The following is a 67057-nucleotide window of genomic DNA, read 5'->3' as shown; positions in this document are numbered from 1 at the left end:
ATGAAGAGATGAATATTTACACAAAAAATTATTGTGCTAAAATTGGGATTAGAAATATATGGGTGAAACTAAGCTTTTTTTTTTTTTTTTTAGAAAGATGTAAGGTAGAGAGTGGTAAGGTATATGGACGAGATATAGGGTGGTGGCAAGGAAAGAGGAGTCGTAACATTTTACCGTAAGTGAATTGTGTCTATATGATAGATTTCATTATAAAACAATAATTTGGAGTGTGGTGCGTTGGTAAGTTAATAACCAACCATAATGGCATAATCAAGTACTACAAATAAGTTAATAACTTTAAAATTTCCAATTATTAATAGTCCAAAGCAAAATAGAACTGTCTCAGTAAGTCAATCTAACGCCCACTTTTCAAAAAGGTAAACTCCAAAACCCCTTTTTCTTCTCGCGTTTTCTTTTAGATTATTATTTTTAAAAAAAGTTTTAATAAAGTTTTAAACGGGAGATTTTCAAAATCTCGGGTTTTAAACGTTTTTTAAGTTTAAAACGCGTTTTTTTTTAAAACCCGGTTTTAAACTGGAACAAGACGCCTTGCCAATATCTCGGGTTTTAAACGCATTTTTTAAAAAAAAAAAGGCCAAATTTGGTGACAATTCTTTAAAGTAGTTAGATAAATATAATTTAGTAATATATAAATGAACATTGTGAGTTTTTATATCATTTATTTTAATATTTTTTATGTAAAAAGTATGATAACATTCAGTTATGGGATGTTTTTTTTTTTTTTTTTAAAAAACTATTTGGTTCCGATTCTATATGGTCTAGTTTTTTTTAATACCCATTTTTAAACAGTTCCTAAAAATAGAAACCATAACCATGATATTTTATGCGGTTCCGGTTAAACGGGTACCAATTGACACCCTTTGCTTACTACTGCTTACTTTTAGATTCAGTGAAATTGTTTTCATAAGTGACAATGGTCCCTAGGGGTGTGCATGGGTACCCGATTACCCGAAACCAAACCGGAACTGTTTATAGTGGGCATGGGTCTTAAAATGTGGACCCATTAAAAGTGGGTCTTTAATTAAGAACCGGAACCGTTAGAATCGAATAGTAAAAATTGATGGGTACCCGAACCGAAACCGAAACCGATTATTATGATTTTGATATATAAAGTTTAGTATTATATTACACTAAATAAAGACAAATAAAAACATTATAATATATAGTTTTTGTTTGTTAGGTGTAAAAGTTTACTAAATATATATAGTATAATAGTTAATGTATGTTATTAAATGCATGTTTTATAATATTATATTAAACATGTGTATTATAACTGTTAATAATAATGTCAACGTCCACACGTATACTATGCATTAGCTAATACAATATATATATTAACTAATACACGTGTACGTGCTTGATATATTACATGTGTATATATATGATAATAAATACGTGCAATGCTAACTAGCTAGCGATATAATTGTGATACATGTATTTATATATTATATATATGACGCAGGTATGTATAGTAGTATAATATAATGTACATATGTTTTATTAAAATACACATGTACATATAATTTATTATATATACTTCAAGTTTTTAGAAAACTTTGAAAAACTATTGTAAGACCCCAAATTATTTTTACATTATTTTGTAACAATATTTAGTATTTCAGAAGTTGATATTTATTTATGGGTCAACAGGCTAGTAAATGTGGGCTTGACTTTTTGATAGAAAAAGAAAAGAGAGAAAATTAGTATTTTGAATTTTGAATTTTATGTAGAGATTTTTAATTATTTGGAAAGTTTTCAAAAGATATATTAATATAAGGTATGTAATAAATATAGTATTTTTTTTTTTTTTTTTTGAAACAGATAATAAGGTTAGGCATACCCCTTGGACCTGCATTAAAATCTGATAAAAACCTTTCCTTCGACATCAGTAGCTACAAGCTCATCTAGCGTAGCATCAAGAGGTGGGTAGTTACATACATATTGATCATTACTGGAAGAAGACAGACTAGCTAAGTAATCCACACTCCTATTTACCTCCCTATATACATGACAAAATTTAACATCAAGTAAGAGAGCAACTAGCTTAGTTATAGTTCCTACAATGTTCATATAGTACCAAGGCACTGTCTCTTTCCCTTTCAGAATTTGAATTGCCCTTTGTGAGTCTGAGCAGACCTGAATTAGAGTAAGTTTAGTCTCCAGACATAAAGAGAGACCCGCTTCTATTGCTTTCAGTTCTTGGAATAGAACTGACCTCCTGGCTCCACCTCCTGAATATGTGAAAATCACATTTCCTTCATGACCAATAGTAATGCCACCAAATCCAACTCTCTGGTTACCTACTGAACCATCTGTGTTGAGCTTGAAATACCTTGTAGGTGGTAGCTTCCATTTGCAGAGAGTAGGATTTCTAACCGAGTACTTTACCTATATATCAAGTCTTGAGAGTAAGGCTTTGATTTCTGCAGTGTCAATCACAGAGTCTATCTTGATGCTAATGTAGAGCTTCATGTCCTTTAAAATGTTATTTGCCAGGTGCTGCCAAGTAGTATTTTGGTTCTGAAACTTCCTTCCATTTCTTTCTGGCCAAAGATAGCCAATGGTAGCACATACATAAGCTTTGTAGACTTCAGTAGTGGGAGATTTTTTCCTGCAATAGTTGATAATGCTGCACCATTCTTCATTTGAGCTTTTCACTATGTTTCCCAATCCTAGAGCCTGTTTCACTCTTGACCAAACATTAGTGGAGTAATGACAGTAAAAAAACAAGTGTTTAGAGTTTTCTCTCTCACTATTACAAAAACAACACTGAGAAGTGTTTAGGACTTTCTTGTGCATGAGTCTGTCATGGGTGGGTAAGCTGCTCGAGAACAATTGCCATCCATTGAAAGAATGTTTGGGCAACACTAGTTTTCCCCATACCATCTTGCACCAGTTCGGATTCTCTCTTTTCTTTCGAAGATCATGGTATGCTGCTTTAGAAGAGAAGACACCTGAAGGGGAAGACAACCAAACTACTCTGTCTTCAGGTAAGTGTGCATTTATCTCAGTAGCTAAGATATGATTTTTTACATCTCCATCAGGAAGATTGTAAACTAGCTGATTCCATTCTCCATTAGTAATGAGGGAACTGACTTTGGCATCCAGGGGGAGTGCCAATAGATCTTTTGCTTCTTGACAATGGAGTAGTGAATCTGGTATAGCCCAAGGATCATGCCATAGAAAGGTTTGCTCACCAGTTGAAATGATGTACTTTAAAAGCTTGATGGCAGTTTTTCTATGTTTTAAAATGCATCTCCATGTCCACGAGCAGTATCTTGGAGTTGCCATAGTCCAAAAGAATTGCTCTTTGATGTGTTCTGCCCAAGTCCATGCAATCCAAAGACTAGGATCTTTACAAGAAATTTTGTATACCAATCCGCAATAAGAAGCTTTATTCTAGATAACAGGGTCTTGTATACCTAGTCCTCCCTCATCTTTTGGGTACTGAAGATTGTCCCTGCTTGTAAGCACACCTTTTGTGAGAATGAAAGTCTTGGCCCAATATATATGAAAGGTGGCTAGGACTGAGATAATAAGCTGCAACCTTCCTGCATGACTCAAAAGTCTATTTTTCCAATTATCAATTCTTGCAATAGTCTTTTCCACCAGAGGGAGGTAGTATTTGACACTTATCCTTGCTGAAACAAGGGGTAAGCCAAGATACTTTATAGGAGGAGAAATGGACTGCATTCCCAAGAGGTGAGCTAAATGAGAACTATCATCTTGTGTAAGACCACCAGCAAGCAAAGAAAATTTGTTAAGATTTAGTTGTAAACCAGAAGCCAAAGAGAAATTATCAAGAATAAGCTTTAGAGCCAAGATTGAGTCCTCTTTTTCTCTTATAAAAATCAGGACATCATCCGCAAAACACAAGTGAGTAATTTGCAATCTTTTGCATGCGGGGTGAGGCTGATATACTTTTTGTTGCAAGCCCTTCAATAATAATGAGTTAAGCAACTTTATAACTATGACAAAGAGCTATGGTGACATTGGATCACCTTGCCTCAACCCTCTCATGCCTTTGAAAAAACCCAAAGGTTCTCCATTGAAAATAAAAGAGTAGAATGGAGTGGTGTAACAGACTTCTATCCATCTTCTAAGCTTTGGTGGGATGCCAAGTCTTTCAAACATTAAAGAAATGCTCTGCCAATTCATAAAATCAAAGGCTTTTTGAAGATCAACCTTGATAGTACATCTAGGAGTGCCATGTTTCCTTGAGTAACTTCTGAGCATCTTCATGGGCAAGAAGAAGATTGTCTTGTATAGTTCTTCCTGGTACAAAAGCAGATTGGCTAGGAGCCACTGATATTAGCTTTTCCTTGTGTCTTTAGAGTTTGAACTCTCTAAATTGGTACAAAAGCAACTCAAATTTCCTTACTCACGATTTTCATTTTCGTAGAGCTAAAGTAAGGATTCGAACCAACCTAAAGTCTAGGACAACTACAAATTGGTTGTTACAATAAAGGGAACTAATGAGTAAGGTTATAATACTAATGCTAGGTTTTCTTTCCTACACAAACATTAAGAAAAACATTAAAGTTTGAAATCATGCACTTAATACAAAAAATACAAATTACTAAGAAAAGGTGGGGAGCTAATCCTCCTCATGTGAAACTAACATTTAGTTGTTGATTTGAAAATGTTTATTGATTCTTCCTAGACTCATAGACAAGTCCCTAATGGAAAAAAAAGACTTGATCCCTAGCATGTATGGCTCACTTAAGAGCTCATACATGCTAGCAAGTGAAACCAAGCAATGACTTATCTCTAAGCTCATTGCTTTGATTCCTAACTAGACACTACACCAACTATCATTTTGGGATAAGATGTAGAGCTAGTTGTTCTTCCTAACAACCTACCAAACCAACAACAATTATTTTTCCCTCACATGAGTTGGATTAACTCCCCAAAAGGGAAGTTAGCTCATGATCCTTGGGACAAGGAAATTACAACTAGAAAAACAAAAAGAGAGAGAAAGAGGAAGAAGATAAACAATCAAACTCACTTCTTTTTATTTTCTAGAAGAAAACAAATGTTTCCTCCATTAAAACTATTACAAGCTTCTTACCAAAACTAAAAACTAACTTATGATTTTTTTCCCTAAGGAACTAAAATAATGCCATGTAAGGAAAATAAGTCAAGGGAGTAAATGGAGTGTCCCCCACCCTTGTCTAATTTCTTCTCCATTTGAGAGAAATCTCATTTCCTCCCACGTGAATCATCAAACCACATTAATTCATTTTTATCCACCACATTAAAACAAAGTGACACCTTGTCTTTTTTTTTCACTATTAACACATAATCTAATTTATTACATGTAAGGTGTCAACTTTGCACCAATAATTTGTTATTTTTGTCTTGACATGCTCCATGATTGATGACTCATCCAATCTTGTGGCCCCGCGATAGGTCCATGTCCATGCATCCCGATGGTGGTCCAAGATTTTGGGCGTTTTTACAACTTCCCGCCTATCGTAGAGTTCATCGTCTGATTGTCCGAAAGACTCTCTTGTCGTCGATTCGAGTCCCGGTTCGAGAGGTAGGAGCTTTGGAAGTTTGATGCTTCGTGCGGATTTGGAAGAATTCATATATCACGCCGTTCGTCGTGGCTTTATCGCAGTTTAACCAATATTTCCATGTTTATCGCAAATACCTGCAAAAGTATGAAAACATATTTATTTCATGATTATTAAACACATAATTAACCAAATTTATATGTCTCAATGGGGTTTCATAATACACTTTTGGGTGCTTATCAGCCACCAAGTCATGTATAATATGCTTAAGCCTATTAGTGATGACCTTAGTAAAGCATTTATAAATGACATTAGTACATGAAATAGGTCTATAATCTCCTACTCTAGATGGATTATTCACTTTAGGTACTAAGCAAATAAAAGTGGAGTTTATGCACTTTGGAATAATAGAGTGAAGAAACATGTACTTGACAGCTTTGACGTAGTCAACTCCTATCACTTTCTAGCACTTCTTGAAGAAAAAAGCATTGTATCCGTCCGGGCCAGGAGCTTTGTTGTCATCTTGCTCAAACAAAGCAGCTTTGATTTCCTTTTCAGTGACTTCTAGGTCCAACTCATTCTGCTGATGTTGCTGCAAAATGCCCGTGACTTCTAATTCATGAAAGAAACTTTCTTCTATAATATATAGTCACCTTGCTGCCCCAGAAGTTCTTTGTAATAATCTAGGAAGGCTTCAAACTTCACAGTTCATTTAGTCTTTCACCCCCTTCATTCACAAATGACCATATACAGTTTTTCCCTCTCCTTTCCTTTATGGCATTAAAGAAATAGGCATTGCACCTATCTCCAAACTCGAGCCAATCATAGTGTGTTTTTTTCTTGAGATCAACCTCCTCCATCTTGGAAAGTTCAATGTACTTGCTTCTGACCTACTTCCCAAGAATTTCTAATGGTATGTTATTTGGATTTGATTGCAGTTTAAGTTGCAAAGAGTGCATGCTTTCTCTGGCTTCTTTTACTCTCTCATAGAACTTTGAGAATTTTTCTTTTGACCATCCCTTGAGAGCTTTTTTTCAGTTCTCGCTAACGAAAGTACAAGATAAAAAACAGGGTGCCATAAAACTGCTTGTCCCACACGAGGGTGAGCACTTCATGAAAATTAGGATGCAAAACCAAATGTTACAGAATCGAAAAGGTAAATGTACTTTCTTAGAATCATACCAATTTACCATCATGAGAGAGTGATCGAGATTCCCGGAGGTGTGAAAGAGGCTTCGGATAAGAAACCGTTGTTCCATATTGCATTGACAAGAACCCCCGGTCAATTTTTGACATCTTTCTATGCACTCCTTGAGCGTTGTTTGACCATGTATAGAAGAAACCAGTGAACTTCATGTCAGAAAGCCTAGCAGAGACCACACAATCCATGAAATCTTCTACTTCTTTGGGATGGACAGCATCACAGCCAAGTCTCTCATTTGTATATAATACATTATTGAAATCCCCCATGAGGCACCAAGGCTTGGAAGTGCAATTCTGCATTCCTTTTAGGATGTTCCACAAGGCTTTTCTTTCATTTGAATCATTGCTGGCATAAATCACTGATAATTCAAACACTTGAGCTGAGGAAAGAAGCTGCACTATTACATGAATGTGTTGCTTACTCTCTGCCATTTTCTTTACCTCTATGTAACTGGGGTCCCAGCATATCCAAACTCTTCCACTGGGATCACTATCATAATTAGTGTAAAATTTCCATCCAGGGCAACACAAATTACTAATGAACACAAAATTATATTTTTGAACTTTTGTTTCAATAAGCCCAAAAAGACAGACTGTTTTCTTTCCTCCCCTTATTCACCTCTTTTGCTTTCTGAGGCAAGTTTATTCCCCTAACATTCCAAATTGCTATCTTATTCATCATTGGAAAAGGATTAGGAGTGGCTCTTACCTACCCCCTTGGGCTTTGTTTTTTATTTCTTCTTACTTTTAGCTTTTTTCCAGTCAGTTACTTTTGAAAGCTCTGAGTGATCTGTTAAATGTTTCATTTTCACATTAATCCCAGTGACTGGTGGAGACACAATCATGCCTGCAATCTCTTGGTCTTCTTCAGAGGAAAGGTGATCAGAGAAATACTCCTTCTCAAGTTCCTCTTCACTGGTAGAGATACTGCCTTCTTGCTGAACATAGCTTCTCTTAATTGAATAAGCATTCATTTCTTCAGTGTCCACTTCAGGGAGCCCTTCCTCATCTTTTTCAGTAACTTGAACTACTTCAGTAAACTCAAAGTCAGTTCTTACTTCCTCAAAGTGCTCCTCTTGTTGTAGTTCCTTTTCTTTTATGAGACTATCACTTACATATGGAACTATTTCCAAGCTATTGAATTGAGCATCATCTACATCTTTCATTTCGTCATTGTCGTTTGTCATAAGGACCTCAAAACGATTAGTTGCATGAACCCCAGTATGAACCACAATATGTGAACCTCCTTCTGAGTCCAATGTTTCATTTTCTTTGTTTGTTCCCTCTGGTACTTGAGCTCTATCTTCTGAGATGATCACTGGTGAGTCTTTAGTTAAGCCCTCAGGAGGAATCGGAGCTCCCTCATCATCTCTCAAACAGCTTGTTTGACCATTTTGAGCATACTTCTTTGGAGTCCATCTCATAGTTTGCCTCTTGTGTCTGATGACTTGAGTGTGTTGAGTTTGTACTTGTTTTGCTGTGTCTTGGGCTTGTACATCTTTCGCCTTATTCTTTGGGCATTTTGCATTAGAATGGCCAAAGATTTTGCAAGTATCGCACACTTCTGGCTGCCATTCATAATCCAATCCGATGTCTGTAGTATCCTCGCCAATATTAACCTTAATATGGGATGGAAACTTGAAGTTAGTATCCACTATAGTACAGACTCTTGCATAGGTTATGCGTGTTTTATTTGTAGTTGCATTGTCCATACAAATGGGCTCTCCAATTATACTAGATATGAAGTCTATCCCATTTTTTGTCCACAAGTGTTTGGGGAGATCCATTTTAATCCAAATGGGAAGAGCAGTAATCCCATTTCTAAGATTTTCCACTGCTGGAGACCAAGGACACACAACAAATATTCTTCCAGCAAGAAAAAGAGGTCCATGGTCGATAACAAGTTGTCGATCCTCATCATTCACAAATTTGAAATAGAACAAGTTTTGATCAGCAATCATTTCAAAACTTCCTTTAATCTTCCATTGTTTTTGTACTGCAGCTTTAATAAAAGGATATGAAAGTCTCTTTTCCACAAAAAACCCCACAAGGTAATCTTTTCAGAGATCTATACCCTCATTAACAAACTCAATAGGAACAGAAGGAATACCATTAACGAGAGGAGTGTGTACCTTCGTTAAGTTTGGCTGAAGCCTAGAATTTTTGCTCTTGTTAAACAGAGAACTCCATGATTGAATACTTGAATGGCCAGAGTTTTTGTTATTAGAAGAGCTTCGATCTGTTGTAGATGCATCCGTGTTTGGGGGTTCAGGTGGATTTGAAACCTCCCCAACTTCCATAATCAATCCCAGCTAACAGTCAACGCTGGTCTTCGCCAGGGTACAACAATAAGGAACTTGTCACCAAAGAAAAACCACTTTCAAGAAAGAACTCACACTGTAGATAGTGGAGGATTTTACCTAAAAGTGAGAGAGATTTTTACACCAAAGAACTCACTAAATATAGTACTTATAATAGAGAAAAAATATTCCATAGTTAGGAATAGAGATATTTGGTAAAATAGGAAGTTTCTAAAATGGTAATCATAATATAAATTATTTAGAATGAAAGGATTTATCAAAAATGAAAGGTTTTAAGAAAAATAAGTTTTTTTTAAACTAAACAGCCTAAAACAAAGAAGAACGGAGACAGAGCGGATTCGTGCGTCTTCTAGCTAGCTTGGGACTGGTTTTCTTGCGTATTTTGCTATATACTCTGTTTCGGCGATACGAAGATGAGTGGTTATATTTTTTTCAATTTTCTTCACCGAACCTACGAGTACTGTCATAGTTTTGTTTCCGGCTCAGTATAGTTTTGGTTATGCTTACTGTCAATTTTTTTCTTGTCGAATTGATAAACTGTTAAAGGTTAGCATATTGTTTTCCCCGTTGCTTTTGCCGAACTGTGAAACTCATGAAATTTAATGGTTAGAGCTTAGAGGTCGTTAATGGCTGCTAAAGCTAAAACAAAGAAATCGTTATGATTATTTTTTTCTTGTTATTTGAATTCTTGTGGTTGTGGTTTGGAATTGTTGGTTGGTTATTGGTTGTTGTGTGATAAAACATAAAATGAATAGTTTACCTACGAAATGAACGATAAACTCAAAATCTAAGTAAACTAAACTAAATTATGGTCTATATTTTATCAAAGTTTCTACTCTCAATTCTATCGAAATAGAGTGGAGTAACAAATTCGTTCCACTCCTAGTGCTCTAGCATGGAATATTTTCTATTCTAATTAGTCGGTCTTAAGTCTAATGAGAGTTTTACGAGGGGGAATTATACTACGATGCAATATGAAAAGTAATATGTTGAATGTCACTACGAAATATATGGAAATACTAATGTCCTTGAATCTAGATAAAGAATTAGAGGGGAATTGAATCCACCTCGAATCTAACTTAATCACCTAGAATAGACTGTTGTAATCCAATTCTTACGTTCTTACGGTAAGAATTGCTCATTCTAATCCCTAATTAACATGGCATTTCTACCAATTATAACTAGCATGTGAGGTCGTCCACCCATTCTCATGGCTAAAACACGACCTTCTAGAATGGAATAGACTCTACAACGCTTCTACACTATACAACTAAGTTTTCATCAAGGCTTCATCAACCCTCTAATGGAGGTTTTAGCCTTGATTCATCAAACCATCATTTCCCATTGAAATTGAATACAACATATTACAAAGATTCTAACTTTATGAAATTTAACTAAACAATAATCGAAATCTAATTAATAACTAAGAATTGAATGATAACAAGAATTGAAATTAGATCTAATAAATTGTAAATGACAAAAATTGAAATTGACAAGAATAACTATTTTATTTATCTAATCAATAAAGAACAATGATTTAAAGTTTTAATCTAAAACAGGGAATGAAATTCTAAAACTGAGATCTAAAACTAATTAATGGAGGCTACTAATCTAATTTCTAATCTAGGTCTAACTATCTACCATTAACAAAGAGTCAAGCTTTTGTTTTTATACTTTCAAATCCAAAATTCATGCATGGGCTTGGAGCCATGTTTTGGGCCAGAGAATCAGGCCCAAAACCCAATTCTTTCAGTCCAAAAAGGCCTCTTCAGCTGCAGTTGGCTTCAACAGACTTTTCATCCACTTCTACTCCTCTGATTGCGTCAAGACTTAAACCATTGGAAAGCTCTTTCCGAGCCGGTCGTTTTGACATAAGGTAGGCCTAATTCCGAGGTCTGAGTCCAAAGATACGGTCTTCGGAAGTTCTGCTGACTTTGTGTGTTGTTTCTACCAAGGCCGACTTTTCAGCTTTTGACCGTGCTTTAGAAAGGCTTTGTCTTCTTGAATCTTGGCCTTTAATCACAGAACTCCTTAGCAACCCACCTTTGCTCCTTTATCTCACTAAAGTGGCACATTTCTCAAGCACATAATGGACTTTGAAGCCCGAAATGCATAAAAACACGTGTCGAGATTAACTCTTAATTATTACTCACATAATTGGTCTAAAAGTATGATTATTAAGGGTTAAAACTACAGTTTTTGGGCTCTTATCAAACCACCGCTAAACAACATTTTGCTTGTCCTCAAGCAAATATGAGAAATTAGAATAAGTGACCAAAAATGGAGTTCTATCTACTCGCTTTATTTGACTGAGCGATTGCATTGACCATATGCAACAAGGGCTTAAACCACTAGGAATTCCCTAGTGGACGAAGTTATAGTCTTGTGAGAGTTTTCCAAAGTGAAGGTACTCACAAACTTCATCTATACTACAACGACTAAGAAATAAAACTATTGTTTCCTTATTTATGTCTCAATTATCTATACATCTCACTAGCAATGAATACGTAATAATCATGTCGAAACTTAAGCTAATATATGCATAATAATCAATCATCTACAAATAAACATATATACAATGAGTAATGCTATGAAATGCAGAATGTGTCCGCTTTTATGAAACTTTGGAATAACGCCCTTAAGTAGGTTCTCACATAAAAGTCAAGACAAAAATCACTGATTTTTCCACTCAAGTTTTGCTACTCCAAAGCAGTAAATGGGCATACTTTACCTTACAATCTCAATGACACACAAGGAAGCCCGAAGTTGATCAAACACATTTGCCACTTACTATCCCACTAACCTATTCCTAATTAAGCTAGAGGTCTTTATTAGGTGTTACGGGATTAGGGGATGGTTTAAGAAGGAAGGAAATGGATATTCAAAAGGACAAGTCCGAGATAATAGAGTCTTCATATTATGTAACTAGAGAAAACCTTGTTATTTACTTTTTTTTCTACACTTTGTTTCCATCCTTAGCCATATTTTTTTCCCCCTTTTTCTTTGGCTTTTGACTCCTTTTATTCTATTTTTTTGGAGTTTTTATTTTATTTCTATTTTTATTTTTCTTTTCTTTGGATGGAAACTTATTTTCTTTATTTTCTGAAGCAATTAACTAACTTTTGTTTACACAGGTTTTTCTCTTCTTCTTTCTTCCTTATTCTATTCTCAGACTTATCTAAATTGGGTAGGTTGATTTTTTTATTTTTTATTTTTTATTTTTTATTTTTATTTATTTTGTTTTGTTTTGTTTTGTAATAGGGTAAAGGATTTGTGGTTTATGAAAGGGCTAATGAAAGGCTCAGTGGGACGACTAGCGGAAAATATACTTAGGTCGGAATTTCTAGCTATATCGATCCAAAAAGGGCCTAAATTCTCTCTTAGGACATGGTATAGTGGTCAAGCAAGTGGACGTGTGATTTCTCTATTCGGAATATACTTTTCCCTTGTGTAATTTCTCAAATGTTTCACTCATATAAGGCTTTAGGCTATATTCTCACAGGATTTGTAGAATAAGTACTCTAGCCTAGATTTCAAAAACTTACTGCCAAACAATCATAGATACTCATGTAATATATTTATAGATAGATGCAAATATTATTACCTACATATTAACCTAAGTTTCTAAAAACTATTCTAATGCAAAAGCTACGTGAGACTTCTAGATTATTAAGAGCATAGAAAAAAAAAACAATACCAATATTCCTAAGTGTATAGCATAAACTTTTTATTTTTATTTTTATTTTTATTATTTTTAAGACAAATAATACGTAATATACAACCTAATATGTGCTTAACATTTACATCGTGTTTCTATACCACCCCCAAACAATTTGGGAGAAGGGGGTTCATGAAACAATTCAATAGCACAATTAAATTATGTAACTAACTAATTTTTATAATTTTTAATATTTTATAAATAAAAGTACGTAATTTACATCCAAAAAGTGTCTAATTTTTGCAAATGTTTCTATCCCACCCCCAAACAATCGAACGCTTTGTCCTCAAAGTGTAAAGAGATAAGGAAAGAATTTACCATAGAAACGTGGCAAAAATTGGCAGTACCTGTAACAGAAATATTGTAAAGATGGTATGATAATATGAAGCACAATTAAACTGGTATGTACTAATTAATACAAACTCTACTGGAGTAAACATTACAGGCTTAGGGTGGCAACATGATTTGAAATGAATACCAAAATACGCCACCCCCAAACAAAATTGGAAAACTCTTTTTAAATTTGAAAATTTTGTTTGGCCTATACTCCAGAACGTTGGTATTGTACAAAAACTTGGGTCTTTTAAAGTCAGATTCCCTAGACTTATCTAAACATATGTATGAATATGCAGTTTATCATATATCAACAACCGAAATAGTTGTGGATCGTTCCATAAATAAATATTGCAGAAAACATATCCAAATACAATCAAGCACCAAGATTTCCTACGATGCAGCCTAGTAGAATGAAAGCGAAGTCGGATAGACCTATAACATAACCGAGCATGCACCTTATGTTTCATCTTTGAACGAGAGGGTGTCCTAGTGAATAAGTGTGGAAAAGTGAATGGTTGTGGAAAATATGGTGGATTGGGATAAGTTTTAGAGGGAAAGCATGGAAAAAATGAGGATGTGGGTTTAGCACAAAACTCATTCATGGTGTAGTTAGGGACTGTCTCAAGTCTGAAAATGAAGGTGTCAAGTGGTTTATCCTTGGGAAGTATTTGTTTACTAGGTGGATTTAAAAAATCATGAAACACAGGAGAAACTAAAGGATCGAGTGCAAACTCGAGGTTCCTTTGAAAAGGTGGAGGGTGGGGAATATTGGTGATGGAAGGTGAATGATTCTCAGCTAGAGCTCTCAAGTCCATATCATTAGAAATCTTGATATATGCAAGACATTCCTCAATAGGTGGGTCAAAAGGATCACCGGGATATAGAGATTGAAAAATTCATCTTCCGCATATAGCATCAAGGGATGAATGGTTGTTGGCAAGGGGACTCGCAAAGTGGTAAAGAAGCGGTGCAAAAGAGTTGCGTGAAATTCTTCTTCGATTTCGCCTACTACCGTGGAGTCATTGTTAAAGTCGGAATTTCCGGCGGAAAGGAATTTGTTAATCTGCTTCTCCTGAAAACATGTTTTTGAAGTAATCTTGAGCTAAGCTCTCGATCATGCTAACCTCGCCATTTGTAGATGAATCGATATCGTGTTCCTCGCTTTTTTAAAACATTTACCTCAACGTAAAAATGGCCAAAGGACAAGGACATCGAACCATCAGCGCAGTTTATGAGCCGCTGGCAGAGCCAAGAAGGGACGCCCTAAAATGATAGGTACAGAGTCGTTAGTGACTTCGTGGTCGAGGATAACAAAATCGGCCGGGTAGTAAAAATTTTGGACTTTAACCAAAGACGCTTTTCAACCACACCCTTAGGATACTTAATAGACCGATCGCCTAATTGCAATGTCATTTTAGTAGGTTGCATCTCCTCTAGACCTATTTGTTTATACAAATAAAATGGGAGTAAGTTAACACTAGCCCCCGTGTCTAGTAAATACGGTCGTCGTGAGAATCTCCTAAGGTGCATTGTATAGAGAGGATCTACCGTGGTCCTTGTACTTAACAATTCCATTATTTTCGATAAAGTTGGGAACCGCTCAGCTAGAAAGGCGCCTTTAGGTATGTTGGTCTTATGCCTAGTAGTGCACAACTCCTTAAGAAACTTAGCGTGGTTAGGTAGCTTTTTTATAGCTTCGAAAAAGGAAGGTTTATCGTTAGATTTTTGAAAACGCTCCTAATCTCCCCAAAGTTAGTATCCCCGGTTAGCATGGCTAATTTATGAGGGAACGGTGGTTTCGCTTCTATATTTAGCGTATGGCTCGACTTGATGTGTAACCTTGGCTTTCTATTTCTTAGGTTGTGGTTTAACCGGTACCTCTACAAAGGTAGGTTCTTCGGTTTCTATTTCGCATCTAGTTCGATATCCGTGTAGGAGTATCGATGGGGTAACTATAGGCATAGTTACTTTGTTATCAACCATTCTTCCGTAATCCAGAGTGGTGATGGCATTTAGCTCGACCTACGGATGTAGTTTCCGCATTTAGTATTACCGCTTACCCCAAAGGCCGTGGTTTGTCGCTCTAGGGTTGGGTATCGCCATCTGAAACACGCCTTTTGGTTGGGCTTTCTCTTGGGCTAACCGTTGGTTTAAATTATTAACGGATTGTAGAATGTGTTGGTTAGATTGAGCCATGGTTTGAAAAGTTGTTGGCTCACTTGTATGAAGGTGTCAAGACGATCCGATTGTGTGGGTGTAGTAGTCACGGTGGTGTGATCGAACTATCTCGCTGATTATTTATGGGCGGATTGTGATAGTTATTATTTACCTAACGATACCTTATTAGCATTATAATTATTATAACTACATCGACCTTGTGCTTGACTTTGTCGAGGTTGCACTTGGTTGTTATAATTATTATAATTACTCGATCCCGCCTTGTTGTGGTGGAGCTTGGTTATAACCGCGGCGTTGGCCTAACATATTGATTATTGTACCACAGAGGTGTGATTTGTTGGTTATTTCTCCAACCAAAGTGGGATTTTGTCTCCAAGGGCGCTAGGTTCACTATTAATGGAACAAGAATGTTCATAGGCTATAGGATAGATGGGAGTCGGGATGCTCGTGACTCCAAATGTAAACTACATGGATTTGAATTTACATTCATGACGGGATATGCTTTTGTTGTACGTAAATGGCCTCTACCTTTTGTGAGGGATTCAATTAGAGTTTTAAGCTCGATCTGATTTAACCTCAAACATACCGGTAGCCTTAACTGTTGAAGAAGAACTAGCGGAGCGGGAGTAATCGCCACTACCCCCAATTATTATTACGCTTTAGTCCGATCTTCCAAAAATTTTTATATGCCTCCTCGGGCTCCTTTACTTAGGAAAACCCCCCATTCATTATGTCTAGGACTTCTTTATGGTGGTGTAGAAGTCCTTTGAAAAAGGCACGAACTAACGGTCTTTGCTAGGTGATGGTGTGGACACTCTATAAGGAGATCGGTGAAACGATTCCAAGCCTCTCAAAATGATTCATGAGGATTCTCGAAAGAAGTGAATCTTGGAAAGCATTTCATCCGCCTTTAGGGGTGGGTAAAATGTTCCATAAACAAATTGAACAAGTTTGGCCCACGAGTCCACGTAATTAGCGCTTTGGGCGCTAACCAAGACGCCGCCTTTATCGCCTAAGGTGAGAGGGAATACCCTCAATTTAATTTGTTCCGCACCAACCGTAGGGTGGTGGAATGTTGTAAGGACTTGTTCAATCCTACGCGACGTAGCCGATAAGGTTTTTCATGGTTTAAACCATGAAAAACGGGTAACAAATTAAATATATTTGGGGGATGCGAAATCCCCCAATCGGTCCGCTAGAACGATGCAAGATTTAGGGGCTATCGCCAAGGCTTTATAAAAGTCGAGAGAGAGTCTCTTTTCTTCACCATAATATCGTGGTGTGTGTGAAATAGTAGCTAGAGGTGTAGTGGGTGGGAAACTACATAGACTTGTTTGTTGACGCTGTGCGTGTAATTACGTTAGTTGTTTTTCTTCCACCGCACCTTAATATCATGTAAGACTAAGTCGAACTTAACTAAACATGCAACACTCCAAACAATTCGATATACTAGTAGAAACCTCTAACCGAGATGCGAGGTGTAGAAAAAGGAATACCTGATTAGGCCCTTTGCTTCACTTATGAATAGCGCCTTGTTTACGCGTGTTCGTATATAAACAAGTTAGAACACCGAAAAACTTAAAAATCGAAGTTCAAAACAAACCTGTAGAAATCCGAAAATTTTGCTTAGTGGCAGCGCGCGATAGCGGTCGGTCGCCGCCGTTTCAGTAAGTTAGCGCGGGTTGCTTCGGTATGGCTGGGGCGTGGTCACGGTCCAAAATCCAGTAAAATCATGTTCCGTGCTATAGGTCGCTGGTGTGTCCAAGCTATAGGCCCGTGTTCCGTGCCATAGGCCCAGTGCTCCTTATAGGCGGGTCGCCGTAAATTTTTCACGGAATTTTTCAATGCTGAAACGGATAACCACAGTATGAATCAAACAAGGGTAGGTGGGTTTAATGGGACTTAAAAATGACTAATTTTACTATGAAAACAATGCTAAAGTGCAACTAAGATGGCAGCGGCGCCATTTGATAAAAGATAAAATGATAGTTTACCTACGAAATGAATGATGAAACTCAAAACGTAAGTAAACTAAAACTAAATTATGGTCTATATTTTATCAAAGTTTCTACTCTCAATTCTATCGAAATAGAGTGGAGTAACAAATTCGTTCCACTCCTAGTGCTCTAGCATGGAATGTTTTCTATTCTAATTAGTCGGTCTTAAGTCTAATGAGAGTTTTACGAGGGGAATTATACTACACGATGCAATATGAAAAGCAATATGTTGTCATGTCACTAAATATATGGAAATACTAATGTTCTTGAATCTAGATAAAGAATTAGAGGGAAATTGAATCCACCTCGAATCCAACTTAATCACCTAGAATATATCGTTGTAATCCAATTCTTACGCTCTTACGGTAAGAATTGCTCGCTATAATCCCTAATTAACATGGCATTTCTACCAATTATAACTAGCATGTGAGGTCGCCCACCCATTCTCATGGCTAAACACTCGACCTTCTAGAATGGAATAGACTCTACAACGCTTCTACACTATACAACTAAGTTTTCATCAAGGCTTCATCAACCCTCTAATGGAGGTTTTAGCCTTGATTCATCAAACCATCATTTCCCATTGAAATTGAATACAACATATTACAAAGATTCTAACTTTATGAAATTTAACTAAACAATAATCGAAATCTAATTAATAACTAAGAATTGAATGATAACAAGAATTGAAATTAGATCTAATAAATTGTAAATGACAAAAATCGAAATTGACAAGAATAACTATTTTATTTATCTAACCAATAAAGAACAATGATTTAAAGTTTTAATCTAAAACAGGGAATGAAATTCTAAAACTGAGATCTAAAACTAATTAATGGAGGCTACTAATCTAATTTATAATCTAGGTCTAACTATCTACCATTAACAAAGAGTCAAGCTTTTGTTTTTATACTTTCAGATCCAAAATTCATGCATGGGCTTGGAGCCATGTTTTGGGCCAGAGAATCAGGCCCAAAACCCAATTCTTCAAATTCAAAAGGCCTCTTCAGCTGCAGTTGGCTTCAACAGACTTTTTGTCCACTTTTGCTCCTCTGATTGGGTCAAGGCTTAAACCATTGGAAACCTCTTTCCGAGCCAGTCGTTTTGACATAAGGTAGGCCCAATTCCGAGGTCCGAGTCCAAAGATACGGGCTTTCGGAAGTTTTGCTAACTTTGTGTGTTGTTTCTCGCCCGGCCGACTTTTCAGCTTTTGACCAGGCTTTAGAAAGGCTTTGTCTTCTTGAATCTTGGCCTTTAATCACGTAAACTCCTTAGCAACCGACCTTTGCTCCTTTATCTCGCTAAAAGTGGCACATTTCTCGCATTATAATGGACTTTGAAGCCCGAAATGCATAAAAACACGTAATCAGTATTAACTCTTAATTATTACTCATATAATTGGTCTAAAAGTATGATTATTAAGGGGTTAAAACTACAGTTTTGGGCTCTTATCATTGTGGTATATTGGTTGAGTGATGGAGAGGGGGCTGTCGAAGCTTTAAAAAAGGCTGTAATGGCGTCGAGATCAATTGGTGTCGAGATTTAATTAGTGAGGAGTGAGGATGTTTGGATTTGATTAGAATTAGGTGTTTGGGTGGAAATCAAAACCCGAACCAATTGGTGGTGGTTGGAGGTTGGCAGTGGAGCGGGTGAAGCTTTGAACATGCATTAATGGCTGACGAGATCTAGTTTGGAGGAAGGGGATCGAGGTAAGGAATGGGTTTTTTGTGTTTGATAAAGTTGTAGGGGTTTTCGCAAGGATCAAAACCGATGTGATGAGGAAGGGAGAAGTGGTGGCCGAATGTGAGCTGATCCGGTGGTGGAGGGAGCTGGTTTGTCATTATCTAAGAAAAATTTGACGTTGATATTGTGTATTTTTGACACGTGACGAGATAGAAATTTTAAGAGACATGATATTCCTAAAATACTATAAAAATGTTATGCGGTACGTTTGGAGAAATTGTGACATTGTGTGGTATGTTGAAATTGTTGTTCTGTTAAATGAGATGATATATTAGGATATATATTAAATGCAATATTTTTGGAGAAATAAATGTAAACGCTCCATCATTATATCTGTGAGATGCTTCTATGAGGTAGTATAATATTTGTGGATATTTCCCACGGGATTGTGGCTTAGTGCAATAATTAATTGGCACGTGAAAGAATGAAAGGTGTTATGAGATATATTGAGATATTTCCAAATATGGTGGCTTAGTGTAATAATTTATTTTGGCACTTGATAGAGTGAAATGGTTATGAGATATAAATGTATGACACCTGAATAAATTACGTAACGAAAATCCTAGAACCTAGCTACCACAACTCATGTGATTTGGCCCTTGTGATGGGCGTATGTGATTTGATTAGCCCTTCTGGCGTTTCAGTGAATCTGAATTGCCCTTCTGGCATAGCCGAATAGTGACTTGATTATTCCGTTCGCAAAATTAGAATGAGACACGCGATATTTTATGCCGAATAGTGGCAGCATCTCCCAGAATGACGCTTAGTGTGGGGTTACCTGGTATGCGATATCCCGCTTAGGGTAATTACGCACAGAGTGGTTCATTACGTGAGGGGAGGCATGTAGATGTACATGTTCGGCATTAGAAAATGATTGTGGTAGCCAGGGAAACTAGGTAAGACATAGAGACGACGTGATTCTAGAGACACTTGAAGAAACTCTAAACAATAATTGTGATGATATATCAAAGTGTAAGTTAAATCTATAATAAATGATTTATTGTGATTTAGGTTGCATTCACAATGGTTTTGCAGAAGGGTGGGTTGAATTGATTATTTATGCAGGTGTGACTGATAAGAGCCCAAAACTGTAGTTTTAACCCCTTAAAATTATTACTTTTAGACCAATTATGTGATTAATAAGTAAAAGTTAGTATTGTTATCGTGTTCTTATGTATTTCAAGCATTGGAGTTGAATACGTGCAGAAATGCGTCTCTTTTGCGAGATAAAGAAGCAAAAGTTGGTTGCTAAGAAGTTCTATGATTAAAGGCCAAGATTCAAGGAGAAAAAGTCCTTTTAAAGCCCGGTCAAAGCTGAAAAGTCAAAGTCAACGCGGGCAAAAATAGTGCACAAAAGTCAGCTAAACTTCCAAAGGCCGTATCTTTGGACTCAGACCTCGGAATTGGACCTACTTTACGTTAAAACGACCGTCTCGGAAAGATCTTTCTAATGGTCCAAGCCTTGACCCAATCAGAGAAGCAAAAGTGGACGCAAAGGATGTTAAAGTCATTTCCAGCTGAAAACCCCTTTGTGGACTAAAGTAATGAGGTTTTGGGCTCGATTTTCCGGCCCAAAACATGGCTCCTCTGCCCATGCACGAATTTGTGGATCTTGTCTCCTCCATATGAAGTGACAAAGACTTAGCTCTTAAGCAACTTAGCTTTACTTAGTTTAGATCCAATAGTTAGTTTTAGATCTAGTTAATTAGCATCAAATTAGTGTTTAGAACAAGATTTAGTTTTTAGAATCAATAATTAGTTTGTATTTCAAGTTTTAGTTTCTAATTTAATATTTGATTCATAGATTTAGTGTCTTAAATTAATAATTAGTTATTCACAATCTTAGTTTAGTTCTAAATTAGTTTTAAATTCAGTTTTAATTCATTTTGAATATTAGACTATTGTTCAAATTTAGATTTATAAAGTTTAAATTACTTATATCAAATGACTTGTTCTATTTGTTCTTGTGTTAGTAATTTCAGTCCAATGAATCAAAGCTAAACTCGCATTAGAGGGAGGTTAATGAAGCATTGAAAGGACTTGATTTATTTAGCATAGATTTGTCGATTAAGGTTTAAAGTTTGGATTTTTCTTGACTTATAGATAAGAAGAGAAAAATCTAAACTAGAGGATTGTGAGTTTTGCCATGAGAATGGAAAACAAACCTTCCTCTCATGCTAATTTGATTATAACTAGAGATGGTATAATTGAACTAGGGATCATAAAAGTCTAAGATTTATATTTAACCTTTTAGTGAGAATATAAAGATTAGGGTTTCTTAACAATCTATTCTAACACTTCTAGGAATTGAAAAGTAGATTTATTTCTTTCTCTAACATTCTCTATCTTTGATTTACATTATTATATTGTTAGTTAATTTAGTATAAATTCATAGTATCATCATAATAGTTAATTTCTTATTCAAATCATTACTCTCATCATTGTTCCTTTTGTTTGATTAGTTAAATTCTATATTAGTCTTGATAGTTTATGAGTGGAACAAATCCGTACTCTTTATATATTGCTTCATTATTATTTGAGAGAGTAAGGAAATAGAATTGATAACAAAAAAAAAAAATGGTAATATTACGTGTTAGTGTTGTTAACATTAATATTAGTGTTTAACTGTTTTTACGTATATCAGTGACCCACCCTGTGATTTGGCTTACACCAGTGTAAGTATAGAGTAAGTTTTAGTTCGGTTATTCTATTATTAGATACAGTTGATTTAGTATGGTTTGAAGCTAAGGCACCTCAGTGGAGGAACTAAATGCCTTATTATTATTGAATTGGAAGCTAAGGCGCCTCAGTGGAGGAACTACCTGCCTTAATTATTGTATTTAAGAATGTTGTATTATTCGTTGGAAGCTAAAGCGCCTCGGTGGAGGAACTAACTGCCTTATGGATTGTGTATATATATGTATAAGTATATTTTGTATTTTAGGGATACTCATACCAGCATTGTTTATAATGCTGACCCGATTTGCATGTTTACTTATCGGGTGTGTTCGTAAAATGAACCCAGTTGATAAGTCTTGACATGATTAGGGTTGACAAAGGTTGGTTGCTGCTTGTGGTTTGCGCTAGCGTCTCATATCATGATATGTTTTGTTTTCCCTTGAGGTGCAAAGATTTATAATTGAGACAATGTTTGTTTTTTTCGTATTTTCAGTTGTAATTATAATTAAAGAGTTGTTAAAAGAAAATTTGTAATTTAATCATATTTGTGAGTTTTTGGTAATGAAGAGGACTTTTGTTTATTTAAAAATTTTATTGGTTTCAAATTATTAGAACAATTAAACAGGTTATGGGTATTTTCGAAAGTTGAAAGTGTATCACACCTTGAAAATCGAAGAGTCGGGAACAAATATTGTTTTTCCGAATTTGTCAAAATTCGGGGTGTGATAACTATTGAATTTAGGACTATTATTTTTTTTGAGAGGACAAAAATATCGGTGACAAATATTATTATCGCACTAAAAACCAAGTTTAATATCGATTACATAAGTAAAAAAGTAATTTTAGCAATAATAATGTATAACCCGAGAAGGAACTGGAACCCGAATTGGAATTGATTTAATTAATGGGTATGAATCCGGGTTTTCAAAATATAAGAAAAAATCGAAAGACCCGAACCCAGTGAAAACCGTTAAAAAACAGAATCGAAACTGAAACCAGTAAGAACCGAACTGGAATCGACCCATAAACACTCCTAATGGTCCCCCACTAAATAACAGTTGTTGGGTTTGCCAATCTATATATCTATACCTTAATATTAAAGCTCCCACAAGGGTATTTTTTGAGCTCTATTAAAATTCCATGTCATCAACTCCTATTAAAAAGGGAATTCCTCTCTTATTGAAAAGAAAAATTATAGCACTTCTAATTAAAACGGGAATCATTCTCATATTATAATGGGAATTCCTCTCCTATTAAAAAAGAAAAATATAACACTTCTAATTAAAACAGGAATACTACTCCCATTAAAAACGGGAATCACACTTTTAAATTAAAACGGGATCCCTCCCCCAATTAAAAAACGGGAATCACACTTTTTAATTAAAACGAGATCCCTCATCCAATTAAAAAACGGGAATCATTGTCCTATTATAATGGGAATTCCTCTCCTATTGAAAAAGAAAAATCTAGCACTTCTAATTAAAATAGGAATCACACTTAGCTTCTAAATTAAAACGGGATCCCTCCTCTAATTAAAAAATGGGTTTTTAAAACTTAATTAAAATAATTTGTTGAGAAATTAAAACGGCCACAATGAGTATTTTTCTAGCCCTCTTAAAATTCCACATCATCAACTCCTATTAAAATGGGAATTCTTTTCCTATTGAAAAAGAAAAATATAGCCCTTCTAGCTAATTAAAACGGGAAACCTTCTTATATTAAAAACGGGAATCACACTTTTAAATTAAAACGAGTTTTTAAAACAAACTCCCACAAGGGGTATTTTTTCTAGCTCTCTTAAAATTCTATGTCATCAACTCCTATTAAAACGGGAATTCCTCTCTTATTGAAAAGAAAAATTATAGCACTTCTAATTAAAACGGTAATCATTCTCCTATTATAATGGGAATTCCTCTTCTATTAAAAAAGAAAAATATAACACTTCTAATTAAAATGAGAATCCTACTCCTATTAAAAACAAGAATCACACTTTTAAATTAAAATAAGATCCCTTCTCTAATTAAAAAACGGTAATCATTCTCCTATTATAATAAGAATTCCTCTCCTATTGATGAAAAAGTAAAAATTTAGCACTTCTAATTAAAACGGGATCCCTCATCCAATTAAAAAAATGGGTTTTAAAACTTAATTAAAATAATTTGTTGAGAAATTAAAATGGCCACAAGGAGTATTTTTCTAGCCTTCTTAAAATTCCACATTATCAACTCCTATTAAAGCGGGAATTCATCTCCTATTGAAAAAGAAAAATATATCTCTTCTAATTAAAACCGGAAACCTTCTCATATTAAAAACGGGAATCACACTTCTAAATTAAAACGGGTTTTTAAAACTTAATTAAAACAATTTGTTGAGAAATGATAATTGATTTATGAATAGTTTTACTAATGAATAAAGCGATGAAACTCTAAACGAAAGTAAAACTAAAACTGCTTTGTTACTAGATTTATCAAAGATATTCTTACTCTCAATCCTATTGAGATATAGGGGAGTAGATGATTCGTTCCACTCCTAGTTCTTTAGCATGCGATGGTTTCGTGTCAACTAAGCAGTCCAAAGTCTAATGAGAGATTTACGAGGGGAATTCTATACTACGAGGTGAATTCAATTAACAAGTTACGAATAACGAAATGATAGAATGCTAAGGGTTTGAATCTAGATAAAGAATTAAAGGGAATTGAATCCACCTTAACTCGACTTAATCAACTAACAAAGACTCGTCGTGATCCAAATTGAATGCTTCGCATATCAAAATAGTAATTATAATCCCTAATTATACATGACATCTCTACCAATCAATAATTAGCATGTGAGGTCGTCCACCCATTCTCATGGCGAATCAACGACCTTCTAGAGTGGAACAAACTCTCACGACGATTTCTAAGTTAATAAGGATCAAGTTTTATCAATGCTTCTTCAACCCCCTCTAATGGAGGTTTAGCCTTGAGTCATACTACTATCATTTCCCATTGAATTAAAACTAGACATCATATAAAACTTCTATCTTATGCAATTTTACTAAACAATAATTGAAATCTCAGGTAATAAATAGAAAATGAATAACAAGTAATAAAAGAATTTAGATCTAAACAATTGCAAATGACAAAAATCAAAATGAACAAGAATCTACTATTTTATTTATCTAATCAAGCAATAACAATATTTTCAAGGTTTAATCTAAAACAAGGAATGAAATGAAACAAAACTTAATTAAAAACAATTAAAACTAGATCTAGAATTATCTATATTTTAGGTCTAATTAGCTACCCTTTACAAAGAGCTAAACTTTTGTTTTTATATGCTTCAGATCCAAAAATCGTGTATGGGCTTGGAGCCATGTTTTGGGCCGGAAAATCGGGCCCAAAACCCAATTCTTTCAGTCCGAAAAGGGCTCTTCAGTTGGATTTGGCTTCAACAGACTTTTCATCCACTTCGGCTCCTCTGATTTGGCCAAGGCTTGTACCATTGAAAAGCGCTTTCCGAACCGGTCGTTTTGGCATAAGGTAGGCCCAATTCCGAGGTCTGAGTCCAAATATATGGTCTTCGGAAGTTCTCACTTGACTTGTGCATCAAGCGTGTTGACTTTTTGACTTTTCACTTTTGGACTTTACGAAGGCTTTGTCTCCTTGAATCTTGACCTTTATCACAAAACTTCTTAGTAACCAATCCTTACTCCTTTATCTCACCAAAATAGCACATTTCTACACATAATTGACTTTACTGCCTGAAATACATAAAAACACGTAATCAGTGTTAACTCTTATTTATTACTCATATAATTGGTCTAAAAGTATGATTGTTAAGGGGTTAAAACTACAGTTTTGGGCTCTTATCAAGAAATTAAAATGGGTTTTAAAGACTTGATTAAAACAATTTGTTAGGAAATTAAAATGGGTTAGCGACGAAAGCAGAAATCACGATTTGTTAGAAAATTTCTATGTGTATAGTTACGATTGTTGAGCAAGTTTTTAAAAGAGCCGGTGCGTATGCACGGGTCTACTTTCTAGTATATATAAAAGCTCACATTCCATTTTGCACCTTGAACAATATGATTGGCTCCTAAAAAATCGGATTGAATAATAATTAGTGACACCTCCCAAGTTTGTTTAAATCTCTCTAATCTATTCTTAATTTTCTATGAACTCCTCAAATTAAAAAAATAATAATAACAAATTAAATAAGGCTAAATATATGGTGCGCGAGATGTAGGGTACGCCCTGACATCTCGGCCACTCATACCGTATTTAATGGTAAAAGTACTGATCCAACGGCCCATACGACCTGCGCACCATACGACCTGCGCACTGAAGACATGCTCATTAAATAAACCTTATACAAATTCTATGGAAAACCTAACTTTTCTCCTTAAATGGTTGTCTCTTATCTTCTTCCCTACCAAGCAAGAGTTCACACTACTCTATTTTCAATCGGGAGGATCGTTCTCTTCTGAACTTCAATCAATCAACAAGAACAACAACAAAATCACTGGCTGGAGTTGGCCAAGTCAGTTGAGAGAGCCTTAGTGTGATAAGCCGGAGCATTCAGAGCAGTTCTACATAAAGAAAAGTCGTTCTATTGCTTTTGGTCTGCTCCGTGCGTTCCGGCTTGATCAACAAAACATACCCTCCTTCCAACGTCAGTCAGTATAGATAGTTCAATTCCGCCTTCCCATTATTTTCTCCAAAACCGGGGTTTATTGGTGCTGCCATGTCTGCTAATCAACCCCCTTCACTCTCTCCCGCATCTGGGAATCCGAGCTGTCTTGGTATTCTTCGCCAGGCAACCAACATGAATCAATCAATGCATTTTAGATAATATAATGAATCTGGTTTCAGAGGACAGACCTTTGAGAAATTCTCAGTTTAGACCATTCAAAGAGCGCCAAGGATGAATAATCCCATGCCAATAGCAGAACATGCTATAATTGACTCAGCTGTTGGAATCGAAAGATCTGTGAGATCCGGGTCACAGTATCGATTAAACAAAGAAAAGTGAGAGAATTGTACGGCTCGATCTGGCACTTGATCTGTTGTTGCTCTAGATACTGCCCCTAAGGCTTAATCAGGGTAAATTGGTGGTTCGGCATACCTACCAGTTTGATGGCTCTACAAATGAGTATGCTCCTACGGAAAGCAAGCAGAAAGTGGTTACCTATTAAAGAAAAGGTAAAATGTGAGTACCTATGGAATAAATATAGGCGAAGCATAGGACTTTCATTCCCCTTAATCTTGAACGAAGAATTTTATTTAAATAACATTTGCAATTTGCTTGGGCTAAAGTTAGTTGATGCTCCATTTGGTCTTATCCATCTGTTGCATATCAATTTATAATTCTAATGTAGTACAAACAATGGCACAGAGACTTAGGTAGATGTTACTGACCTTGGGGATGTTGATATCACTTGATTATAGAATTAGCCTGTATCAAAATGTTGGCATAGTACTTTTCTTTCAGATGTTTGTGTAACAAACTTAAATCTTTTAAAGATACAATATGTGAAGGACAAGAAAGCATTCGAAAATTCAGTAAGAGAATGAGTTATTGATTTGTGTATGTAAGTTTTAAGGCCTTACAAGTCCGTCTAATTTCAAATAGGAAAAGTTAAGTAAATAAGAATTTCATTCATCCTTTTGAGCTTCGAATAACTGCACCAGTATTTGGTTTTCCTTGGTCAACTATAAATATTTTCAATATACATAATTTCTAAGAGTCAGTCAATTTTGGCATGCGATATATATGGAGGTAGTTTGTAGAATAGATCTTAAGGTGTCTGTTAAATGTACTAACCAACATTTAAGCTTCGCAATCTCATTCTATGTATGAGCACAAGGTACCTATTTCTTAAGAGTTTCTGCACGCAATATACCTACACATCTTTTGTCTCCTGTATAGGTCTCTAAAACCAAGTTTCAATACCATTCGAGGCAGTTGAGATCGAGGATCAGGGACAAACTACTTTCTAGCAAAGATACACGGTAAATTGAGTCGACTTTTTGCCTTTTATTAGTAAATTTTCTTTATCCAATTAAATTGTTGGAAAATAAATTATGCTGAAAGAAATGAGCATAGGGTCTGTCAGAGGCACAACAAATCACAGGGTTCTTTTTGTGTTTACATTTTTTAAGTGGTTCTTTTTGCCTTTTTAAACCTACTTTCAAATGCATATACTGATTTTAAGATTTGAAGAGAGGCGAACTTTAAAAATGGAGGCAAAAGAAGCATCAGAGCGTAAGGATGTGATGGACTCCAACTTTTCCTACTCATTTCATTCACACCGTCGAGCTCCTCGGTGGTCATGAGAGTAATAACAAACATAAACCTAGATCTATAAGAAGAGTCACTGACAGGTGATACTTTTTGAAGTAACCTTCTTTGATTTCAAATGGATATTTCATTTTTCCGCTGGGTGGTGTTAAGTCTTGATTGAAGAGACCTTATGTTATTTCAAATGGATATATCATTTTTCTGCTGGATGGTCTTAAGTATTTGAGATGTGGTTTTATGGGAAAATTTATAATAAGCAAATGAATGTACTATCTATAGTGAACTTAGTGTAAAAGTGTTATAAAAATTTGCTCATGGAAGAGATCTAAATGGTCAAATTATATTGAAATTTTAGTTTTACTTACTTGAGGAAGTATCTTATATGTTTATGTAATTTTCCATATTCATGATATGATTTAATTAGGCATGGCATGATCCAGTTTGTAGCTTGTTAGCTCCTGAGTATTTAGAGGAGTTATTAAGCAATTTCTCATCAATGAATTGTGTGTTCTTTTGTTATGTTTTTCGTTTAATTTATTATATGTGTTTTTTCATTTTACTGGATTTACATGTTTTTCATTGACTTAGGCAATGAAGTGCACAATGCGGTTAAATTAGCCTTGTTGGAGATGAACGAGAAATATTTCAGGGGAAGGCACATAATACGTGAACTGTGGAACTTCAAAGAGGGAAGTAGGGAGACACTAAAATAGGGAATCCAGTCCATATCAGAGATAACTGGAAGAACCATAAGCGCATTGAAAGAGGGAATCTATCATATAAGCACTAAATCTTGCATTAAGTTCAGGTTTGTAGTTTTTATTTTGTTGTTTTTGGTTTAGAATTTATGCAGATGGTACCTTTGGTACTTTCTGGATGAACTAATAGTTGTTTAGTGTTGAATGGAAATATAAGCTGAAGATGTATGTTGCTTCTAAAGTTTGATGACAGTGAGCATGTTTTAAGGGACAGTTCTCCCCTATTGTGAAATGAAGACTATTTTTCTCAGCATGAAAACATCTTTTCCCTATAACTTTAGTTGTGATTTATGCATTGACATTTTTGTGTTTTGTTTGAATAAGGTCTATGCATTGGCATATATTTGGCTAAATTTCTAGGTTCTTGCCAATATATATATATATATATATATTGCCAACAACAACAACAAAATAAAATAAAAAGTTGCATTAGTTCAACAATTGACTTTGGAGTGGCTCTGCTGCGACTCTCAGAATGCTAATTACTGCTCAACAACTTCTTAGTAAAAAATTCTTATGCATCGATTCTGGAATTTAGTTTTGTTTTTGTGTGCTTTAAATATCATGTGGTAGCAATGTCTAATAAATTCTTGGCTTCATTAATATATTATGTAATTATTGAGTATTGTACTATTGTGATCAAGGAATCCGGGTAAAAAAGAAGGAAAACGGACTAAAGTAAAACAAGCCAAACATGTTTAGGTATAATTCAGTTAACATGAACAAATGAATGATATAACAATGACCAACAGAAGTTGAGTGCATATCATCCTAGACTATTCTTGAGAGATCATATTAAAAAACAAATGAGGAATGCTCTTGAGTCATCGTTGGCTTAACTTGCACTTCTTTGCATCTTATCTTAACTTCTCTCCCCTCCCGCTTCTTCGAGGTGAAACTCTCTTTCAGCCTCCTCTCTGCCGATTTCTGCACTTCTCCTTTCCTCATTTTGGATTATATTAAAATTAGCTTCCATGTCCCTGTCGTCTTCATCAATACTAACGTACTTCCGAGGATCATATCCAAAATTTTTATAGATTATTGTTCAGGGATCCTCTTCATCATCTGCTTAATATATTATTGACTTGAAAAAAGAGATAAGACATAAACGATCGTTGCGGTTTTGGCAGGGGTCATGGAGGTTTCGGTGGCCATGATGGATGTGTTTTATTGCTATCCAAGAATTGTTTTTCTCGAATGCAAGTATAAACATACTAACCAAGGTAACCATTTTTTTTTCTTTTCTTTGTGCAGTTTTGTCATCTGTAGTTTTGGTTTGATATTTTTTCAGTTCTTTTGATGGTGGTAGTTTAAATATTTTTAAATCTTATAAATGGGGTTCAATTCAACCACACATTATAAGATGTTGTTATTTAATGTTGTGTACTTTGTCGACAAAGTCTACCAAGTTATTTGGAATGGTTGTGCATGTGGTTCACCAGTCCATGTTATTATTTCCCTTTGTCAACTTGGTTGTCCGACGGTTAGAATCACCGCCTTAGTAATGTTAACAGAGTCTACCGCAGTGTTCGTGTGATCTGCCATGCTACTATTACATTTATTTATGTACACTATATATATAAGAGTGCTAATTGTTTGTTCCACTAATTTGTTAATTAATCCACTATTTATCTCTCTTCTTTTCTATACTTTTTATGTGTTAGTGAGCAATATTAGTTTAAAACATGGAGGAAAATATGAGCATACTGTCGGAGTTTATTGTTGTAATCCTTTTCGCGATCTTCACAAGTCAATGACACTGGACAACATTCTCTATAGACAAACTCATACCTAAGACCATCAATAAAGGTTCACTTCCTTTCTCTTTTTAAGTACATGATAATTAGTTCATTTCATTTCATTCTTCATATATGATTTCCAGTGACTTACAAGGGACAAGTACTTTGATTTGATTCACCTTATGTGACTTTTAAACAAGTACTCACAAGTTTGGAATCGAGACATAGTCAAGATACAATCTTAGTTATTGTATATATAATGGTGCATTGATGCTATAACCCCCCAAAAAAAAAACTTTGTAGGCTTATTATTCTTCATTATAATATTTCCACCTAAGGAAGATGATTATTTAAATTTGGAAAATCTATATTAGCCATATTAATCATGATCATTTTTTTTCCCCAAATAAGCTAGGGTTAGGCAGACCCTCACCTATATTAAAAACAAGAAATTCTTACATAGACAAGTCCACTGGCATCCTCTTTTACATAGGCTTATAAATCTTTATCTAGAGGATGCCCAAATTAGACCGTACAAATGCTATTTTTTTGCACTAGAAACATGCCCATGAACAACCAACCTAGCCAAGCCCAAAGACTAAATAGAAACCAAGGCTTCATGTCTATCGGCCCAACAGTTAGGCCCAAGATAAGAGGATGGATATGGGCGACCCGAACTCCACCATCACTACCCGCCTGCAAGCTCCAGCGCCTAAGACTTTGTCATCCCTATCGCCAGGCAATGAAATTTCTAAACCAAGGTTTTGTTACCAACTCTTCTCGTCAAAAACCCACAAACAACTATCATAACAAAATTCATCAGCCAAGAAGACCGGTTACAATCCCAATCAATCTACTAATCCGCCCATAGCGCATAGTTGTTAGAAATGCAACCCTTATCTGCTATCGCCTCCTTTGTATCCAGCCAAACACAATTTTGAATCAAGTCCCAAACTTTACTAGTTCTCACCCTAGATCCAATCTTAGCTCAGTTCAAAACACCAGGAACAACCACAATAATGGATCCATGCTTCTTCCCAACCCAAGCTCAGAAGGACCTCCACGGATCAAGAGGGCCAACCTATCCTCTCTACTAATGAACAATGATCAATGAATAATTGTAGCAGAACATACCTTATGGATGATAATCTCAACAGGCTGTTGGCTAGATCGAAATCCACCAAGTTCAGCCAAGTCCAAGCTTTGTTGTCTTCTGTGTGTGCTCTTGAGAGGTCCTAGAGAGAGGTTGGACAACATATCCAGCCACCGGACATCAGAGATGACGGTGGCTGGTCAGTAGGGTCAGAAGTACGGCTTCTCGGTAAGGTTAACTCAGTCGACAGGGTATCGGAAAATATGTTCTTATTATAATGAACCACCAACTTCATGAAAGCAATAATCATCATGAGCATCTTGGTAATCTAAATTTTGATGTTAATGAGTACTTTCATTGGGTCATCACATATTGATAACAAATAATTTATTTTAAAATTATATAGTTTTAGCTATATATATGATAGTGTTGGATACTTCGATGTGTTGGATTAGAATTTGGAACGTAGGATAAACTATGAAAAACAATGGTTGGTAGTGCAATTTCAGGTCAACTAATAATTGGGATGTAATTCTGGCAAATTTTAGAGTGAGTATTCAACCGCAGACCCAAGTAGATTATAGCCACACTAACATTGTTTAATTCATTATTTTCCAATTCAGTTCAATGGTTAGGTTTTTGCTTTTCATTGTGCCACTTTGAACTTTAAGTATTATTATATGAATTTGTGCATGATAGTATTTAGAGAAAAATCTTAATATCTTTAGTGGAATATGTTTTAGTTTGTTGGTAACTTGGAATGTTTTCGAGTTCTGCCAATTATTGTTTTGGTACATATCAAAATAGTCATAGGGGGAGCATTGTAGATTGAATGTGGCTTCTGAAGCTATTCAATGCAGATTTTTGAATCTTGAAAAAACCAAGTTATGAACTTTCAGGGTTTGTGGGTTTGTTGTACGTTTGATTTCTTTTCTTCTTCATCGTTTGCTTTTACAGATTTTTGGCATCGTTCACTTTTCTTCTTCATCGTTCACTTTTATAACTACGATTACGTATATTATTAAGGACAGATTCCCGACGAACAGAGGGACATGATGTGATGAGTTGGAAACAGAGAAGGATTTTCTGAAATATCTTCATTTTATGATCTCATTTTATCTTCATGAAAATTGGCAATATCATAAGCGGAGTTATTTTGGTTCTTTGTAGCAAATGGACTGTTTCAATTATTTTCCTAAGCTAAGACTGAGAATAGGTGGATTCCTTTCTAAAATATTAATAATTCAACATAACAATCTATCTAACAAAACAGGGAGGAGTGGGAGGACAGATTCCACGTCATAAGGTGAGATGTGGTCGACACACCCCTAACCATAGCCACTCAAAACTCATGGAGGGTGAATTAAAAAGCTTTTATGGGGTAAGTTAAACAGTTTTTCTCACCTCACCCACCCCCACACAAAAAAGTTAACATTGGACAAAAATTTTATGGGTTGAATCTTTTATGGGCTTGGAACCATGAGCATGGGCTCAATTAAAAAAAAAATTGTAATAGTGGGGGTAGGCATCCAAAAATCAGCCAAAATGCTGGACTTATAAACTGTTGGGCCTCCAAATTTGACATGGTACTGCATAATTGGCTGACCCAATTGATGTTGTTGGGCTTATGGATAATGGGCAATTGGGCTGGCTTTGCGCCGCGACGAGTTGTTTCGCGCCGAAGACGCACATACACCTTGTGCCGAAGGCGTGTCAAGTTGTTTCGTGCCGAAGACACGCGTTTCGGCACGCGTACGCCTTGCGCCGAAGGCACAACGAGTTGTCGGGGTAGCGCAGCAGGCGCGTTGAGGTCTCACGGGTCATAGGCACGGGCATACCCTAGTTATATTAAGTTACATAACTTTCGTATGTATGAGCCAGTATGAACTCAATTTATTTCGTAGTCAATGTTTGCTAACAATCTATGTTTTTTTGCATTATCAGTCTTTTGTGTGGATTTTAGTCAATTAAAATTTAAGAAAGTATCAAACCTAGCCGTAATAAACTATCGTGTTCTCTGTCTCCCTTGGGTTTTCACTATATTTTCTTACTTTTTATGTTTGTTAAATGAATTTCACAAAAGTTATGAAGAAAAAAGTGTTCGATGAACTGCAAGGTGGCTTTGATTATTTAAAGTAGTGTAGTTTTGATTATTTGTTAATCAATGGTGTTATATGTGTAGTCTTTTTTTTTAATTGTAGGGATAGCTTTACGAAACAAGCAACACTAATGTGAATCGAGCTTGGGGGTTTTCAGAAAAGTAAGAGTTGCGATCACTCTTGAATTCAGGTAACTTCTTCTAATTGTTTCTCTATATTCTCTAAGTTTTGATGGTATAAACAAAGCCACCTCCATGCGCGCATGTGTGCTCTTTTCCCCCTAAATTCTATTAAAACAATGTCTCCATGAATGGAGAGTTCATCTTTTGCATATATAAATTGAATTAATGAAGGAGACTTTTTTTTATAGTTCTTGGACAGTTCTAATCTTAGCCCTTCATGGCATGCATATATGGGGCTGGAAGAGTTCATTCGAAATTAAATCATTTGGCGTCAAGTCTAATAGGGTTGATTATATTGTCGCTGTGTTTTTAGCCTGTAGACATTAGATTTGCTCACTAGAAATGGACATCTTAAGGAGGCAGAGCAATTAATCAGTTGCTTGCCTGTCCAATGAGCTAATTTTTATATATATCCCTCCATCTTTACTAGAAGCCAGCCAGAGTAAGAAAGAACTTGAGACACTAAGACATTGTAGTAAATTAATTCATAGGGAGCAGAAGCATGGTGATCTATAGAAGGAAGAGAATGACAAGTTAGTATATCTCTCAAGGTTGTAAGAGTTGCAAAGTAAACTGAAAGAGGGGTTTAACATGTTAGTGGAGACTGGAACCTCATCTTGCAAACTGGCTGAAAGTAGAAGTGATTTGTTTTAGCTCTAGCTATTATGAACCTGAAGTGAACCGCTTCTTGCTTTATACCTTACCTTATCTTATTTTTGATGATATAGGCGCTACAACAGAGAATTCAAATATAAAGAGGAGATGGAAAGTAAGATTGCCATACAAAATGATATTTGGCTACACAATGAGAAGTGATCTTTCAAGCCATGTGACTGGTGGGGCTTTTCTGTGATGTGCACATGATGCCCAACTTGATCGGCTCACCATATCTCACTACAATCACAATGGTAGCAAATAAACTTATTAATGGCAACCTTGCAAAGGCCACCTCTGACATTAACTTGAAACAACCAAAATTTGTCATTGGTCACAGCTGTAGCTAACTATGCAAGGTCATTAGACGATGGCCTTTATCTGGCAATTGTTAATCGACATATATCTCAAGGTAACGAATTATAATTTTGTTTCATCTGCTTGTACTTCAACAAGTAGGTTTCATTCCTATTCATGTTCCCTATGCATGTTATCAGGGGATTGTGAATGCATATTGATAAAGGCACGATTAACTGTTATTTATGTTAATCTGTCGATAAATGAAAAATCTAGCTAATGGTTGTTCATTGGTAAACTCAATGGAACCAACATCATCTAAATGGATTGAGCAGTGACTTACTAAAAATCAAATTATTTTTCAAGTGGTTAGTATTTGGAAAAAACTTGACGTATATGAGTATTTAATTTGATTAGTTTGTAGCATATCCTTTTTAGTGAATTAGATGTCAATTGCTATAAACATATGTATGCATACTGTTCTATGTTGTAATTCTACAGACACACCCATGCATCATAGAATCCGAGAAGGAACAGTTACGCCAGCTGCTGGACTGCCAAAAAACTATCATTGAAACATTGCCCACACTTCCCTTATGAGGGGTATACCAAGTGCTCTTTTTTCAATAGCTCCAGTAGAATACTTCAATTGCAGGTTGCTTCCATTGCACACATTGAAAGACTTAAGTTTCTCCCGCACCTGCATTCAAAGTTTTTTTGCACATTGAAGAAGGATGTCCCATACTTTTAAAATCACCTTAGTTCAATGGGGATGACCAAATGCATGGATTTTTTTAGATGCATATCAGGTGTCAGGTCACAGGGATGTATGTTCCTGCCACCATTGTAATTACTTGATCACTCAATATAGAACAGGTTCTGCACTAAATAAGTTATAGTGAGTATTTTTTTTTTTTTTTTTTTTTTTTTTTTTGTCAAGAAACATTGAACAATCTTGAGGGTAGTAAAATGAATAACATCGTGACATCCTTGCCGAAAAAATCTTCATGTTAAGTCAATGTGAAAAAAATAAAAGAAAAGTGCGGACAGATGTTGAACACCGCTACAAAGTTAATTGGTATTCTCAAAAGGTTTCATCGATTTTTTTTTCCATAGGTTTGGTTCCTTAGATTAAGTTTACTTCATTCCAACTTAGTGTACATGACAATGACTTATGACTTCTAACTGTTGAGCTTTCGGTTCTTATTGATAGCAATATATATATACCTTGGATTATAGGAGTTTGCTATTAACTTTTTAATTATTTTCGAATTCTTATAAAAAAAATGGGACTCAAGAACTATTGATGTTTCATTGGCGTGAGGGGCATTTGCTATTTGGTTTCTTGGTGTATTTGGTTTTTAAGTTGAGCAGTTTTGTTCCGAAGGATAACATGTATGACTCTACAAATGTTAGCAAACTATTAAATACACAATTTTAGAGTAAGGATGGGGAGAGAAACTCAACCACATTGTGACTGAGCGGAGCACATAATTTAAAAGCAATATGTGAATATCATTTTTAGAGGATGGTGTAACACTCTGTTCATTTTTCTAACATATATTTGCCTTGGTGTTTTAGGAGTGAACATGCATCCTACTACCCATTCTATTTTGTGGTTCAGATGCGTGTAGCTTTATGGTTTCGTTCAAGTAGAATTATATATATTTAAATTGACAAAAATTGAAAAATCAAATTGGATGTACTAGCTGACATGATTTTACCAGTATTTTACTTTTCTAAAGAATTTGTTGAGTGCTGAATTGATTGGATTAGTTTTTTGGTCGGAAGTCCCATGTATGCGGGATTGCAAAATCATCTTGGTGAATATGGCATATTTGGGATGTTTAAGAGTATAAATGAGTTTGTAATTAAATATTTGGAGAAGGAAAATTAGCATACATAGACACTTCAATTTCCTTTCAATTCCTAAAGTGCGTGCATACCTAATATATATGGAAGTCACCATTTGTAAGTAAGCAAAAGAAGAAAAAGGTTAAAAGCATGGCCAATAGGTCACCTAGCTTAGTGGTAATTCTAAGAGGCTTAAGAAAACATATCTAATACACATGATAGTATAATATGGTTAAAGCAAAACTCCATAATTGGTTAATCGATTTGATAGCAGTAGTTGTACCCTCTTTATATATCCATAGATCCATAGGAATTGATAACATGCTTCCACTTCAATTGATTTTAATTTTAATCACATGGAATATAATAATTGAAGGAATTGGAGTTTGGTTCTCATTCAATTTTCCCAAAAAGATGTGAGGATGGAACGTTTATTGATGTAAAATAATAAGTTCACACATACATTTATTTAGCTAAAGTTACTTATAATGACTCGAGTGGCTACATTAATTACTTTCTTTAGTAGGTTGCAGTTATTGGGTTAGAAGCAGCAAGTGCTATAAGGAAATGACAGTAGAGCTCCTTCATGCCAGTCTTCCCCACACTGAAGATAAACAGTGCAAGTTTTTACTTTTTAATGAATTTTGCTCAGTGCTCTATGTTTGTAATTTTGTTTAATAACTATAACAAATTATTGACACTGGGAACTTTGATAAATTAATTTACTATATGAGTTTCAATATAGTTTGGAAGTAAGATTTTTGATACATAATAATAAAATAAAAAAAAAATTATATAAAAACGGTCCCCGTTCGTTGAACGGGTCCAAAAATCTAGTAATAATAAATAAATAAAACTTCATTGAAGTTAGTTTTATAGTGTTTGTTCATCATCATAATCAATTTTATCCGGAATCTTCAATCTTCATTTTTCTGTTATAATAAATACTTTGTTTTCTTTGAACCTTTTAAAACTTTATATTAAGCTTCCAATTTGTCAAAAAAGTCTTCAAATTCAACACTATTAGTGTTAATTATGGCACGTGCACTACCTAAAAACACAAGATATATATATATATATATATATATTCAATAGAAAAAAAAAATAATGCGAAAATTATATAGGGATATATTCACATATTATCTATTAGGGCATCACCAATGGGACTTGGATACATGCTTTTATCTCCAAATTTAACTGACCTTAAAGAAAAACTGCCTCCAATGCGGCTCCTAAATTGGCCTCCAATTTAATCATCCTGGATATATGTATTCATTTCTATGGATGTTTATAAAGGACCTGAAGCCCGTGAAACTTTGCACATGACTTCATTTAAGTAAGCACGTGACTTCATTTTTTTTTTATGATTTTTTCATCTGATTTCACGTGTTGTAAAGAAACATTTTATCTTCTCCGTTGGAACACGCATCAAAATAGAGTTTTAGCTCCTTATTGGCCTCCAAAACGCAAACGTGGCCCTGGGTTTTGAAGGCCTGCATTGGTGATGCCCTTATTGTGTATAATTGTATATATATATTAAAGAAACCGTGATGCTTTGGATTCTATATGAGAGCTAAGGGTGGAAGCCGAGCGGCTTAGGCTCAACTCCTTTAAGCTCAGCTCGAGCTCAGTCATATAGTTAAATGAGTCAAACTTGAGCATATATTATAGCTCGTGTAACAAACGAGCTTTATGAAGCTCGGCTCGATAAACTCAAATAACATATTTGTAGTGTATAATAACTAAGCTATTCGGGCTCAGCTCGGGCTCGTTCATATAATATATGAGCCAAACTTGAGTTTATTTCAAAGCTCGCTAAATAAATGAGTCGTGCTTGAGCATAGTAAAACTCGGCTTGATTAGCTCGAATTCCACCCTTACATGAAAGCAACGCTTCCTCATTTCATATTTCAGTAGGCAATCACAATGCATAAAAACCTATATCCCAAATGATGTTACCGAGAGCAAACTTAATGCAAAAAGCCCAATGGGCCTCTTGCCTCTGACCCAATAACTAAAAACCCAAGTTCATTTTAGTCCATCAAAATCAACGGTCCAAAACCCATCAATCTAAAACAAAAACATCTATATAAACCACTCTTTCATTTCATTTATGGTTTAGCGCAAGTAGGGTTTCACTTTCATTGCTGCTTCCAACTTTTTCTCTCTCTCAAAACAATTGTAAAAAAAATGGTGAAGGGAAGACAAGAAGAGCGTGTTCGTCTTTACGTACGGGGAACTGTCCTAGGTTACAAGAGGTAGCTAGTAACAAGTAATTAATAATCTTTAACAATAATATTATTTACCATTTCAAATCTATTGATGGTTGTTATTGTTTGTTTATATAGGTTGAAGAGTAACCAGTACCCAAACACGTCATTGATTCAGATAGAAGGAGTGAATACAAAGGAAGAAGTTGAGTGGTATTGTGGGAGGAGGTTGGGATATATCTATAAGGCTAAGGTGAAGAAGAATGGGTCTCATTATAGGTGCATATGGGGGAAGGTTACTAGGCCTCATGGTGATAGTGGTGTTGTTAGGGCTAAGTTTAAGTCCAACTTGCCTCCTAAGTTTATGGTAAGTGTTGGGTTTTTTGTTGTTATTTGTATTTGTGATGGGTTTTTTTGAGTAAGTGGCTTGTGTTTTTTGTTTTGCAGGGAATGAAGGTTTGAGTTTTCATGTACCTGAAGCTTGTAGATTGTGGTGTGTAACTTCAAAAGAGTTTGTAAGAAGTGAGGTTCATCATAAATTGTTTAGAGTTTGAGTGTGGGAGTTAAGAAGAAGAAAGGTAGACTCTTGGTATAAATTTGATTAGTTTTAAGCTAATGGAAACATGAAAACTCAAATTGTTTGGTATGGAAATGACATGAAAACATTAAAATAAGTATTAATTGAAGATTGAAACGAGAATAACAAGATAAAATTGAAGATCGAAACAAACAAAGCAAAATAACAAGATTTAAATAAAATTAAGGAAATGAAGAACAATAAAGTAAAGGACTTGAATTGAAAAACTAAACAAGAAAATTAAAACAAACCAAATGGTTTAAACCCTAAAGCAATGGATGCTTTCTCTCTCCCTAACTTTTAGATTATATACCCCTACTTTTGCCTTTTATTGATTTGCCCTCCTCCATCACTTTTGAGACACCTCACACTTCACTTTTGCTTTTGTTTTTTCTTTTGCTTTTTGATTTCTTCTTGACCAAGGTATGTAGGTTTTGGAGAATGTCATATTTTGAGATAAGAGCCTCCATATTTAACCTTTGACCTTTGACTTTGACAATTGACTTTGACTTTTTCAACACTTTTTTATAGCAACTTCTGGTCTTCATAATAAGCGTGATTAAAGCTCCTTTTGGTACTAAGATGCAGCTTTTATGATAAAGTGGTATGAAATTCTCCATATCATGAAAAATGCAATGAAAGATATGAGTTGTCTTTTCGTTAAGCGTAAGATGGACTATAATGCAGTAATATAAGGGTAATGATAAGCACCCAAAACTGTAATATTAAACCCCGAGAGACATAACATTTTAGTCAATTATATGTTTAATAATCATGTAATAATTATATTTTTGTACTTTTGCAGGTTTCCACAGTTAACGTGAATATAATGATAAAACATGCATCGAAGTACGAGAATACTGGAATATTTGAAGTGTTCCCACTCAGCCCCAGTGAAGCCCAACAAAGCCTGAGTAGAGCCGAAGTTTCCAAAGGAACAAAACCAATGCGAATCGGTCCACATATAAAAAGCAACAAACTTCCGAAGCTCACATCTTTCAAACCCGGGCGACGACTTCGCTAAGAATCGCCACAAAGAACTAGAGGCTTACGAACTCTCTACGCAAAGACATAAAGTTGTAAAATTGCCAAAATCGGCCGCCATCGACATCCCACGGGACCCACTCTGCGGGCCCAAAAGGCATGACGAGTCAGCATAGGCAGGTGGCAAGTGATAGTCACAATTTGTGCCACCTTGCGAAAGAAAAAGACACGTACTAATTCAATGTTTTGAATTGAATTGGGCAAAAGGACAAAACAAAACACAAAAGGACAAAACAAATTATAATAGGACAAAACTTTATACAAAGTTTTGATCTTAACAATTGAATGAAACAAAACATTAATTTAAAGACAAATACATATGAGAAAACAATTGAATGAAACAAAACAAAACTTTGGACCAAATACATATGAGAAAAAGACAAAAAGCAAAGTAAATAAGATGAATGAAGCCAAAACTTTGTATTTCAAAGTTTTGAATGGATCAATTTGGCAAAAAGACGAAACCAAATTAATTCCTTCACAAGGGACCATCCTATATATATGTGAGGGGGGTCTTCAATATTTCTCCTTCACCATTTTATGCTTTAGCATTGTTCAGTAGTTAGTTAGTTTCATTCCAGCACTTTACATTCCGTCATTTTCTCTTCCAACAACTTAAATACTGTAAGTTATTTCTTCTTAATTAAAGTCATTTCTTTTCAAGTTTAATTTTTATCCTGCATTTACTTATTTATTATATACATTAAGTTTAATTATTCCTCCAATGACCATGAGCTAACCCCCCTCAGGGGGAGGGTTATGCTGCTCGTGTGAGAATTCAGATTGACTATTTAATATTCTAGAATCACTGCTTAGGAATTAGGTGTAGATTATACATTTGGTCCCAAAATGACTGAGACTGTACAAATTTGGAGTGCTGATGCTCCAGAACAGTCTCGCAAGAGACCCAAAATGTCTCGTGCGCGACTCTTTGATGTCAGATAGCTCTCCAATTTGTCCAGCTGATGTAGAATCGAACCAGGAGCTGAAATAATATTCTAGAGATAAAATATTAGTTCAACTCCTTATGCTAGTGCGATGCGACTCAGAGATGTGCGCATTTCGCTAGGGATCGATACTCAACGTCGTCTCGAGTTTGTCTATGAATTCGAGACGGATTATAGCTATAGTGATGTGGTAGTATAAACTGTTGAAAATGATTCTTGCATGAATATGAATTAACCCTCTCCCTGTTTCTCTATCTTTGTTTATTTACATCGAAATCACCGTTAATAATTTACATTATTTGCATTGCTATTAATTTAATTAAACCAACTAAAAAACCTAAAATCCTACTCACCAAAAGTTGTAATTCCAGTTGTGAACCTTTCTGAGCCCTAAGGTTTGGACGATCCCTTACTCGACTTATCCTATCAAACCCACGTGAGTAAGGTAACTTGACTAAACGGACGACTATACGGACTTTGGACTTTGGTCTTCGAACTTCGGACTGTGGACCTCGGACTTAAGTATAAAACCCAATAACATATCAAATATGCGTTTATCAAATGGCACCGCTGCACGCCGAAGGACTTTGAACTTAACGTAATAACTGGAATACATCACGTAAAAACCCCTCCCTATCTCATCATCTTTTTAATTTCCATCTCTTTTACGATACTAACGTGTTACGTAACTGTTTGCCCCAACTTTTTCTACTAACATATATCTATGAACCAGATCTTGTTTATTTTTATTAGCACAGTCTAAGTATTCCGTATGAACTTGCAGTACTGAACTGACAAAAGAGTCTTGGACGAGACTATAATAGTAGCCCGAGAGACTAACCTGGAGTATCAACACTCCAGTTTTTAGGTACATGCCACTTTCTTTCTCAGTACTATTTTGGACTCTCTAGTCCTGTTATCCACCATCCAGTAAGTTCACGAGCTCGGGAGTTAATTCGATCGTTGTACGAGGAATCGTGGGACGCCAGGTTTCGAATTCTTAAACTCCTCAAACTTTGTCGAGGATATTATTTGCTATAACCTGTTTTACCTCGCATGTTTGTGTGTTGGCATGAGAACTTTTTGCATGTAAATGTGGTTCGTCATTACATATTCACGTTAATACGATTAATATGATTCAAATATATTTGGATGTATGCGTAATTTTAAACCACCTGCTTAGAATATTTTTGTATGTGTATGTTACATCAATTCACGTACGCGGTATTCATTTGCATGAGTTTGTTCTCGACATTCCCCTAGCTCACATATAAGTTGCACGTATCGGTAGCTATAGATTATTGCATGCGTAGGACACATTTCTATTCACATAGATTTGCATGTGTAGACTTCCTGTATAAAACTTGCATGTGCTAATTGTATGTTTAGTTTCTATTTTGGCATCTATCATTTTGATTGCATGTTTCGTAATCACGTCTCCACAATACATTAATTACGTAAACACAAAATACAAAAAAATTAAAAATTAAAAAAATCCTAATAATTAAAATTTCATCATAATCATCTTAATAATACCCCACATAATACACTATCATAAATCATCATCCTATTCCATCAATGTCTAGGAAACTTGAAAGATTGAGGTTGCCTAATTAAGGAACGTGTTAGCACGAACAACCTCCCTCAATTCTCTCAGGTGACCTGGCTGCTGGAATATTCACACGTTATCCTAGCTTACCTACCTCGCCGAGTTAGCAAATTTCGAGGGAAGACGTGCTTCACCTCCCTCCTTCCTTAATTCTAAATCTTCCTGTCATAATTTGTTCCTTATGAGCCTAGAATTAAAACTTGTATTTGTATGAGACTACGGTCGGGTACTAATAAGGAATTAGAACTTACATATCATCGTCAGAAATACAATAAACAACTGCTTATGCTATCTCCTAGACATAGTCCCTCCTCCGTAAACCAACCTCGTCAAGTATCTCCGTTACCATTATCTCCCTTAGTTATGGCTCAGGAAAATCCCACAGTCGAGAAACCCCTTTCGGATTTCTATACTGCCTTACAAGAAGGACCTGCTTCTTGCATTAAACTTGATGAGATTGCAGGAGATTTTCGCATTCCGTCAAACATTTTCGGTTTGTTACCTGTTTACAATGGTCTAGACCATGAAAAACCATACAATCACCTTCATCGGATGCAACAAGTAGTCACCACTTTCTACCATATGACTGTTACCAACGAACAAGTCTTGCTTAGGTTGTTTCCCTTCACCTTAGCTGATAAAGCTTCAGTTTGGCTCACAGGAGAAGCGCCGCAATCCATTGACACATGGGCCAAACTTGTACAAGCATTCATGATAAAGTTCTATACTCAGAATAAAACTACAGATATGCTTCAAAAGATTCAATTCTTTTCGCCCAGACCGTGAATCCTTTTTCGAAGCATGGAGCGGATTCTATGATCTACTTTTCGAATGTCCCCATCATCAACTCGACACCGCTGTCTTAGTCCATTCATTCTTTAATGGTCTCTCTGACCATCAAAAGGAAACATTAGATATCATGAACGGAGGTTGTTTCATGGACAAAGGCGCTGCTGAAGCATACACTTTTCTCGAGAAACATGCTTCACGAAGCAGCCATTGGGGTAACACTGATTCTTCCAGATCTTCTAAAGACATTCCTACCAAGGTTACGTCTATGTTCGAGGTCAAACCCGATCCAGAATTAAAAACTTTGATCGAGTCCCTAAACAAAAAGGTCGATGCTCTTTCGGTTTAAGTAAATGATCAAAAACCCAAACATGTCAAGGCTGCCAACGCTTCCCCATGTCCTCTTTGCTTAAGTCCTGAGCACGCTGATTCTTATTGTCCTTTGGTATACGAGTGCCCTCCCCAACCTTCTGAAGAGACTTGTGCTTTCAACATCCCTAATGCACCTTGGAGACAACATCCGAATTTGGCTTGGGCCCCCCCTAGCCAACAACAAGCTACTTCGAGTGTCAACAATGCTCCTGTACGACCACTCGCGAACTACAATTCCTACCGTCAAGGAAATCCTCTACAATTCCAGCAAGGGCAAAGTAATTTTTCCAACAACACAAATATAGGGTACCAAAACAACCGCAACCTTGTTCCCGCTAATCAAGGACATGGCTACCAAAATCAACCCGTAAATAATAACGGTGAACTAGTTCATGCTGCTCCACTTGTACAATCCACAGCCGATAAAACAGCTGAAACTTTTCTGACATACATGAATCAATAGAATCAAATCCTAGCATCTATCCAACAGTTTCTTCAGCTGTTAGCACAGGATAAAAGTCAAAAGGGCGTATTTTTGGGCCAAGCAGTTCCAAACCCTAAGCCCACCAACACTGCCTTTGAACTCAACAATGTACCAGGATCTAGTAATCCAAGCCAGGGTGAGGTAAATGCCATTACCACTCTTCGTTCTAGCCGAACTATCGACAATCACATGATTATGCCAGACGTCGAATCGACGGAAACCGCGGCTGACGTCTTTCCAACTCCTACCTCGCAATCTATAACGGACGAAGTTGTTCCTTCCAAATCTACATCCACGTCCCCAGGGAAAGACGTCACTGATCCATATGCACGATTCCACCCAAAAGCTCTATTCCCTGCCCGTTTGGCAAAGAACAAACCATACAAACATTTCGATGAGATCCGTGAAACCTTCAAAAATTTGACCATAAACCTACCTTTTCTAGATGCACTGGAGCATTTACCCAAGCATGCTAAGTTTTTGAAGGACATGTGCACCAACAAATGACGTACGAATGTTCCTCAACAAGCATTCCTCACTAAGCAGTTTTTCTCGATTACTACTACCAATGGTGTGGTTAAATACAAAGGACTAGGTCGGCCTACTGTACCATGCACGTTGGGCGACAAGTATACCACTACCACACTTTTAGACATAGGCGCCAGTGTTAACCTACTTCCCTACTACTTATTTAAGCAGTTAGGTCTTCATGAATTAAAACCTACCAATATAACTTTGCAACTCGCGGATCGCTCCATCAAGTATCCAAAGAGCATAGTAGAAAACGTCATAGTCAAGGTCCAAGATTTTTACTACCCCGTTGATTTTGTCATTCTAGATACCAAAGTGGCTTGTGACTCTATTCCTATCATCTTGGGACGTCCATTTCTTGCAACTGCTAACGCTCTCATAAATTGTCGGGATGGTTCAATGACATTGTCTTTCGGGAACCTTTCTGTCGAACTCAACGTGTTCAAATTAATGAAACAATTTCCCGATCCTATACTGGAGGGTAAGATTAGCTTGGTTGATAGTCTGGCACATGATTATTTTACAAACTCTTTTCCCGAAGACGAGGTACACCAATTTCTTTCTTTTAATAATCCTGAGTTTGACGATAACTCGTACATTAAGGATGTCCACGCATTATTAGAGTCAGTACCACTATTTGATCCTATTACTGTGGTGCCAACTGATTCAGAAGAACCGGACTTGATCTTTTCCATTGAAGAGACGGTCGCTCATGAATCCTTAATCCCTAATCCTCCAACTCCGAATTTAAAACCTCTACCCTCTAATTTGAAGTACGTGCATCTTGATCCCGATGGTAGTCACCTTATAATAATTTTGCTCACTTGACTACCGACGAAGAAGCACGATTGATTCGTGTCATTCGTGAACACCGCTCCGCTATCGGATGGTCCTTAGATGATATCAAAGGAATATACCCTAGTATATGCACGCATCGCATACATCTGGACGACGGCTCAAAGACATCGCGAGAACCGCAATGTCACCTTAATCCTGCCATGAAAGAGGTGGTGAGGGAGGAAGTTTTATGCTTACTTGATGCAGGTATCATATACCCTATCTCTGATAGTGATTGGGTTAGTCCTGTCTGCGTTGTTTCTAAAAAGTTCGGCATTCAAGTTGTACAAAATGAAAACGGAGAATGCATCTCCACTCGCATTCCATTAAAATAGAGAATTTGTATTGACTATCACAAACTTAATGCCAGAACACGTAAAGATCACTTCCCTCTCCCATTCATTGACTAGATGCTAGAACATTTAACCGGTCATGCTTACTACTGTTTTCTTGATGGCTATTCCGGCTACTTCCAAATTGTCATCGATCCCGCCGATCAAGAAAAGACAACTTTCACATGTCCCTTTAGAACCTTTGCATACAAACGAATGCCTTTTGGTCTTTGCAATGCCCCAGGCACCTTCCAACGCTGCATGCTCCACATTTTCAGTGATATAGTGGAACGTTATATGGAAGTCATCATGGATGACTTTTCCATTTATGGAAATTCCTTTGACGACTGCCTATCTAACCTTTCTAAAGTGTTAACGCGTTGCAAAGAGAAAAATATGGTACTTAATTGAGAGAAGTGTCATTTCATGGTTACCAAAAGACTTGTTCTAGGTCATATTGTTTAAAAAGACGGGATAGAGGTGGATAAGGCTAAAATTGTTAAAATTACTTCGCTACCTTTCCCACGTACAGTTCGTGATATTCGTGCGTTCTTAGGCCACGCCACGGTTTTACAGGCGATTCATTCAGGATTTTTCTAAAGTTGCTCGACCGTTAACCAATCTTCTACTTAAGGATGCAGTATTCGACTTTAATTTTAATTGCAAACAAGCGTTTGAAACTCTAAAATCCGCTCTGACTACCGCTCCTATCATTCAACCCCCTGATTGGTCTCAACCATTTGAACTGATGTGCGACGCTAGCGACTTTACTATTGGCACCGTACTAGGCCAACGACGTGATGACAAACCCATTGTCATTTACTACGCTAGTAAAACTCTTAATGACGCTCAACGTAATTACACAACAACTGAGAAAGAGTTCTTAGCTGTGTTTATGCTTTGGATAAGTTTCGCCCTTACCTAGTTGGATTATCCACCATCGTATATACTGACCATGCCGCACTTCGGTACTTACTCACGAAAAAGGACGCGAAACAGCGATTGTTCTGCTGGATCCTTTTTTTTGCAAGAATTCACCCTGGAAATCAAAGACAAGAAAGGAACCAAAAATGTCGTGGCCGACCATTTATCAAGACTGGTTGGTGACATCGATAGTGATTCTGAAGCCATCTGTGATTCCTTCCAAGATGAATATTTGTACTATATTTTCTTTTCTCTATGGTACGCGGATATCGTTAACTACCTAGTTATTGAGGAAGGTTCCTTCCTCTTGGTCACGTCCTAATCGTAAAAAGTTCTTATTCACTGTAAAATATTATTTCTGGGATGACCCATATCTCTTTAAGTATTGTTCCGACCAACTCATTCGTCACTGCATTCCCGACTGGGAGCACACCGACGTATTCTCCTTTTGCCATGAACAATCTTGTGGAGGTCATTTCAGTGGGAAGAAAATTGTGGCCAAAGTGTTACAATGTGATTTTTACTGGCCTACCCTTTTTCGCGATGCACACAAACATTGCATAGTTTGTATTCGTTGTCAGCACCTAGGTCAAATTACCAAACGCAATATGATGCCCCTAAATCCTATCTTAATTGTGGAAATTTTTGATGTTTGGGGCATTGATTTTATGTGACCCTTCCCTATTTCTCAAGGTTTTCTCTACATTCTAGTCGCTGTAGATTATGTGTCCAAATGGAGTGAGGCACTCGCATGTCGCTCAAATGACCATAAGACTGTCGTGAAATTTGTAAAAGAAAACATTTTCTCTCATTTTGGTGTCCCCAAGGCTATCATCAGTGATGGGGGTACACATTTTTGTAATAAATTTTTTGGGTTTTTAATGAAGAAATATGGAGTTACTCACAAGGTTGCTACTCCATATCACCCACAAACGAGTGGCCAAGTGGAAGCCTCCAACAGAGAGATAAAGTCTATTCTAGAGAAAACTGTCAATCCATCAAGAAAGGACTGGTCTCTCCGCTTATCGGATGCCTTGTGGGCATACCGAACAACATTTAAGACACCTATCAGGATGTCTCCTTACCGCATTATTTTTGGAAAACCTTGTCATCTACTAGTTGAACTTGAGCATCGTGCCCTTTGGGCCATCAAAAGCCTCAATTACAATATCAACGAGGCAGGTGAGAAGTGAAAATTGCAATTAAATAAGCTTGAAGAGATTCGGAGTGATGCTTATGATCTCTCAAAATCCTACAAAGCTAATATGAAAAGAGTGCATAATAAGCACATTTTGCGTAAAGATTTCAAAATTGGCCAAAAAGTTTTACTATACAACTCCATATTACACATTTTTCCTGGTAAATTGAAAACACGATGGTCTGGTCCTTTCATTGTGTCAGCTGTGACCCATTATGGGGCAATCACTTTGCTTAATCTACAAGATAATAGCGAATTTCAAGTAAATGGACAACGCCTCAAATATTACCACGAATTACACTCCCCAGATGTTGAACATACTCTTCTTCAAGATCCGGTCTACATAGACTAGATGTTTCGTTTGCGTACTCAATCTTGTTTCTATAGAGGGTACGCCATTTTGGTAGTCGGGCCATCTTCTATTTTATGATCTCAAAAGTTCTTTGAAGTGTGTGGTTGCAAACGCCGGAATTGCAGTCCACGAAAACTCTATTTCAGAACTGAGTATAAATGTCTTCTACAATACGAGCAAATGTGCCTATCTATAAACGATGGGTACCTAAAATTTCACCTCCTTCCTTCTCTTCCCTTTTATATTCTCTGTCTCACGAACTTCAGCTAATCATTTGGTGTAAGTCTCACTCATCACGAATAGGGAATGGTCGTAGTACTTTTGCTCGTAAACGACGTGCGCGAAGGATGGGGTGGTGTATGCATTGTCAAACATCCTTCTGTCCAGGTCTTGACTTCCTATCCGATACTAGCCAGTTTAAGGTATACTTTTGTCTGACACCAGCTACGCAGAATACACTTCGTCGCCACGCCGTTTCTCCCACGGGTTGGGAATCGTCTTGAGAATCTGACGTTAAAAGACTTGCAAACGTCTTGAGAATCTGACATTAAAAGACTCGATTCATCTTGAGGATCTGACGTTAAAAGACTCACCTTGCAGATATGTTTATATTATTGCCAATTCCCCGTGCATTAAGTTGTGCACATAGAAGATTCGTGTTCAACCTCGGATGTTGCATACTTGGAACACAAACGGGCAATGGATTCCACCAGACCAACCCTAGAATTGGTTACTTTGAGTTACCTTTGGGGCGGTTTGAGGATAGCCGTATGTAATAAGAGCAATATTATTAGACCGTAGCGCGCACGGTCCAGGATGGTACCATCCTGCCCCTAACCCCATAATACATAGAGGTAAAGCCATAGTCTGGTTGGATTGGGTTCGCTCCAGAGCCGACATGACAGTTGTCTATGAATTTAGATGGTGACTCTTCTAGACATCTAGTGTTTTTCACGTAAATCTCCCTTGTATATAAATAAAAACTTTGTTTATAAATAAAACACCCCTCCTTATTTTCAAAAACTCTTATGGCCTTTGAGAATGACTCATATAATTGGATAGCATTTTTTGGGCCGATCATTTCGATAGCTCATTCATCCAATTCGGAGTCCGAACGAGTCCTGTGTGAGTGTTTACATTTTTTAGGCTTATTTCGGGCCTTAGGCTTGATTTGGGCTTGGGAAATTTTTTGGGCCCAACCAAATCTCATATTCTCGGTCCATTTAAACCCGAGACAACCCACCACACGCGTCACCCTTACAACCTTCGTCTTCCCAAAAATTCGAATCTAGTCCCCCTCCGCTTTAGTCTCGCATGAGATAGGCCCACGTTATATCTAGGTCTCGCGCGCGACTCCTACAGCTCCGAATCAAATTCCCTTCCGTCAGCAAGTCCCATTTCGCCCCCTCATCTCAAATCATTAGCCAACCTCTTCTTACGAGCACTAATGGCCAGAAACAGGCGAATTTCGGTGGAGAAAATTTTTGGAGCTCTATTCGAAAATGGGATGTTTGCTCCATTCTTTGATAATGAAATACACTCTAGATGATGGGAGTACTTGTTGTATGCTAATGGCGGGATATATTCTAAGGATTTGGTGATGAAATTTTACGACAATGGGAGCTTTAATGGCGACCATTTTTGGGTTACCGTCGATGGTGTGCGCCACAAAGTCACACCCGTTTTGATCTCCGGGATCACGGGCATTCCTCTAGTCGACCACGTACTGACTCAGCAACAGTCCGTGTACCCATGAACTTACGACCTAATGCTCGACACACTAATCGAGGGTGAGTACAACATAGATGGGAAATGCGCGTATCAGCGCTCGGTGCGACGGAACCAGCTGGCTGTGACTCAATGGCTAGGACAGAACGTCATTGGCACCTCGAAGCCCTCGGACATCAATATGACTTTCCTCCACCTTCTCTGGATCCTCCAGGAGCGAAAGGGTAACTTCTGCATAGTTACCTTTCTTTTTTATATTATTACGCATGCCACTTTCAGGTCAGCCCCTCTTTCCGTTCTTGTAATGCAAGTTATGATTAATTTGGGTTTCCTGTCTGCCACCCTGCTACTCCCTATACCACTATATGAGAATATGCTTGTCTTCAAGAAATGCATACTGGCCCCTTGGGAACCCACAGTACCAATGGTTGCTGAGCACGCTAACGTAGGGCCATCTCACCCACCCTACTTTGATGAGACTGCTATGAGTAAGATGAGCCACCCCATGGATACCTTACGTGCTGTGAATAGTGGTTTGAGAGACATGTACACTCGCCAGGTATCGATGAAACATACCTTGGGCGATGATAACCGTAAAAATAATAGAATCCTAAATATTAATGTTAACAACACTAATACGTAATCCTACCGTTTTACGTTTAAATCAATTCTTCTTACTCTCAAAACATAATCATGCAATATAATGAGTAAGGATTCGTTCCACTCTGAACTCTCAAGACTTAAACAAATTAAATTGAACAAACACAAAGAACAATGGTGAGAGTAATGTGTTATGTGAAATTTCTATTCTACGATTATACTATGGATTCAATTTATACTAACAAGACGCGATAATTCAAATAACAAGGTATGAACTAAAATGATTCAATGATAAGGAATTAGGGGAGATTTGAATCCACCTTAACTCGACTTAATTTACTAACGATGAATCGTCAGTAATCCGATTGAATCGCTCTGCGAAACAATTGGTTCTTCCTAATCCCTAGTGTTCATGGTAATCTCTACCAACTAACATCTAGCATGTGAAGTATTCAACCCCATTCTCATGGTGGACTAATTACTTCTAGAGTTGAATGGGAAATTACGACTATTCTACGCTAATCGAAATCAAGCTTCATCAAGGTTTTTCAACCCCCTCTAATGGAGGTTTAGCCGAGAATCATAAGACCATCATTTCTCATGGAATCTAAACAAGACATAATATAAAGATTTGAACTTTACTTGTTTAAACTCAATTCGAAACTACTCATGTAATAATTGAATTAAACTAATAATGACAAATAAGTAAATCTAAGGATTTAAGCTAATAAATAAATGAAAATGAAACTAGATTATGGAGAACTAATTAACTTTATTTATCTAATGAATAGCAATAAAAATAATTTAATACTGAATTTAAGGCAAGAATAAAAACTAATTAATTGATCTAAAACTAGATCTAGAACTAAGGTTTAATGGCTACTTTTCTTATCTTAAACTAATTTATTTTCTAACCTAACTATCTACCATTAACAAAGAGTCAAGCTTTTGTTAATGGGCCGGAAAATCGGGCCCAAAACCCAATTTCTTTAGTCCAAAATGGGCTCTACAGCTGCAATTGGCTTCGACAAACGTTTTGTCCACTTCTGCTCCTCTGATTGGGTCAAGGCTTAGACCATTGAAAAGATCTTTTCGAGCTGGTCGTTTTGACGTAAGGTAGGCCCAATTCCGAGGTCTGAGTCTAAAGATATGGTCTTCGAAAGTTCTGCTGACTTTGTGCACTATTTCTGCCTGCGTGGACTTTGACTTTTCATCTTTTGACCGGGCTTTACAGAGGCTTTGTCTTCTTGAAAATTGGCCTTTAATCACAGAACTCCTTAGCAACCGACCTTTGCTCCTTTATCTCGCTAAAGTGGCACATTTATGCACATAATGGACTTTGAAGCCTGAAATGCATAAAAATACGTAATCAGTATTAACTCTTACTTATTATTCACATAATTGGTCTAAAAGTACGATTGTTAAGGGGTTAAAACTACAGTTTTGGGCTCTTATCAAACCACCCCCAAACAGCATTTTGCTTGTCCTCAAGTAAATATGAGAAATTAGAATAAGTGACCAAAAATGGAGTTCTAACTACTCTCGTTTCATTGAGTGCGATTGCATTTACCATATGCAATAAGGCCTTAAACCACTAGAAATTCCCTAGTGGACGAGTTATAGCCTCGTGAGAGTTTTTCAGTGAAGGTACTCACAAACTTCATTTGTACTACAACGATTAAGAAATAAAACTATTGTTTCCTCATTCATGTCTCAACTATCTATACATCTCACTAGCAAATGAATAATAATAACCAAGTCAAAAACCTAAGCTAATATATGCATAATAATCAATCATCTATGATACAAATATATATACTATGAAATGCCTAGCAGGTTCGTTTATGAAAACTTGGAATAACGTCCTTAAGTAGGTCCTCCCATAAATGTCAAGACAAAAACCACTCTGATTTTTTCACTCAAGTTTCGCTACTCCAGTGTGCAATGGGCACACTTTACCTTACAATCTCAATGACAAACAAGGAAGCCGGAGTCGATCAAACACATCTGCCACTTACTATCACACTAACCTATTTCTAATTGAGCTAGAGGTCTTTATTAGGTGTTGCGGGGATTAGGAGATGGTTTAAGAAGGAAGGAAATGGATATTCAAAAGGACAAGTCTGAGATAATAGAGTCTTCATATTATGTAACTTAGAGAAAACCTTGTTATTTTCTTTTACTTCTATACTTTGTTTCCATCCTTAGCCATATTTTTCTTTTTTTTTTCTTTGGCTTTTGACTCCCTTTTTATTCTATTTTTGGAGTTTTTATTTATTTCTATTTTTCTTTTATTTTCCTTGGATGGAAACTTTTTTCTTTTTCTCAAGCAACTAACTAATTTTTGTTTACACGGGTTTTCTCTTCTTCTTTCTTCACTCATTCTATTCTCGACTTATTCTAGATTGGGTAAGTTGAATTTTTTATTTTGTTTTGTTTTAACAACAGGTAAAGGAATTGTGGTTTATGGAAGGCTAAAGAAAGGCTCGAGAGGGCTTACTAGCGGAAAATAATTCATAGGTTTGAATTTTTGGCTATATCGATCCAAAGAGGGCCTAAATTCTCGCTTAGGATATGGCATAGTGATCAAGCAAGTGGACGTGTGATTTCTCTATCCGGATTTTACTTCTCCCTTGTGTCATTTCTCAAATGTTTTCATATAAGGCTTTAGGCTATATTCTCACAAGATTTGTAGAATAAGTACTCTAGCCTAGATTTCAGAAACTTATCGCTAACAATCATAGATACTCATGTAATATATTTATAGATAGATGCAAAGATTATTACCTACATATTAACCTAAGTTTCTAACAATTATTCTGATGCAAAAGGCTACGTGAGACTTCTAGATTGTTAAGAGCATAGAGAAAGAAAACAATACCAATATTCCTAAGTGTATAGCATAAACTTATTTATTTATATTTTTGAAAATTTTAACTTGAAAACAAATGCATATTATAAATATCTATATCCTAACAGATGCCTTAATTACACGTGTTTCTATGCCCCCCCCAAACAAGAAGCATGCTTTGTCCTCAAAGCATTTAAATAAAGAGGGTAGAAAAATACCATGGAAACGCGTGAAATTCTGGAACATCTGCAAAACAAGGTTATAACATACTAATATAGGAAATAAAAAAAACTGACGCAATTGAAACTAAAAACTTACCTCCACTCCAGCGTTTACTCGTCATCCTCCTCTTCTATAAAGAAGTGAGGTTCCTTCGCATCCTGCCAGGCTATTATAACTTGCCAAGCTTGCCGCCATTTATCATCTACTAATGCTAACTTGTTAAGTGTTATTATGTCTGATGGGATGTACGGGGCGACCAAATGAGGCTACACCTGCCATCCCGGCCAAGTCATAATTCGCAATGAGCGAACCACCCAATTGGTGGGTCTCATGACTTCAACTCTTTTCCAATCAGTAGATGGCGCCATCCTAACTGCAGGATCCTGTTTCGGAACCAATGTCCATAGGTCTCGGTTTCTAACACGTCTTCGAAAGACTGTTCAGGTATGACTATAAGAGATGTCATCTCAAAACTACTCTCTGGAACAGCTCCAAAAATCCTCGAACAACCCTCGAAAAATTGGAAATTTTCGTGTTTACGAGGTCGTAGCGGGTCGCGCTCGGTTAAGGCAGGCGCTCGGGTGTTTTTGGATTTACAGTGTTTTGGGCGCGAGTCGCACTCAACTTGGGCGCAGGTGCGCTCAGGGTAGAATTTCTGACAGTGATTAGGGCGCAGTCTTCCATCAAGCAGCCTTTCGGTTTCGAAGTCTTTAATAGTGCGAAGTCTTGAAAAAATTAAGCCAAAAATCGGGAGAAAAAATGAGGGATAGATGTGAGAGATGTGTGTGTGTGAGAATGAATGAAGTTTATATAGGGTTAGGTTTCCAAAACGAATCGGAAATTTCCAAAATGTTTTAAGGCAATTGCCGGAAACAGAAATTTCCAAAACTGGAAACGGAAACAACCCATATTCTTGATTCTATAACAACCCTAATATCTTTTATACTGGATTTAGACTAGTAACTTCTAAACTCTCTTAGATTTCATCCTACCACCACATCTAATCATAAGTATGCCAATTACGACAATATTCTCAACCTTCACTCCACATCTAAAATGGAGGATCTTCTACAAATCATGATAGGATAAATAATACCACCCCCAAACAATTCGGGATTAACAATAAAATCCATGCACAATTTGAAAAGAACCACATTATATTAAAATTGAAATTCAAACAACATTTAACTACCAAATTCAAAGTTAACTACGGAATTTAACAACGTAACATTCTATCTACTAAAAATAATAAAAAACAACATCAAAACAACAAACAAGAAGAAATCTAGCTACTCTTCAAGGGAGCGAGGTGGGGGTAAGAATGGGAATTTGAGTGATCAAGAATGGAAAAACCAAACACTTTCCCCCAAACAAATTTTTGAAAACAGGTTTGTAAAAATTTGTTTTAAAACGTGGGTCTTTTAAAGTCAGATTCTCGAGACTTAATGTGGGGTCATTTTACGTCAGATTCCCCTAGACTGTGCACACCCCCAAACAAGCATGAAACTGGGGTGGTACAAACTAGATGATGCGTGGTCAACTATAAACAAATAGTCGGAAGAGTTGGGGGTCTAGCCATAAAAACATGATACTAAATGCACCCCCAAACAGAATAATGTTGTATAATTGGAAGCAAACATGTAAGCGAAGGAATGAAAACTTATGCATCCAATCAAAGAACATATGCAAACCATCATGTTGTAATTGTTTTAAATAGTTGGAATGACCAAAAAGATGAATTAGTGATACTTTAGGTGAGAAGGGAATGAAGTGTGGATCCTGATGTCTTTCATGAAGCTCAGATGAGGAAAAATAAGACAAACTAGGTTTCTCACTACACTCGGTCAGAGCTTGTCTCTCAATTACCGGAATGGTGTACTCATGGGATTGTGTGCTAGGCAAACACTCTTCACTATGAGGGTTGAAAAAATTATAGATGGTCTCTGAGGCAATTGGCTCAAGGGCAAAATCGAGGTTCCTTTTAAATGGTGGGTGAATGGACGGCTTAGTTGTGGTAGATGGTTGGATTATAGGAGGTGGTAACTCAGGTGGATGGTGGTTGGTTGGTGGTTCATCGGGTGGTGGATCCTCACATGCTCTTAAGAACTCTACATTTGGCTTAGCTGAATCCACAAGGTTGTTGTTTGTGGCTTTATCTTTAAGATTTTCCTCTATTTCTTTCCTTGTTATTTCCTCAGCTGCCAAACTGAATTGAGATTCACATTGCTCTAAAGATGTAACTTCCTCGTTTTCTTGCACATTAACTTGTTCATGCCTTAGATTTGAATTGTTAATCTCCATGTCCTCACCCTCTTCCTCTAAAACAATACAAGTATCCTCAATGGCCTCATTTGAATGTGTCGAGACATCATCCAGCCGAGTGCGGTTATCAAATGACGCGTCGCTGCCATCTTAATCTCGTTCAAGACAAGAATTCAATTGACTGAATCCAAGGGGCAATCCCCCATTCTCTACCCACCCACCCTTGTTCGATTCTAACTGTGGTTGTCTTTTTCAGTATTAAACTTCCTCGAAAAAAAAAAAAAAAATTGACGGAGCGCTTCATGCTTCAAAAAGGAGCGACTTCGCTTAAAGTTAAAGTTATCGGAAGCCGAAAGCCACCCACGCCAAACACCGTAACTTCGAAGTTTACACCGAGCGACTGCGCTTCAAAGTGAGCGCACATACCGAAATGAATTTTGCCGGATTTCCACAGTTTGATTCGAACTTAGATTTTTCAAGTTTTTCGTGTTCTAACTTGTTATATACACTCGAACACGCCAGAACAAGACGCTATTAGTAAAGCAAGGAGGCATTCATTCAGTACTCCTTCTTTCACTCCTTGTTTCTTCTGTCAGAGGAGTTTTAATTCTAGTATAATCAGGCTTGTTTTCTTAAAACAAAATACCACACACCTATCTAGAAATGTATGCTTAGAGTTGTGGTTGCATATTAATTGCCCTATAATATATTTGAAAAACCAATATGGCATATCAATATGTAGACCAACAATCATATGATAATTATGCAAACCCTTCACCATGTTTATGCTGTGGTAGTCCTGACCATTGGGATTCTCAATGCCCATCATATCAAGAGCAATCATGTAATTATTATGAAAACCCTTCACCATGTTCATGTTGTGGTAGTCCTGATCATTGGGCTTCTCAATGCCCATCATATCAAGAGCAATCTTGTAATTATTATGGGAACCCTTCACCATGTTCATGTTGTGGTAGTCCTGACCATTGGGCTTCTCAATGCCCATCATATAAAGAGTCTGAGCCTACTATAGGATATAATAATAATTATGAGCCTCAATTTTCAAATTTTTATAGTGACTCATACAATCAAGAGTTTTCATGGAGGTTTAGCCGAGAATCATCACGCTATCATTCCCAATCAAATTCGAACAAGACATGATATAAAGATTGAAACTTTGCTTATTTAAACTCAAAGAAACTACTCATGCAAAAATCTATTCAATCTAATAAGGACAAATAATTGAATCTAAGAATTGAACTAAATAAGTAAATGGAAAATGAAACTAGATTACCAAGAACACTATTTATTAATCTAATGAATAATAAAACAATGATTCAAATACTAAATTAATAATCTACTTTGTTCTAAATTAATTAATTAAACATGAAACTAGATCTAAAACAAGATATGAAGAACTAATTAATTAACTAATTGAAAATCTAAAACTAAGTTCTAAAACTAATTAATGGAGGCTAACTAATCTAGGTCTCCCCCTCCATTCTTAACAAAGAGCTAAGCTTTTGTTTTTATACTTTCAGATCCAAAAATCGTGCATGGGCTTGGAGCCATGTTTTGGGCCAGAGAATCAGGCCCAAAACCCAATTCTTTCAGTCCAAAAAAAGGCCTCTTCAGCTGCAGTTGGCTTCAACAGACTTTTCATCCACTTATGCTTCTCTGATTGGGTCAAGGCTTAAATCATTGGAAATCTCTTTCCGAGCTGGTCGTTTTGACATAAGGTAGGCTCAATTCTGAGGTCTAAGTCCAAAGATACGGCCTTCGGAAGTTCTGCTGACTTTGTTTGCTGTTTCTGCCCGCGTTGACTTTTCAGCTTTTGACCGGGCTTTACAAAGGCTTTGTTTCTTGAATCTTGGCCTTTAATCACGGAACTCCTTAGCAACCGACCTTTGCTCCTTTATCTCGCTAAAGTGGTACATTTCTGCACATCATGGACTTTGAAGCCTGAAACACATAAAAACACGTAATCAGTATTAACTCTTAATTATTACTCACATAATTGGTCTAAAAGTATGACTGTTACAGGGTTAAAACTATAGTTTTGGGCTCTTATCAAACCACCCCCAAACAGCATTTTGCTTGTCCTCTAGCAAAGATGAGAAATTAGAATAAGTGACCAAAAATAGAGTTCTATCTACTCTCGTTTCGCTGAGTGCGATTGCATTGACCATATGCAACAAGGCCTTAAACCACTAGGAATTCTCTAGTGGACGAGTTATAGCCTCGTGAGAGTTTTCCAGTGAAGGTACTCACAAACTTCATCTATACTACAACGACTAAGAAATAAAACTATTATTTCCTTATTCCTGCTCTAAATTAACTATACCTCTCACTAGCAATGCATATAAAGTAATCAAGTCGAAACCTAAGCTAATATATGCATAATAATCAATTATCTACAATAAACATATATACAATGAATAATGCTATGAAATGCCTAGCAGGTTCGTTTCTGAAACTCGGAATAGTGTCCTTAAGTAGTTTCTCACAATAATAGTCAAGATACAACACTCTGATTTTTCCACTCAAGTTTTCATTACTCCAAGCATGCGGTGGGCACACTTTACCTTACAAATCTTCAATGACAATAAGGAAGCCGAGTCGATCAAATACATCCGCCACTTATTATCACACTAACCTATTCCTAATTGAGCTAGAGGTTTTATTAGGTGTCATGGGATTAGGAGATGGTTTAAGAAGGAAGGAAATGGATATTCAAAAGGACAAGTCTGAGATAATAGAGTCTTCATATTATGTAACTTAGAAAAAACCTTGTTATTTTCTTTTGCTTTTATACTTTGTTTCCATCCTTAGCCATATTTTTCTTTTTCTTTTCTTTGGCTTTTGACTCCATTTTTATTCTATTTTTGGAGTTTTTATTTATTTCTATTTTTCTTTTTCTTTTCTTTGGATGGAAACTTCTTTTCTTTATTTTGTGAAGCAATTAACTAACTTTTGTTTACACAGGTTTTTCTCTTCTTCTTTCTTCCTCATTCTATTCTCAGACTTATCTAAATTGGGTAGGTTGATTTTTATTTTTTTTATTTTGTTTTGTTTTTGTAACAGGGTAAAGGAATTGTGGTTTATGGAAGGCTGAAGAAAGGCTCAGAGGGGCGACTAGTGGAATATAATTCATAGGTTTGAATTTCTGGCTATATCGATCCAAAGAGGGCCTAAATTCTCGCTTAGGATATGGCATAGTGATCAAGCAAGTGGACGTGTGATTTCTCTATCCGGATTTTACTTCTCTCTTGTGTCATTTCTCAAATGTTTTGCTCAGATAAGGCTTTAGGCTATATTCTCACAGGATTTGTAGAATAAGTACTCTAGCCTATATTTCAGAAACTTACTGCTAACAATCATAGATACTCATGTAATATATTTAAAGTTAGATGCAAAGATTATTACCTACATATTAACCTAAGTTCCTAAAAATCATTCTAATACAAAAGCTACGTGAGACTTCTAGATTATTAAGAGCATAGAGAAAGAAAACAATACCAATATTCCTAAGTGTATAGCATAACTTATTTATTTATATTTTAAAATTTTTGAAATTTTAACTAAAAAACAAATGCATATTATACATATTTATATCCTAACAGATGCCTTAATTACACGTGTTTCTATGCTTCAAACAAGAGGCATGCTTTGTCGCCAAAGCATGCTTCTTGTCAGCGAAGCATTTAAAATAAAGAGGGTAGAAAAATACCATGGAAATGCGTGAAATTCTGGAACATATGCAAAACAAGGTTAAAACATACTAATATAAAAACTGACGCAACTCTATAAAAGTTCCTCCCATTATGGGGTTAACAAGAATCAAATTGCTTGGGACATAAGCAAACACTAACTAGAATTAAAACTTACCTTATCTCCCGCTTTATTCATCATCCTCCTCATCCTCTTCTTCGATAAAGAAGTGAGGTTCCTTCGCGTCCTGCCATGCCATGATAATTTGCCAGGCTTCCCGCCATTTATCATCTATTATTGCTAACCTATTAAAAGCCACTTGGTGTCCGACGGTGTAGGGTGCAACCCGATGAGGTTGTATCCTCCACCACTTTGCCAAGTCATTGCACGGAAAAGATTGAATAATACTATTAGTGGGTCGCATGCGGTTAATCCATCCGTAATCCAATCCGCGGAAACGGTACAAAAACAGAAAGAAACATAACATAATACGGGGATTAGAACAGGCATAAGAAGATACTTATGCCTCATGCTATGGGCTCGTGCTAAACTAGACATCAAGGTTCTGGGAAGGTCATGGCACATACGTCCCGTGGCTAAAGCAAGGAAGACGCTATAAGTGGCATCATTCACAGAAGAAAAACGCCATTCCCCTTCGTCCTCGATACGGAAAATGCCTGCCCCATACGACTCATGCAAAAACTCATAAGTGTAGACATGCATATTATCTACCCAATAGCACCATGGGTCTTATATTTCAGTGGGCATAACAAGTCCAAGAACAAATGCTAGCAAGAACCATAAGCGGTTCCCAGCCTACGTATGTGATCGCCTCGCGAAATCAAGCACCATAAGTAGTGCTTTGGAACAAATCTTCGAAAGACTGTTCTGGTATTAATGTAGGAGATGTCATCTCAAAATTACGCTCTGGAATAGCTGCGAATGACCTGAAACAATCCGCAGAAAATTGGAATTTTTCTCGTCCACGGAGGTCGTATGCGAGGCGCGCTTCCACTTGGCGCAGTGCGCTTTGATGATTTTCGAAGTTCCAGTGTTTGAAGCGCGAAGTCGCTCACCTTTGGGCGAGGTGCGCCTCAGGCAAAATGTCGAAAAAATGAGTAGTATGAAAGTGCGCCCTCTGGGGCGCAGGTGCACTCCGATGTTCTGATGGTTGAAAAATGAGACGAAACGTGGGAAACATGGGAATGAAAGGTGTGTGATGGAAGTTAGGTGTAGTGTGGGTTGTGAGTGTAGAATGAATGAAGTTTATATAGGTTTTAAGTTGCTAAAACGAATCGGGAAGTTGCCAAAAAAGCTTTTACGGCAGTTTCCGGAAATACTAAAATTTCTAAACCCGAAAACGGAAACAACCCTAGTATCTTTTAGGTTGAATTTAGGATAGAACCTACCTATTTTATCGAGATTTCATCCTACCATGATATTTATTCATAGATATGCCTAATCGACAATATTCTCACCCTGACTCTAAAATAACTTCTTTAAAAAAAAAAATGGTGGTCATATAAAAATCATGCTGGACTAAATAATACCACCCCCAAACAATTTGGGAAAATGGGATCAACAGTAAACAACCACACACGATTAAAATAACGACATTATATTAATATTGGCATTAAATGCCCTTTCACTACAAAATTCAAATTACGGAATTAAAACTTACATTAAAATAACTAACAATAATAAAACTACAAATAAAAATCATCAAGCTATACTATCCCTAAACACTTCGCATCGGTAGCGGACGCACACGCCAAGAGTTGGCTCCCGAGCTCCCGAGAAGCCAAAGACCATTCATCTTTTCGGGCGACGACGCTGCGTGCCTCGATGATGTATCCTCGGCGGAGGATCCATGTGAGGTGGGAAGCGTCAGCAAAATCGCCGGACCGGGCGCCGAAGCTTCTAGCTCAGCCCTTCATCCGTTCCCACCGCCATCCTCTCACTGGGTACTGAATCTCGGTTATGGTGGATAGTAGCCCGTCGAGTCCGGAGGTCTTCGCGAGGTAGTATTGAGTGAACGCGATGCCACGATGAATCACAGCCATACGCTTCGCATCCGACCAACACCTCTCCAAGGCATCAAAGATCAAAACAAGTCAAGTCCTCCTCATCCTCCGAAATCATTCTCATTTCCACCATCATCCTCGCCCTCTACCCTATCCTCGGGCAACCTCCAAACTCGTTGGTCACAATCCTTATAAATAATGAGGATTTCAAGGTAGGGGTGAGGTAAATCCTATCGACGCCGGAGTCGCCTCAACTTCAAAGATGATTATGGTTATCAAAATAGGGAGAGGTGCAATAGATTTTCCCACTCCCCTAATCATGCTAAGCAAAAGCTCCAAAATGTAGAACTTGTACTTCTGCTCCTGGAGTATCCATAGAATGTGGAGGTAGTTCAGACCGATGTCGCTGACCTTCTCCTTCCCTAGGACGTTCCGACCAATCCACTGAGCTGCAGCCAGCTGGTTGGTTTTGAGGGATGCCTGGTGAACACAATGCGAGCTTGCATTGTAGTTCCCTTCGGTAATAGTCACGTTCATCAAAGACTCTACCCCATTATATTGGACTCCTGTAACGTGGCATCAAGATGGATTCTAGGCGGAATGCCTAGAATCTCAGCCAACAACCCAGCAATTACTTCCTTCCTCTTCTTCACCACCGTAACAAAAATTCTACTCCCATCCAACTCCCTCGTGTTGTAAAACCGTCGGACTAACTCTTCGTGGTAGAAGGCGTTGGTGGAATACCACAAGCTATTCCAATCTCTACTAATCATTTCGTCACCGTAAAACGGCGCAAAGTGGTCGCCAGTAAATGCTTGCTTTGGCAAAATCCGGCGTTGTTGAGCCATTGTAGTGTTTGGAATGTAGTGTTGAAGTAATGAGGGACAACGTCACAAAAAATGATGGCGGTGGTGGTGTGGTGGCGCAGCAGCGTGATTTTTTTTTTAATTTTTCGGTGGTTTTTGGTGATTTAAATTGGTGGAGGTGGTGGTGGTATGGTTTAGAGAAGATTTGGAGTGGGTTTGGATGTTTGGCGTGGGTGTATTGGTTTTCTATTTTTTTATGTTAGGGTTTAAAGCTTTGTTTTTATTGTTAATGGTGGTTTGGGAGGATGAAGATCGCGACTGTTGGTGTGAAGGTAAGGGGCGCAGGTGCGCGCGAGTTGGGCCCAAGCCCAATTTCCGATATTTCGACTTTTGTCGATTTTTAGCGCAACTTCAAACTAAGTTTGCCGCTTCGTTACCGGTCCGATTTTTGCGAATGAGATATGAAAATGATCAAGAGAGAATTTCCAATCCAATGATCCATAAAACACTCTATTCCGACTGTGGATGACATATAAGATAGTGGAAAACACCTCAAAGTGCGTGCCTGACGTAAGTTATACGAACGAATGAACTCTAAATTCATAGATTATGTCAACCAGAATCGGAATACTATTAAATGGCCTAAGCAACTCTAATGGGACCTATAACATTCTAGGATGGAAACACGAAGACCCCACCCCCAAACAAATTTTTACAACAGAGTTTAGAAAATTTGTTTTTTGTTTTTGTTTTTTTTGTTTTTTTAAGGAAAAACAATAAGCAATAAGGACATAATTCACCCCATAGAGAAACATGACTCAAAAATCCGAGAAAACATGCAAGAGTGGAAAACGTGAATTATGTTAAACGTGGACTTAGGATCCGCATTTCACTTACACCACACACTCCCTGGGAGGGGCGGTTACCTTTAATGGTGCACTCACCAATATCCGAAATGAAAGGAAATGCACCAAACACAAAACTGAAGTCGCTTATAGTCGATACTCGAGACTTTATCTAAACATATGTATGAACATGCAGTTTATCATATATCAACAACCAAAATAGTTGTGGATCATTGCATAAATAAATATCACAGAAAACATACCCAAACACAATCAAGCACCAAGATTTCCTATGACGCCACCTAGTGAATGAAAGCGAAGTCGGATAGACCTATAACGTAACCTAGCATGCACCTTCTTTTTCATCTTTGAACGAGAGGGTGTCCTAGTGAATAAGTGTGGAAAAGTGAATGGTTGTGGAAGATATGGTGGATATGGATAAGTTGTAGAAGGAAAGTATGTAAACAATGAGGATGTGGGTTTAGCACAAAACTCATTTATGGTGTAGGTAGGGACTGTCTCAAGTCTGAAAATGAAGGTGTCAAATAGTTTGTCCTTCTGAAGTATTTGTTTACTAGGTGGATTTAAAAAATTATGAAGCAGGTGAGAAACAAAAGGATCGAAAGCAAACTCGAGATTCCTTTGAAAGGGTGGAAGGAGGGGAGTCGAGGTGGATGTTGTGCAAAGTAGTTCTTGATAGGGTGAATCATCACCTGCTCTAAGAAACTCATCGAATTCCTCATCTAGATTGGTCATATCCACATTACTATGGTAGTCCTCTATATCTTTGAGAAAGTCATCTATCTCGTCCTCATCCATAATATGTGTATCGACTAGTGTAGGGATGAAAATGTTGGAGTCTGAACTTCCAAAGGAAAGAAATTTGAGCATATGATTATTAGGAAACGTGTTGTTGAAATAATCTCGAGCGAAGCTCTTGATCATGCTAACCTCTCCATACTTAGCCGAATCGGGTAAATGTGTCTTTGTTTTAAAAACATTTACTTCAACAGCAAGATGGCCAAAAGACATGGACATCGAACCATTGCGGCAATTAATGAGCCGCATTGGCGCTACCGTGAAAGGACGCCCTAAGATGATCGACAGAGTCGCTAGCGACTCAGATCGAGGATGACAAAATCAGCCGGATAGTAGAAATCCCTAACTTTTACCAAAGACATTTTCGACCACACCCTTAGGATACTTAATAGACCGATCGCCTAATTGCAACGCCATTTTAGTGGGTTGCATCTCGCCTAGACCCTATTTGTCTATACAAATAAAACGGAGTAAGTTAACACTAGCCCCCGTGTCTAATAATGCGATCGTCGTATAGGAATCTCCTAAGGTGCATTGTATAGTAGGACGACCAGGGTCCTTGTACTTAACAATTCCATTATGTTCAGATAGAGTTGGGAATTGTTCTGTTATAAAGTCGTCTTTTGGTATATTGGTCTTACGCCTAGTAGTACACAACTCCTTAAGAAACTTAGCATGGTGTGGTAGCTTTTTAATAGCTTCAAAGAAGGGAAGGTTTATAGTTAGATTCTTGAAAATGTCCCTAATTTCCTCATAATTTGTATCCTTAGTTAACATGGCTAATTTTTGTGGAAACGGTGGTTTCTCTCTATATTTAGCATATGTATCACCTGATGTTTAACCTTGGCTTTCTCGTTTTTAGGTTGTGTTGTAACCGGTACCTCTACGCTGGTAGGCTCTTCGGTTTCTATTTCAAGATCTAGTAAAATAGCGGTGTAGGGATAATTGGGTGGTGTAACTATAGGCATAATTACTTTGTTATCAACCACTCTACCGTAATGGAGAGTGGTGATGGCATTTAGCTCACATACATTCTCATATTCATTACTAGTATTATCGGTTACCTCAAAGGTTGTGTTTGTTGTTTTAGGATTAGGTATTGCGGACTGAAACACACCTTTGGGTTGGGCTTTATCTTGGGCCAACCGTCAGGCTTAAATTATTAACGGATTATAGAAGCTTTGCCGGTTTTAGATTGAGCCATGGTTTGGAAAAAGTTTGGCTTACTTGTATGAAGGTGTCAAGATGATCCGTTGTGTAGGTGTAGTAGTCATGGGTGGTGTGGATCGAACTATCTCGCTGAATTATTTATGGGCGGATTTTGATAGTTATTATTTACCGAACGATACCTCTATTAGCATTATAATTATTATAACTACCTTGACCTTGTGCTTGACCTTGTCGAGGTTGCACTTGGTTGTTATAATTATTATAATTACCCCGACCGTCCTTGTCGTGGTGGAGCTTGGTTATAACGTGGCGTTGGCCTAACATATTGAGTATTGTACTCGGAGAGGTGTGATGTGTTGGTTATTTCTCCAACCGGTTGGGATTTTGTCTCCAAGGGTGTTAGGTTTACTATTAATGGAACAAGCCCGCTCACAAAGCTATAGGACGATGGGAGTCGGATGCTCGGGACTCCAAATGAAACTACATGGATTTGAATTTACATTCATGACGGGGATAAGCTTTTGTTGAACAGAAATGGCCTCTACCTTTTTAGTGAGTGATTCGATTTGAGTTTTAAGCTCGAGATCGTGTTTAATTTCAAACATACCGGCGGCCTTAACTGTATTAGAAGAACTAGCGGAGCGGTGGATATCGTCACTACCCCCACCCTTGTTATTTTTCGCTTAGTTTGATCCTCTAAAAATTTATAAGCCTCTGAGGCTCCTTTACTTAAGAAACTACCCACCCCCATTCATTATGTCAAGGACTTCTTTATGGTGGTGTAGAAGTCCTTTGAAAAAGGCACGAACTAACGTGTCTTTCGCTAGGTTATGGTGTGGACACTTTATAAGGAGATCGGTGAAACGATTCCAAGCCTTTGAAAATGATTCATGAGGATTTTGTCGAAAGAAATGAATCTTGGAAAACATCTCATCCGGCTTTTAGGGGTGGGTAAAATGTTCCATAAACAAATTGAACAAGTTTAGCCCACGAGTCCACGTAATTAGGTGCTTGGGCGTTAACCAAGACGCCGCCTTTATCGGGCTAAGGTGAAAGGGAATACCCTCGGTTTAATTTGTTCCGCACCAACCGTAGGATGGTGGAATGTTGTTAGGACTTGTTCAATCCTACGCGTGTCTT

At 36.9% G+C, this 67057-nt stretch overlaps 2 protein-coding genes and 1 long non-coding RNA gene across 10 annotated transcripts; 1 reads left to right on the top strand and 2 right to left on the bottom strand.

The window, feature by feature from the left end:
* Positions 1 to 1875: 1875 nt before the first annotated feature.
* LOC147486383 (uncharacterized) lies at positions 1876 to 3312 on the bottom strand. The gene is made up of 3 exons (XM_086573721.1): positions 2905 to 3312; positions 2515 to 2700; positions 1876 to 2409 (listed from the first exon to the last, which is right to left on the bottom strand). The coding sequence occupies exons 1-3, from the start codon at positions 3310 to 3312 to the stop codon at positions 1876 to 1878; spliced, it is 1128 nt and encodes a 375-aa protein (XP_086429847.1).
* A 3778-nt stretch (positions 3313 to 7090) lies between these two features.
* LOC147486382 (uncharacterized) lies at positions 7091 to 9176 on the bottom strand. Its single transcript, XM_086571647.1, has 2 exons — positions 8876 to 9176; positions 7091 to 8362 (listed from the first exon to the last, which is right to left on the bottom strand). Exons 1-2 carry the CDS (start codon positions 9041 to 9043, stop codon positions 7475 to 7477), a joined length of 1056 nt encoding a protein of 351 aa, XP_086427773.1. The 5' UTR covers positions 9044 to 9176; the 3' UTR covers positions 7091 to 7474.
* Positions 9177 to 25520: 16344 nt separating this feature from the next.
* Positions 25521 to 37427, top strand: LOC147486381 (uncharacterized). 8 transcript variants are annotated; one of them, XR_015202375.1, is made up of 8 exons: positions 25521 to 26898; positions 27626 to 27708; positions 28586 to 28805; positions 29886 to 29978; positions 33789 to 33876; positions 34597 to 34776; positions 34863 to 34934; positions 37197 to 37427. It is a non-coding gene; the product is annotated as an uncharacterized LOC147486381 (long non-coding RNA). The 8 variants fall into 8 exon arrangements; XR_015202374.1 differs by having other exon boundaries at positions 25522 to 26898; positions 37200 to 37427; XR_015202370.1 differs by having other exon boundaries at positions 25523 to 26898; positions 34597 to 34934; positions 37200 to 37425.
* The last annotated feature ends 29630 nt before the right edge of the window (positions 37428 to 67057 follow it).

The sequence above is a fragment of the Coptis chinensis genome, chromosome 7, assembly GCF_015680905.1.
Source record: "Coptis chinensis isolate HL-2020 chromosome 7, ASM1568090v1, whole genome shotgun sequence".
Classification (NCBI taxonomy): Eukaryota; Viridiplantae; Streptophyta; class Magnoliopsida; order Ranunculales; family Ranunculaceae; genus Coptis; species Coptis chinensis.
This window is presented reverse-complemented; position numbering and strand designations above follow the sequence as displayed.

What these genes read in the sequence shown, in the direction of transcription:
- LOC147486383 (XM_086573721.1), bottom strand. Translation starts at nt 3,312, where the DNA reads ATGGCAACTCCAAGATACTGCTCGTGGACATGGAGATGCATTTTAAAA. An exon ending in ATCCGAACTGGTGCAAGATG is followed by an intron (nt 2,701 to 2,904) that starts GTATGGGGAAAA and finishes AGAGTGAAACAG; the next exon opens with GCTCTAGGATTGGGAAACAT. An exon ending in ATACTACTTGGCAGCACCTG is followed by an intron (nt 2,410 to 2,514) that starts GCAAATAACATT and finishes CTTGATATATAG; the next exon opens with GTAAAGTACTCGGTTAGAAA.
- LOC147486382 (XM_086571647.1), bottom strand. Translation starts at nt 9,043, where the DNA reads ATGGAAGTTGGGGAGGTTTCAAATCCACCTGAACCCCCAAACACGGAT. An exon ending in TTCAGCCAAACTTAACGAAG is followed by an intron (nt 8,363 to 8,875) that starts GTACACACTCCT and finishes TCCCATATTAAG; the next exon opens with GTTAATATTGGCGAGGATAC.